Source organism: Sapajus apella, unplaced genomic scaffold, assembly GCF_009761245.1.
Source record: "Sapajus apella isolate SASKATOON/1434 unplaced genomic scaffold, GSC_monkey_1.0 scaffold12, whole genome shotgun sequence".
Lineage (NCBI taxonomy): Eukaryota > Metazoa > Chordata > Mammalia > Primates > Cebidae > Sapajus > Sapajus apella.
Genome location: NW_022436952.1, coordinates 16,939,612 through 17,011,700, shown reverse-complemented (window position 1 = coordinate 17,011,700; position 72,089 = coordinate 16,939,612). Strand labels below are relative to the sequence as shown.

At 41.3% G+C, this 72,089-nt stretch overlaps 1 protein-coding gene across 2 annotated transcripts; it reads right to left on the bottom strand.

Moving 5' to 3' along the window:
* Nucleotides 1–18,178: 18,178 nt before the first annotated feature.
* ZNF287 (zinc finger protein 287) lies at nt 18,179–51,567 on the bottom strand. 2 transcript variants are annotated; one of them, XM_032280159.1, is made up of 6 exons: nt 51,307–51,567; nt 49,688–50,288; nt 48,275–48,372; nt 45,458–45,584; nt 44,879–44,965; nt 18,179–35,748 (listed from the first exon to the last, which is right to left on the bottom strand). In XM_032280159.1, the coding sequence occupies exons 2-6, from the start codon at nt 50,088–50,090 to the stop codon at nt 34,193–34,195; spliced, it is 2,271 nt and encodes a 756-aa protein (XP_032136050.1). In that variant the 5' UTR covers nt 50,091–50,288; nt 51,307–51,567; the 3' UTR covers nt 18,179–34,192. The 2 variants fall into 2 exon arrangements, with proteins under 2 accessions (XP_032136050.1, XP_032136051.1); XM_032280160.1 differs by lacking the exon at nt 51,307–51,567 and adding an exon at nt 50,958–51,228.
* Nucleotides 51,568–72,089: the final 20,522 nt, after the last annotated feature.

The following is a 72,089-nucleotide window of genomic DNA, read 5'->3' as shown; positions in this document are numbered from 1 at the left end:
CACGCGCCACCATGCCCAGCTAATGTTTTACAGTTTTAGTAGAGACGGGGTTTCACCGTGTTGACCAGGATGGTCTCGATCTCTTGACCTCGTGATCCACCCGCCTCGGCCTCCCACAGTGCTGGGATTACAGGCTTGAGCCACCGCGCCCGGCAAGTCTCTTTTTCTTAAAACATTGGGTGGAGAGGAACTATAGGAAGTGAGAAAGAGGAGGGGAAAATATAGTAAAGGTGAGCCAATTCTTTCTACATTGGGTGGACTACCAAGTGACGTCATCCCATGGGCAGGTGGGAAGGAGGGGAATAGATCCTAGAAGAGGCCACAGGACCAACTTTGGGAGCTGCCTGCAGAGAACTGAGGACTGAAGCGGCCATAAACACTGAGCTCTGCAAGGGAGTGACCATAGAGAGAAAAGAACAAAGGATGGACCACTGAATCATCTGGAGAAGCTCTGGGAAGGGGAACAGGGAAGAACTGTTGTGAAGGTGCCATATGGGAGGTAAGACCAGAATTGGGCAGGTCTCTGAATGGAGGCAGGAGTGTCAGGGAAGGGAGATCCATACCACATCCTACACTCATTATGTCAACGAAGTCAGAGAAGAGATGAGGCGGTGAAGACCCTAAAATTCCACAGGGCTTGTCTGGAAAGTTGGTGCTGATTAGAAGAGAGAACTTTGGTGGACTGAAGGCGTTAATGTTGAAAAGTAGCAAGAACTCCTATAATTCGATAAAGACTCTGTGCTTGACCAAACTTTAGTCAGGCTCCTGAAGCTTGTCCTGGGCCCATCTGTGCACTTCCTTGTAAATTGAGTTTTAGCAAAGAACCTCGCCAAGTCCGTTTAGCCAGCGCCGCCGGCGTCTATGTCTGATCACCTGGATGCCTGATCAGATTCCTCACTCTCCACCATCTCCCAGGTAATGCTGGGTCACCCTGGCCTGTCTTCAGCAAGAATCCTGTTAAGTAGGTCTAACCAGAATTCTCCTTACCTGTAATGTTTCCGTTTAGTAAGTTTCCACCCATGGACCATCACCCTGCTCCTTGGCTATAAACTCCTGCTTGCCCATGCAGTATTCAGAGTTGAGCCCAATCTCTCTCATCCAGTGCAAGACTCCGTTGAGTGGTCCCTATGCATACCCAGATGGTCCTGAATAAAGTCTTCCTTACCATGCTTTAACAAGTGTCATTGAATTATTTTTTCCTTAGCAAATTCAATATGAAAAAGACAACTCAAGGCCGGGCGCAGTGGCTCACGCCTGTAATCCCAGTACTTTGGGAGGCCGGGATGGGCAGATCACAAGGTCAGGGGTTCGAGACCAACCTGGCCAACATGGTGAAACCCATCTCTACTAAAAATATAAAAATCAGCCTGTTATAGTGGTGCATGCCTGTAATTCGAGCTATTAGGAGGTTAAGGCAGGAGGTTGTGGTGGGCGGAGATCAGGCCATTGCACTCCAGCCTGGGCAACAAGAGCGAGACTCTGTCTCAAAAAAAAAAAGAAAGAAAGAAAAGAAAAATATGACAGAAAGATAAGCAAAGTATATACAACGACACCTACAATAGACATCTTTACAGAAATTACAAGGAATAAACCAGAGCTATAGGAATCCACATGGATAAATCTGAAAAAGACAAGATAAGACAAATTGCAGAAAGAAATGCACAATCCAGTTCTTAAAATTTTTTAATTTTCATTTTTACTTAACAGGTGAAATTTCACATATTATTTGTATATACATACACATGCAGTGAAAGTATAAAGACGTTTAAAAAATGGTTACACATACAGAAGAAAACAAGGGAATAAGATTCAGGAGAGGTTCACAGGGGATTTTAATTGCATCAGGTTTTAAAAACATGTTACATTTTATTAAGAATATTAGACATCATAAAATAAGCCAGCCTGCTATTTTTGGCATCTAATGAAAATCTCTTTCTTAGGTATGGTGGCTCATGCCTGTAATCCCAGCATTTGTGAGGCTGAGGCAGGCAGATCACTTGAGTCCAGGAGTTTGAGACCAGCCTGGCCAACATGACAAAACCCTGTCTCTACTAAAAATGCAAAAATTAGCCGGGCATGATGGCGCACACCTGTAAATCCCAGCTACTTGGAAGGCTGAGGCACAAGAACCTGGGAGGTGGAGGCTGCAGTGAGCTGATATTCTACCGCTGCACTTCAGCCTGGGCAGCAGAGCGAGACTCTGTCTCAAAAAAAAAAAAAAAAATTCTCTTTCTTAGCGGCATAAAACTGGTAAAGCAGGGCTGGTGAGATGCTACTTCCCAGCCCTGCCAGGAAATCCAAATCCTTGCATTTCCATTTTTCTGTGTTTCTTAGAATCAGTCCAAGGTCATCACATGTGCTTCACCCCCCCACCTCTGCCATATACATTGAAATTAACAAAAAATGTTTTCATTTTGTTAATAAAGCCAAGATTTTGAGTTTAAAAGTGAAAATTAGGCCAGGTGCGGTGACTCACACCTGTAATCCTAGCACTTTGGGAGACCAAGGCAGGAGAATTGCTTCAGCCCAGGAGTTCGAGGTCAGCCTGGGCAACATGTTGCTACAGAAAATACCAAAATGAGCAGAGCATACTGTGTGTGCTTGCAGTCTTAGCTACTTGGGAGGCTGAGGTGGGAGGATCACGAGCCTGGGGAGTTTGAGGCTGCAGTGAGCTGTGATCGTGCCACTGCACTCCAGCCTTGGTGAAAGAGCAAGACCCTATCTCCCCCTACTAAAAAAAGTTAAAAATTATATATATTTCTCTTCTTGGGCACCTTCAGCTGTAACAGAAGAGAGAAGAGCTGATTTCTGGAATTAACCTAATGTAAAATGTCCAGGTTTAAATGGGTCTGGGCAGGTAGGGGGCTGCGCAGAGAGACACTATTTAAATTTGTATTGTTGCATCTGGCTGACAGCCTGGACAAAGCTAAAACATTCCTGTTCACACGGGCCCATTGTGACTGCATTTTGGCTTCATTGCAATTTCTGCAGCCCTGAGGGCAGGCTGGAATTGCCACCGGGGACATTAGTGAAACTCTATTCCTGGGGCTGGACTTTTCCCCTGCAGTTAATATTCACAAACTCTGGAAATGAGACTGAATCAAATATCCAAATCCAAATCAAGTTAATTGTATTCCCTATTCTCTTTTACAATGCATCAGCAGCAAGCTGTCAAATCTTTACCCACTTGATGGAAATGACCAACAAAGCTGCTCTTTTGAACATGGCTAATTTTTATTCGCTTTTACTTTTTCTAGTCCTAATAAGACATTTTCTCAGAATACCTTATACTTGGTAAAAGGATTTTTACAGACTTACAGATACGCTTTTCTCTTAGACAAAGAGCGATTGGATAAACAGTGAACCACTCCATTTTATTTCACTTCTCCAGCATGAAGCCATTTAAAAACACAAAAATTGCATTTTAAACATTCTCTTCATTTTCTTACAAGTTTAAATATCTGAAACGGGAAAAGTGGAAAAATAGCTGCATTCATTGTACATCATAAATATTTTATTACACCTTCGAGCTGCCATTTCTATGATGCTCATAAGAGGAATTCCCAGAGGATAGAAAACGATTAGAAAGTTTAAGTTAAGTTCAACATAAAAATGATTTGGCTTATTTTCCTTTAAACCTCATGGCAACCAGGATACAGCTTCATGCTCACCTTGTTATTGTTCTCTGCAAATCTGCGGGTCACTCTGCTTCACCCTCATTTTCTAGAGAGTTTTGTTCACAAACCCCAAGCCTTAGCTTCATGTTCCATGAAGTCAATGTCCACGGGATGATCAGCTCCACTTGCCCTGCTGTTCTCTGTACTCTCATCTCCACCTCCCTGCCGCAGGCATCCCTATGGCTCACCAGCACCAGGATCTCTCCCTCTGAATCATTTACCCTGGGCATCTCCTCTCACCACCACCTGTACATCAGCTACTTGCCTGAGAACTCAGAACGTTCAAATCTTTTTACCTCTGAGAGAGCTCTGTCCTCAGTGCACATGTTCCTGTTGTCAGAAAAGAGGGTTCCAATCCAGACCCCAAGAGCAGCTTCTTGGATTTCATGTAGGAAAGAATTCAGGGTGAGTCACAGAGCACGGTAAAAGAAGAAAGCTTATTGGACACTACTCTGTTACAGAGTAGGGCATCCTCAGAAAGCAGGAGGAGGAATGCCCTGTCCTTTGATAATGCTTCTACTTGTAAGAATCTACAAGGAGGCCGGGTGCGGTGGCTCACTCCTATAATCCCAGCACTTTGGGAGGCTGAGGAGGGTGGATCACCTGAGATCAGGAGATCCAGACCAGCTTGGCCAATGTGGTGAAACCCTGTCTCTACTAAAAATACAAAAATTTAGCTGGGTGTGGTGGCATTCACCTGTGAACCCAGTTGCTCGGGAGGCTGAGGCAGGAGAATTGCCTGAATCCAAGAGGTAGAGGTTGCAGTGAGCCCATGTTGTGCCATTGCACTCCAGCTTGGGGGACAGAGCAAGACTCTGTTTCAAAAAAAAAAAAGAAAGAAAGAAAGAGAAAAATAAACTACAAAGAGCTATGACTAAACTTGGAATGTGCCTACCTACGCACTAAAGGTAGGGGCTATCGGCATTACTGATTTTACATGACCGTTATAATCCTTCAACCTAAGCCTGCTCATTAGCATTATCTCCAGGTAAAGAGTGCTGCATTCTGAGGACATCTGGCAAGCTTGTCCAACCCATCTGCTTTTGGTGTTGTGTTGTTCTGTTCTGTTTTGTTTTTGGCTTTTAGCAGCCTGCAGCCATGGTTTTTAGTTTCTGTCTCTAGTGATAAGTGGAAAAGAAGAATGAGTAAGAGGCTTTACTGGCCCAACCAGAAACAGAAACTAAGAACCCATGACTGTATTCTCTCCCTTGGACAACATAGAGGGAAGATGCTCTGTATGGCTATAAATATTTTGTAATCATAGATTGAGGTCAACTTGCAATGTGATTCTTTTCAGACTATAAGCATTATCTTTATAGCTGCCTTACAAGTGCCTATTCACTTCAAGATGGAGTCACTGTGGTCATGCTTTATTAAACCAGAAGCCTGGGAAGCAGGGGTTCCTCTAACATTCTCATGATCCATCAGTCCCCATTCTGTCCAGATTGGTCACACAGTTCCTCACTATACTTTCTTACAACAACCACCAATTTCCTCACCAAAGCCTTGTTTGCCCTTAAAACCCAAATTCGAGTTGAGCTCAAGTGTCCTCCTGCTTCATTCAACATTCAAACTTCTGATCTTTTCAAAGAAAACTTAACACTATTGCGATTACTTGTTTCACTTCAAATTCATTACTAAAAGGTTCACATCAACATGTCCGGAAACACTACCATTTTTCTCTGCTTATCATCCTTTCCCATTCTCAGACCTGGCTTTCCAAGACTTTCCAATATTATCTTTTCAGATAATGATAGTTGTGTGAAAATAAGGAATTCAAAAATCTAAGCTGGGATTAGATTAAAGTGCTGGGATTACAGATGTGAGTCACTGTGCCTGCCTCTAATCATCTTCTTCTTCTCCTTCTTCTTCTTCTTCTTCTTCTTCTTCTTCCCCTTCTTCTTCTTCTTTTTCTTTTTTTTTTTTTTTGAGACAGAGTCTCACTCTGTCCTCAGGCTGGAGTGCAGTGGCACAATCTTGGCTCACTGCAACCTCCGCCTTCCAGTTTCAAGTGATTCTCCTGCCTTAGCCTCCAGAGTAGCTGCGATTACAGGTGCCTGCCACCACACCCAGCTAATTTTTGTAGTTTTAGTAAAGATAGTCTGGTCTCGAACTCCTGACCTCACGATCCACCTGCCTCTGCCTCCCAAAGTGCTAGGATTACAGGCATAAGCCACCATGCCTGGCTCCTAATCACATTCTTTAAACTGTGTATACTTTTACTGATTTTTTTTTAACCTGCTTATTTTACCAGTTACCAAGAGAGGTATGTTATCATATTATGATTCAGGATTTATTTTTTCTTTAAATTTTGACAGTTTTTGCTTTATATATTTTGAGATTAAGTTATTAGGTGCATTTTAAATTTACAGTTGTTAAGATTATCTAGTGGATTAATGCTTATATGATTATATTATTCTTCATTCCTAGTAATGCTCTTGCCTTAAAATGTCTTTTGTGTGATATTAATATAACATTAACTTTCTTTTGATTTGGGTTTGTGTGATATATCTTTTCTCCATACTTTCCCTTTCTACTTTTTGTGCCCTGAAGTTGAAAGTGCATCTTTTGTAAACAAAGTAAGTTTTAGAAAATTCAGTCTGACAGTCTTTGATCTCCACTTATTTATCCATTTGTTTAATGTAATTACAAATATGTTTGGGTTTAAGTCTACCTTCTTGTTATTTGTTTTCTGTTTGTCCCACCTTATCGATCTTTCTCTTTCCTTATTTTCCTCCTTTTGGAAATTCTCCAAATGTTTGTTATTAAAGGACTGTTTAGATACACTGTAGAACAACCAAACAATATAGTAATATGCAACTGTAAAAGGAAATGAGAAATATCTCTGTGATCCTTAGGATTTATTTTTATGTGGGAAAAACAAGGTGGATGGATGTGTGAATAGTATGCTACAGTGTAAGAGAGAATGGAAGGGTAAAAACATACATGTACACATTTGTTTATACTAAAAAATGGAAGAATAAGCCAAAAAATTTAAAAGTGGTAGCTATAGGAATAGAAGTTGGGTTTCTCTAATATACTTTGTTTTGTGGATTCTACTTTGATAGCATAAAAAACTTTACCTAATTATAAAACCAAAATATTTTAAAGAAAAAGCAATCCATAAACCTTGAAAGTACAAAGAAACAAAGGAACTTGTGTGTATTAGTTTCCTGTGGTCACTGTGCAAAGCACCACAAACTTGACGTCTTGGAACACTTTCTCACAGCTTAGGAGGCAAGAAATCTAAAATAAGTTTCACTGGGCCAAAATCAAAATGTTGTCAGGGCCATGCTCCCTCCAAAGGCTGTAGGGTAAAGTCTGTTCCTTGCCTCTTCCGGTTTCCAATTGCTGGCATTTCTTGGTTTATGACTGCGTCATTCCAATCTGTGCCTCTGTGGTCACATTATCATCTTCTCCTCTGTTAAATGTTCTTCTGCCTCTCTGTTATAAGGCATTTGTAATTTCATACAGGGCTCCCCAGAGAAACCAGGATAATCTACCCATCTCAAGATCCCTAATTATTCACACCTAAAATCCATTCTGACATTATAAAGTAACATTCACAAGTTCCAAGGACTAAGACCTGGATATCTTTGGGGGCCATCATATGGTCTGCAGCACCGTGGAGTTGGTGTTATAGCACCCAGAGAAAAATTACTCCAAGTTACTTTAAGACTCATTGACTTGACTGTGCACCCCTAGTAGGGTATACTCTAAGGACAGAAATAAGTTTTTTAAAATCTTAAACTTTTCAGTCATAATGGTGGTGGTACTGTTTTAATTGTTCTGAAATTTTTAAAAATATGTGTATTGTTTGATGAAGTAAATGAGTAATAATTTTGGCATAACTGATAATTTGGGTTTCCAACACTGGAGAATAGAGATAGAGATGATGTAAGACTGATGAGGGTGAGTAAACATCCTGTTGTCTGAATTTGAATTGAGAGTATCAGTTCGAACTACAGCTCTATATGGGAGAGGCCTACACACGCCACTATTCAACGGTGATGGGCACTACTTGCACTTAGATTGTGGTTTGTAAATACCAGCTCCCACAAAAAGGAACTAGGGCCCCCTGAAGAAATGATTAAATCTAGGTCTGGGGCAAGAAGTGTGCCAGTTGAACTTGGTATATCTTATTATTTCAGAAAACAAAGAAGTATTGACAAATAGGGTTATGTTAAAGCCCTCACGAATCAACCTAAAAAGGCTTCCACAGGTCAAAGATGGAACAATTTGAGCATCAATAGGAATAATAACTGCAAGGATTTGAAACACAAGTCACATGAATTTGTTACGTAACACTTAAGAGGCAAGCAAATAAACAACTAAATAAACAAAACCTCATTGGTCAGTTTGCTATCCTAGAGAACAAATTATTATTGTGAAAGATGTTAAATAAAGGAATAAAGCAAGCATTTATTACTTTCCTATATAAACTGTTACCCATGGTAGACAACTAGCAGATGAGAGGAAGTCTCTCTTTGTAGGAATAATCCAATTTATAAATTAATAAGGAATGACAGGTTTAGAGTGTTGCTATTTTGCAATCCTTAATGAACTAATGGATCTAAGTAATAATTTTTTGTTTGTTTGTTTGTTTGAGACAGAGTCTCGCTCTGTCACCCAGGCTGTAGTGCAATGGCGCCATCTTGGCTCACTGCAATCTCCGCCTCCCGGGTTCAATCGATTCTCCTGCCTCAGCCTCCCGAGTAACTGGGACTACAGGCGTGCACCACCACGCCCAGCTAATTTTTTAAATTTTTAGTAGAGAAGGGGTTTCACCGTATTGGCCAGGATGGTCTCGATCTCTTGACCTCGTGATCCACCGGCCTCGGCCTCCCAAAGTGCTGGGATTACAGGCGAGAGCCATTGTGCCCGGCCAGTAATAATCTTTAATGGTTGTTTAATCTCAGAAAGAGAAACCCAGACATTATGTATTTTCTGATAAAACACAACCTCCTATGAAATACGTTGGCCAAAAAAATTCAATTTGAATCAGATCAAGCCTATTGTGTTATCAGTTTATTTTTATTTATTTTTATTGTGCTATCAGTTTCTAGAAAACACGAGGGGCAGAACAGCATGTAAAATAGCACCCTGCTTAATTAGGGAAGTCCAGACTGTGGGAAACTCTACAGGACAAAACCCAGTTTCTTCAAGAAATATATTGAAAGAAACAAAAGAGAAATGACAGGAGATCGAAAAAAGTGACTTAAGTGACATATCAATTAACTTTAAAGTGTGGAACTTATTTGGATCCTGATTTAAATAAACTGAAAACCTCCAAATTTCCATCAAGTAGGGAAATTCATTCACTTGATATTTGACATTAATTTTTTGTGATTTGAAAAGATTCATAAAGATGTCACTGTTCAGAGTCTCTATCTTTAGAAATTGGTGCTGAAATGCTTACGATTCTGAAACGTCATGCTTCAGAATAACGGGGGCGGTGAGCAGCAGTGGTGGAAGTGTGGCGGGGTGCAGGTTGGAAATGAGATCGGTAACTCCTCAGGCCGTCCACAGGTACACGAGGGTTCATTCAGAGACCAACAAGAGCGAGAAGGCTGCTGCCATCTCCTTGGGGAGATGACGGTAGCGCTCTAACAGGGGACAAGGCGTTTACTTCAAGAAGCCCCGTCGACAAGCTCCCCAGAGCCCTGAAGCAGGGCTACCTAGGGCAGCTCGACCAGTGTGTGGGTGCGCACCCAGGGCGGCGCGCGACACCTTCCGCTCCGGATCTCTCGCTTGGAGTGGGAAGATCTTACAAACCGCATGTCTCTCCCACCTAAATTTGTAGTCTGCCTAAAATAAAAACGGCCGCCCTCACCGCAGCACCACCACCGAGGCCGGTAGAGCCTGCCTCAGCATCTGCCACGCCTTCTCGCCCGGGCAGGGTGCGTGCGCGCTCTCGGGAACAGGGGTCTCCAGCCGAGCGCGTGCGGGGCAAGGCCACAGAGCCTGATTGGAGCTGCGCCTGCGCAGCGGAGGCGGTGGACCACATTTCCCAAGAACACGGCGTTTCTGGCCCCACCCAGTGTCCCAGAGTCCCTTTAGAGCCGGAAGCCGGGATCCTTCCTGCGTCTCTTTCTGGGCCGCGGAGCTATCCGCTCTGAAAACTGAGGGAGTTGTAGTTCAGGGAGGGGAAGCTCTTGCACCGAGGGCTGTTAGGAACGAGTTTTAGGTTCGAATCCCATCTTACGGAAGGTGATATTGGTCCCTGGGCTGTCCCACCCCTCTTAGTCAAACTGCGGGCAGTTTCCCAGGGCGGGCAAGGGGAGTTACCCCACCAGTGGGTGGTGTCGCGGCCCCTCGGAGGTGTGAGGAAGTCGCATCGACAAGAGCCAGAATGCAGAGAGGAGCCTCGGTTAAGAATGAAAAGGATGGCCGGGCGCGGTGGCTCTCGCCTGTAGTGCCGGCACTTTGGGAGGCGGAGGCGGGTGGATCACGAGGTCAAGATGTCAAGACCATCCTGGCCAACATGGTGAAACCGCCTATCTACTAAAAATACAAAAATTAGCCGGGCATGGTGGCGGGCGCTCATAGTCCCAGCTACTAGGGAGACTGAGGCAGGAGAATCGCTTGAACCCGGGAGGCGGAGGTTGCAGTGAGCTGACATTGCGCTACTGCACTCCAGCCTGGGTGACAGAGCCAGATTCTGTCTCAAAAAAAAAAATAATAATAAAATAAAAAAGTCGGGTGCAGTGGCTCACGCCTGTAATCCCAATACTTTGGGAGGCCGAGGCGGGCGACTACATCTTTTTTGAGATGTAGTCTTTCGGATTACGAGGTCAGGCGTTCGAGACCAGCGTGGCCAACATGGTGAAACCTCGTCTCTACCAAAAATACAAAAATTAGCTGGGCTTGGTGGCACATGCCTGTAAACCCAGCTACTCGGGAGGCTGAAGCAGGAGAATCGTTTGAACCTGGCAGGCGGAGGTTGCAATGGGCCGAAATCGTGCCATTGCACTGCAGTCTGGGCGACAGGGCGAGACTCCATCTCAAAAATAAATAAATAAATAAATAAATAAATAAATAAATCGCGCCATTGCACACCAGTCTGGGCGACAGGGCGAGACTCCATCTCAGAAATAATAAGTTAATAAATAATAAATAAAAAAATGAAAAGGGGACTCACTTCCGAGAAGCTGCCCTTTCTGCAGACTTTAGTAAGGGACCGAAGTTAGGGAGAGGAAAGGGATGTACATCTGTTAGTGCGAGTTACTCGAGTTACTCGTCTTGTTAGTGCGAACTTGAACCCAAGTTTCCTTTCGCAACATTTCGGCCAAAGAGCAGGAGAACACCAGCCACTCCAGAAAGAGAAGACCGCTCCTTTGAACCCGCCCATTTAACTCCTCTCACAGGCTCTACATTCCGCAGCCTCCACCCTGATTTTAGATAGTTATAGGCGCACAATCAAGAAAATGTAGACAGAAGGCATCCTCGCTCTAACCAGCATTGTCCACCTGCTTCCTGAAGGGAGATGAACAATTCTCTGAACCTGGACTTCCGGCGTTGTGCCTCTATGTTCCATTTGCCTGCTTCAAAGCTCTCCTAATTGACTTTATTTTCTGACACTCCCCAGCTTTACCCTCCCAAGAGTGTTGGTCCTTTTAATTACTTTGCCTGGTTGTTTGACTTAGTGAATAGATCTAGTGAATAGACCTTAGTGAATAGACCTTCTACCATGGTGGAGAAGCAGTTGGTGACCTTCTACAAAGGGTCAGATAGTAAACATTTTAGGCTTTGTGATCTCCTTATGGTTGTCAGTTCTGCTGTTGTAGTGCAAAAGCAGGCTTGGACAGTATTTAAGCAAATGGTGTGGCTGTGTTCCAACAAAACTTCACTGAGCTTGAAATTTGAATTTCACTAATTTTCACGTGTCATGAAATATTTTTTCAACCATTTAAAAATGTAAACAGTGTGTGTGTGTGTGTGTTTTAGCTTGGGCCACAAGCTAGCAGAGTTTGCCAATTCTTGGTAGAGAAACAGAGCAGTGTCCACCTGGATCTGGGAATTCAGGGAGAAAAGTGCTGGCCAAAATAACACAGTTCATGGCCTGCTTCTCTAGATCTCGGAGTGATTAGTAGTACTACTAGGCTCTCATTTGACTGTGCCTTTGGAAATCGCAGGGTATATAGTACCCACTGATTGGTGGGAATTTTGTCAAGGTGGGTCGGATAATCTGTGGCTTCTTTCCCTTCCCAACTCTTTGTAGTCTTTCTTTCTTGCCTTTCTCTTCCTCTCTCTTTTTAGAGATGTGGTCTTGCTCTGTTGCTCAGGCTGAGTGCAGTGACTATTCACAGGCTGGATCTAGTGCACTGCAGTCTTGAACTCCTGGCTTACAGTCCTGCTGGTTTCTGAGAGGCAGGGCAAGAAAGGCCACCATGCTCTACAGCTAGGTCTCAGGTAGGTTTGGACTATCTCTCTTTTCTGGTTTCTAGGCGTATCTGGTTTCTAGGGAGAGGTGCATCCTGATTTGAGATGAGTATTCATCCTGGTTGCAAAATGAATACTTTTCATTCTTCTACTACATCATCATTTTAAAGTTAAGTTTAATCTATGATGGGTATTATGGGTACTAGAATAGAGGTGGTACCTGGGTCAGTCCCTTTCCATTCTGGAGTTAACATATACAGATTAAATGAATGTGAAAATATAAAAATGCTTTGTAATTATAAAACACTCTACAAATGTTACAGAAAGAAAAAAAAGTATGGTTGCCATCTTTCTTTATTCTGGAAAGTGCAAAGCTATATTTTTTGAACACTTAGCACTTCTCTGAACTACTGTATCCTGCCAGCACTTTGCACAGTACATAAATTAATTCATTCAGTTAATATTTACTGAGCACATACTGTGCATCCTTAGTGCCTTTCTGGTTCTTCTTTTTTTTTTTTTTTTAGATGGAGTTTCACTCTGTCACCCAGGCTAGAGTGCAGTGGCATGATCTTGGCTCAGTGCAACCTCTGCCTCCCAGGTTCAAGAATTCTCCTGCCTCAGCCTCCCAAGTAGTTGGGTCTACAGGCACATGCCACCACGCCCAGCTAATTTTTGTATTTTTAGTAGAGGCAAGGTTTCGCCATGTTGGCCAGGTTGGTCTCGAACTCCTGACCTCAGGTAATCCACCCGCTTTGGAGTCCCAAAGTGCTGGGATTACAGGCATGAGCCACTGCACCTGCCCCTTTCTGGTTCTTAAGTGAGTCTTCTTCATTTCTGTTTTCTTTTGGTTTGAGAAAGAGCAGGACCAGAAAGTGCCTTCTCAGCATCCTTGACCACCTCCGTTTTAGTGGGATTGGAGTCCCCTTAGTAAGTGGGACTTCCTAGAACCCTAGTGTAAGGTATTATTGAGTTGGCCCTTGGTATGCAAATGTTCTGCATTTCAACCAACCACAGGTTGGAAATACTGAGTGGAAAACCCCCAAAATAATGCAATAAAAAATTTAAAACTACTGTGTAACAACTATTTACATGATATTTACATTGTATTAGGTATTATAAATAATCTAGAGATGATTTAAAGTATTTGGGAGGATGTTCATCAGTTTTATGCAAATACTATGCCTTTTTTATATCAGGTACTTGAGCATTCAAGGATTTTGGTATCCATAGGAGTCCTGGAACCAATCGTCTATGGATACTGAGGGATGACTGTACTTTAATGTAAAATATAGTGCTCAGAATGAATACTCCAGGTATAGTTTTAAATCAGTTTACAGTGGAGATCATTACTTTTCAACTTCTGGATGCAGATCTTATTTTGGTTTGGCCTAAAATTGTTCTTCAGGAAGAAACCTCTACTCTGTAGGCATGAAACAGCCAACTTTATTGTAAGACCAATAGGACTAAGATGATTATTGGTGAATAAGAGAGTGGCTTCTACTTCCCCTGTCAAAGTTATAATGAATTTAGAAAGAAGAGGTTTCGGGATGAAAACAATTTAGTTTTAGTTTAAACCACATAAGGTACTTGTGAGGTAGTCCTGGTGATCACTGACTATATGGCTCTGAAACTTGGGATAGATCTGGGTGGGAGACCAAAAATTGGAAGTGGGAGGTGCATCCTGAATTGAGATGTTCTCATTTAAACATTTGAATTTAAGAAACTGTGTGGGAGGGGCACCTCCTCTTTCGGCTTTGGAGCCCCACCTCCCTCTGTCTTTGGACAGAGGAGCTTCTTTCTTCCTTCTCCCTTCCTTCTTGACCCTTCTTGCCCATTAAACTCTCTGCTCTTTAAAACCACTCTATGTGTGTCTGTGTCATTTTATCTAAACTGGCATGAGGACCAAGAACCCGGTGTTCCTCCACTCATTGGAGCCGTATCATTCTGATGCATTGGTTGGGAAAGGAAATTCAATCATCAGACTGGTGAGTATGGAGTGGATTTCAACTTTAAATCTTCCTTTAATCTCAAGGCTCTCTTCCAGCTACCCTGTCGCCAAACTTTCTTTCTCTTTCCATCCGTGGTCTCTTGCCCTCTCTCTGTGTGTCTAATGTGCAGGGTTCTGTCTGTTAGAAAAGACTGTGAATCACAACAGGCAGTAACTCAATAAATGTCTCTCTGTCCACGTTTTCTCTGGCGAGCACATGGTATTTCTAAGCCACTTAGTAGAAATTAGGCTCTAGGCCTCTTCTGGGAATGGAAAGTTTCTGCTTTTAACAGGAGTAAGATGTTTTCTGTAGCCAAATTTTAGTCTCAATATTGTCCCACTGGCAGGAAAATGATCATTCGGTTCCTACATTCCTTTAAGCCATCTATTCTGGCTCCTACTAAAACAGTACTTAATTAGTGAGGGGATTTTAAGTCTGGAAGTTAACTGGAACCATTCTTCTCTGGGTAAATGCTTTAGCATGGGCTATAACAGTAGGATAGAGTTCAATCTAGCATGCCCCCTCCCTTAAAGGGGACTTGCCCAATTACGTGTTTTTTCTTAAAATCCATTTTTTGGAAGGCACACAGGCCACACAAGTCTAGGAGGTCCAAGGAAGTAAAAGGCAGAGAATTGCTTGGGAACAGCATGACTAAGGCCCAAAACTCAGTTCCTCTGGTGCCATGGCTTGGAGGATCATGCCTGCAGTCATGGGCTGCACATTTAAAAGGGTGCCGGGAATCTAGGAACGAGGGAAGAAAATAGTTGGGGGGACACCTGCTACTGCTTTCTTCTCCATCCTGGATCACATACCGAAAGGAAGGAGACTAAAATGACGCTTTTTTTTCTCCCTTCTCTTTCTAGATGGGTAACAGATCGTCTTCAACATGGACTCCCCTTGAGTGTATTTTGAAGCACTGGGACTTCCTTGACCTTGAAACTGAAGAAAAAGTGGCTTATTTTCTTTTGCAGTCATATCGCGCAGGCCCGGGGAAAATGGTTCCCCAAAGTTAAAAAAGTAACTTTCAGGGAAGTCATCTGAGGGTCCCCTTATTTGGGGCTCCTTCAAGTTCCCTTCTTACTGCAGGAACTTAGGCAAGTAAAGGGAGACTTAGGCCGATTTTCTGATGACCCTAATAGGTATATAGAAGCGTTCCAAAATTTAACCCAGGTATTTAACCTCTGATGAAGGGAGGTTACGTTGCTGCTAAGTCAGATCCTCACTTTGGATAAAACAGGCAGTTCTGCAAGCAGAAGAAATTTTGGAGATAAGTAATATGTCTCCTATAGTAGGCCAAAAGGGAAAAGAAAAAAATAGGAAGGCCAAAGAAATAGGGGAAACAGCATTCCCAATAGGAAAAGAGGCAATACCTCTTGACAACCCCAATTGGAACTCCTTTCTATGGTCTTTTTGCTTCTTTCACAGTTTAAAATGGCTTCTATCTCTCTTATAATGTTCTTCCAAGACGGAAAATGTTAATTTTCAAACCTTAAAATGCTTGACATAGAGTTGAGCTAGGGGGAAGGGAACCCAGAATCCTGATATGCCGGCAAAAGGGTAAAAATTTCTTACCACTCGGGCTTTTGGCTTCTCTCTACCTGCACAAACTGGCAAAAGGGATAATAAAGATAATCGTTTGTATTTTCTTTAAGTTTATAATTAATGAAGAAGGATTTGGGAGGTTGGTCTTAAGCTGTCAACAATCTGGTGTGCTGTGTGTGCCTCTCTGTATGGTTCTGTTAAAGAAAAGGTATCTCAGGTCAGGATGCAGGCCCAGAACCCCGTAAGCCAGCTGTTCAAATCAGCCCAGCAAAGCAGCTAGTGGCAGACTTGGCTACAGGCCTCCATCTTGTTTCTCATCTTTGGAAACATAATCTGTAACCACATGGCAATACTTTGTTTTAGTCTCCGCCATTTGACAATAGTGGCTGTCTTCTTGTGCTAAATCAGAACCTAGTTTGTCAGTCTGGGTTGTGCTTGTTGATCCATCAAGGGCAGGGTTTACAAAATATCTTAAACACGGATCATGAGAGCAGTTTAGGTAGGGTCAAAATTTTGTAGCTCCAGCTGCATGGCTCTTGGGCCATGGTTTCTAATCCCGTGGCTAATTTCTTGGTCTGATTCCCAGGCAAGAGGGAAGTATATCTTGGGAAGCAGCTGTTATTTGTTTTAGACTATAAACTGTAAACCAGTCTTCTCCCAAAGATGGGCTAAGGACAGCTTGAGGGCTGGAAACAAAATGGAGTTGTTTGGGTCAGATCTCTTTCACTGTCTCAGTCACAGTTTTGCAATGACAGTTTCAAAAGCTGCCTATCACACCTTTAAAAATACCTTGTACACTTGTGGTTAAGTCATAACCTAATTAAGGCTCATTAGTTTCACCTGTGTAGTTACTTGTTGTAAAGTTCAAAAGCCAAATATCTGAACTGCTTGGTGTGACTAAAGTCCAGTAACAAGGGATTTAAAAGAATTTTCTTAAAGAGTGCTCAGCTTAATTAAAAGTGGATATTCAGGCCGGCTGTGGTGGCTCACGCCTGTAATCCCAGCACTTTGGGATGCTGAAGCAAGAGGATTGCCTGAGGTTGGGAGTTCAAGACCAGCCTGACCAAGGTGAAGAAGCCCCATCTCTACTCAAAATACAAAATTAGCCAGGTGTGGTGGCACATGCCCGTAATCCCAGTTACTCAGGAGGCTGAAGCAGGAGAACCACTTGAACCCGGGAGGCAAAGGTTGAGATCACACCACTCCAGCCTGGGCAACAGGAGGAAAACTCTGTCTCAAAATAAATAAGTAAGTAAAAAAGGGAACATTCAAGTTACAGCCGTATTAAAAGGTCTTTATGATTTTTTCTCTTGTTGAATCTTGTTTTTCTGGAAAAAGGCTCTTCTCAGTTGAATGAATTATTTTTCTCCATCTTTTGTCTTTCTACTCTTAATGCACGCATAAAAGGCCCTAAGATAACTTCTGGTAGCATGGGACTCCTTGGGAAAAACCGAGGAGGTGCCACAGATCCCGTTTTGAGAAAACACCTGTTTTCCTCATGAAACCCCAGGAATTAAAAGCATATAGTTCCCTCTCAAAAATCAAAGGCTCTGTTCTATTTTGCATTGTGTTATCTGATGGTTTGAGTTTTGGGGGTATCAGAAATTACTTCAGATTATGAGAAAGTTTTGGTGTGTAATAATTAGGTAGAAAATACACTGTAAGGGATGGCTAACAGTAGTTATAAATCAGAGAACCATGCTCTTGGCCACCTGGAAGATAAGGAAACATTCCCAACCACCACCTGGAAAGGAGACTCCCATCAGGGATGGACTAATTACAAAAATAAGCCAATTGGCTTTGGGTTGCCTTGCAATGAAATGCATGGTAGAAGCCCTACACCACCTTCTCCTATAGTATCTATATGGTTTTTTCATAAATTAAGCATTAAAATAAAAGCATTGCAAGGAGATCTTAAGACACTAACTTCTCTTTAATAAAAGAGTTATAAAAGACTTGTAAAGATTTCAACTCATAGTCAAATTGGTTAGGGTTAGATGGAATAATCTATAAAGTTTCACGTACATGAATTAGGGTTAACATTAATAAACTAATGCAAGAGAAATTTTTGCTTTGAACAAGATTTTCATGTCATAGTGAGGCTAATGAAACGTTTTTGCCTTTTGAGTCATTATTTTGGCAAAATAATTTGTGGCAATCTGGAAATTGTTTTTCCTGATGCTTGGCTTTTTGAATGGTTTAGAAGGCCCCTGAAACATTCAGAAAAGAGGTAAATAGGATTAGTCATATGAGATTGCCAAAATGATGTCCAATCTTCTTTAAGTTATATTTTGGTGAATAATACTAATATATGTTCCAGAATTGTACAGGAGTTCTAAAATTCTAATGTCTAAGTATATGCTAATCAATCATAATTAAGGGTAAAGTTATTGTAAACCACAAAGATAAATAAACTTGTCAGTCATGTTTTAAACTGTAACTATCTTGAAAATTTTGTCGTTTGCAGACAATTGTTGTCTTGCTTTGTTCCTTGTTTTTCTTTGTTCCTTCTCAAAAAACGGTTTATAATCAAGCCATGTTAAGGACTTTAACAGGTATTCTTAAATGCAGGGTTTTTTTTTAATATATAGCTTTAAAGATTGTAACATTGGAATAAAGAAAGAATGTACAGGACTCATAATGAACTAACATGTTCACAAATATCAAGCAAAACAAGACAACTAAATGGACTGCACTCAGAAAGTTAAAGCAAGCTTTGTTGAATACAGTAAGAAATTCTTCTTCAAAGGTTTAGATTGCTTAAGTTTCCTTATCCTTTGTTCCCTGTTTTTAAGGGACTTCCTTACTCTCTGTGTTCCCCCTGCCCTGGTAAACAACCTTCCCTCCAGTCCTTATCAATAGGGCCCACATTCCACATCTGCTACCCACTCTGTGAATTACTCCTCCCATCACAGCAGCTACTCCCACTGAAACTGATCTTCCTGCCTTCCCACTGGAATAACTACATTCCTTCACTTTTCAAGTTAGCCAACTGAGTGTAGCTTAGATTGTGTGGTCCAACTCCTGCCAATGGAAGCAGGACACAGTAACAGGGACAAGCTGTGTTAGAGATAATAAAAAACCCTGCTTTCCTTTGTTTGTGTGTGCTCTTGTGGCAATCAGACTTCTGAGAAGCACCCTTTCTGCAGAAAGTAAAGTTGCCTTGCTGAGAAAATTATTTGTCTGAGCACCAGTTCTTTTCAGCACTGAGGAACAAGCATTTATTTCTAACAAATTTGGGGACTCGTCTGGGATTCCCATTCTTCTCTGGGGAACAGGGTTCCAGTCCTCTCCTGTGAGGCTGTGTGCCCCATTGCCTTGTTACAGCAGCCTCAGGGGTAAGGAATCAGAACCCACCCAGTGTGACCAATAAACCTGAACTCTCAGCAACATGGGAGAAAAAGGCCTATGAATACCACGATGACCAGGCAACTCTATGCACAGACCAAGGAAGGAAAAGCCATGGGAGCCAGTAAAGTATTTCCTTGGTGGTCAGGACCCAGGTAAGAAAAGCCACAGGGAGCGGTGAAGTATTCTTTGGTCAGGACATACCAAGGCAAGAAAAACTGAGGGGGTGGTGAAGCATTGGTCAGGGTATTCTGGAGGCTGAAAGTGCATGAATGGTAACAAGCATTACTGCTGTGTGGAGTGAGCCCAATCGCAGTTCCGTGGTTACCTCATATGACTTAGGGTGGCTTTCTCTAAAGGATCCTGATGTTGGGGTTTATACAATCCTGTCAATGCTAAGAGGGACCTGAAATATTCCCTCAAGGGAAGCAGCCAGAGTGGACAAAGTGAAAGGAGAAGAGTGCGAGGAGCCTCCAGCAGGTGAAGTTAGAAGATAGGCAAGAAATCCCTAATACAAGGGATTGAGCCACAGAAAGCCCAGAGAGAGAGAGAGAGAGAGAGAGAGAGAGAGAGAGAGAGAGAGAGAGAGAGAGAGAGAGAGCCCTAATATGAGGGATTAAGCCACAGCGAGCCTCCAGTAGGCAAGAAACCCCTAATATGAGGGATTAAGCCTAGCTAAGATCCATTATGGGAAATACCCCAAGCAAGACAGAGAATAAGAAGGAAAAAAATAGTAACAACAAGGATATACCTTCTGATAGTTCCCTAAGTTTCATGTTAAATTATTTGAAAGATAATGAGAGGACTAAGCATAACAAGAAGGAGCAAAGGATAAAATATTGCTGTTTCATTTGGACCCAGGGTCCCATCCTCAAACTTTCAATCTTCTGACCAAAGTTTGTGTTGACTGAGGATATAATGTGTCAACTTCTAATCCAATATGTTAATGATAAAAGTCTGCTTTCTCAAGAAGAACTAGACTATGTACTTTGTTGGAGACAGGGACCTGTCCTCCTCTTTCCCTTAAAGACAACTAGGGAAGACCCCAATCTAGCATTTCAGACTGAAAAGTCAGACAAGCTGAATCCCACACCTAAAGCCAGCACACGGGATCCCCTAGACTGTCTTCCTCTGCTTACTGCCCCTAATCCTAACCATTCCTTTCCTCAGGCAGCTACTGCTGCCCCAGATCCTGTCCCACATTCTTCTCCTACTCATGATATTCCCCCTGCTTACAACCCTGACTCTCAGGGGCAGTCGTCCCAAGAGTCTGTTCATTTTCAACCTAAATATCCTTCCTTAAAAGGGCTCCAATGTGAAATAAAGCAGTGTAAAAAGAACATTCAGAAATTCTCTTTTCCTTCCACACCTAAGGAGTCAGCCTCAACTCTCTTTCCTTTAAAGGAGGTACCACAAGGAAGGGGCATCACTGGTTTTGTAATACTCCCTTGACTAGTTCAGAAGTCTGAGGTCTGAAGAAAGAACTTAAGCCACTGCTAGATGACCTCTGTGGAGTGGCAGATTAAGTTGATCAATTCTGAGGACCTTAGTCATACACTTGGGTCGAGCTAATGTCTATCCTAGGCATCCTCTTTTTAGGGGAGGAAAGAAACATGATCTATAGAGCTATTATGGCAATTTGGGAATGTGAACATCCTCTTGGTCAAAGCATTACTACCGTGGACCAAAAATTTCCTGCCCAAGACCCCTGGTGGGACAATAACAATGCAATTCACCCAGAAAACATGCAGGACTTAAGGGAAATGATAATAAAAGGAATCAGGGAATCTGTACCCCAAACTCAAAACCTCTCTAAAGCATTTGATATACAACAGGAGAAAGATGAGTGACCTATGAGATTCCTAGACAGACTAAAAGCAGATGAGACAATATGCAGATCTGAATTTAGAAGATCCCCTTGGGCAAGAGATGTTAAAGGTCCATTTTGTGGTTAAGAGCTGGCCAGACATCTCAAAAAAGTTATAAAAATTGGAAGATTGGGAAAACCGGCCTCTAAGTGAACTCAGAGAAGCTCAAAATGTGTATGTGAGAAGGGATGAGGAAAAGCAAAACCAGAAGACAAAATTGATGTTATCCATTTTCCAGGAGGTGGCTCCAAACCCATAGGCTTCTAACCAAGGCTTCCAGGGAGACAAAAACTATAAAGGATTCCAAACCTTCCAGACTCTTTAGAGGATCCAAACCTTCAATTAGAGGACCCAAGCCTACATTCCCCATGCCTCCTATAAAGCATAGAGAAGCAAGACCAAAAAGTCCCAGAACCAAGAGAGGGGAAGGACAAGATAGGTGTTACAAACGTGGAAGGATGGGCCACTTCAAAAGAGAATGTCCCTAATTAGAAAAGGAGAGAGAAGCCCTTCCACTCATGACCTTGGAAGAGGAATAGGGAAGTCAGGGGTTCTGTCTATGTTGTCTTGAGTCCCAACAGGAGCCCTTGATCAATTTGGAAGTGGGCCCTACACATAAGATTATCACCTTTTTAGTTGATTCAGGAGTGGCCCATTCCTCTGTATTCCCCCATCTAATATTGCCTGCACTTCAGAAGAATTTGTAGTCTCTGGGGTAAAAGAGAAAGGATTTAAGGCAAGAATCTTAGAAAATAAAGAAGTCAAATACCGAGATTCAATTTTTGTTAATCCCTGAAGCAGGAACTAATTTATTAGGAAGAGACTTAAAGTTTGGAATAGGCCTACAAGTCAGCCCAATGGGATTCCTTACTTCATTAAACTTACCACTGTGGATGACAAATGCATTCATCTCAATGTCTGGTCAAGGGAAGGGAACTTGGGAAAGCTTCAAATTCCCCCAACCCACGTCAAGCTAAAAACCCCTGGGGAAGTAGCAAGGAGGAAGCAATACTATTCCCTTAGACAGCAGGATAGGGCAGGATAAGTCTCATTAAAGACGGGCTTCTTGAACGCTGTATGTCTCCTTATAACACCCCAATACTACCTGTCAAGAAATCAAATGGGTCATACTGGCTGGTGCAAGACCTCGGGGCCATTAACCAAATAGTCCAGACCACTCACCCCATTGTCACCAACCCTTACACCATTCTCAGCAAAATTTCATATAATCATCAATGGTTTACTGTAATAGATTTAAAGTATGCTTTTTGGGCATGTTCCCTGGCTGAAGATAGGTGAGACATATTTGCCTTTGAATGGGAGGATCCCTAGTCAGGGCAAAAACAACAAAATTGATGGACAGCCTTGCCCCAAGAGTTCACGGATTCACCCAACCTTTTTGGTAAAATTTTAGAGCAAGTGCTGGAAAACGTTTCTATTTCAAAACAATTATGCCTGCTTCAATATGTCGACGATATTTTCATATCTGGTAAGGATATGAAGAAAGTAGCTGGCTTCTCTACACATAGTCTTAACCATCTGCAGTTCAAGGGGTTACAGGAATTTAAAGGGAAAGCTTCAGTATGTGGAGCCTGAAGTTAAATATTTAGGTCACTTAATAAGTTCAGGCAAGTGAAGGATGCGCCTGAACAAATTGAAGGAATCATGTCCTTACCCTTGTCTTAAACAGGAACTCAGGAAATTTTTAGGGTTAGTTGGATACAGCTGCTTATGGATTGACTCATATGCACTAAACAGTAAACTTTTTTTTATCAAAAACTTGCCCAGGGAAAGCCTGACTGTCTCCTGTGGACTTCTGAAGAGGTTGATCAGGTAAAAGAGCTAAAAGAAAGGCTTATAACTACCCCTGCCTTAGCCTTACCTTCCCTAGAAAAACCATTTCACCTTTTTGTCAGTGCAAATAATGGGGTGACTTTAGGGGTGCTTACCCAAGAGCATGGAGGCTTCCAGCAGCCCATGGCCTTCCTGTCAAAAATTTTGGACCCAGTTGCCTGTGGATGGCCTCAGTGCATCCAATCCGTTGCAGCTACAGCAGTATTAGTTAAGAGAGTAGAAAATTAACCTTTGGAGGGAGATTAACAGTAAGCACATCCCACCAAGTTAGAGCTATTTTAAATAAAAAAGCAGGAAGGTGGCTCACTGACTCCAGAATCTTAACATATGAGGCTATTCTATGAGTAAAAGGTGATTTAACTTTAACTACTGATAATTCCTTCAACCCAACAGGCTTCTTGACAGGAAACCCAAATCTGAAAAGAGAACACCTATGTCTGGATTTAATTGACTAGTAAACAAAAATCAGGCCAGATCTAGGAGAGGCCCCTTTCCAAACAGGACAGCACATACTTATAGATGATTCTTCCCAGGTGATTGAGGGAAAAAGACACAAGGGTATTCAGTAATTGATGGAGAAACTCTTGAAGAAACAGAGTCAGGAAAATTGCCTAATAATTGGTCTGCCCAAATTTGTGAGTTGTTTGCCCTAAGCCAAGCCTTATAATATTTGCAGAACCAGGTAGGAAACATCTATACTGATTCTACGTATGCCTTTGGAGTGGCTCATACATCTGGAAAAATTTGGACTGAATGAGGTCTCATTAATAGTAAAAGTCAAGACCTTGTTCATAAGGAATTAATCATCCAAGTACTAGATAATCTTCTGTTGCCAGAAGAAATAGCTATTGTCCATGTCTCTGGACACCAGAAAAGCCTTTCTTCTGAAAGTTGAGGAAATAACGTAGCAGACCAGATAGCCAAGCAAGCTTCTGTTTCCTCTGAAACGTCTATGTTTCACTTAACTCCTTGTCTTCCTTCCCCTACTTCAATCTCCATTTTCTCTTCCATTGAAGAAGAAAAATTAAAGATAGGAGCCAGAGAAGACTCAGAAGGAAAATGACTGTTACTAGACCAAAGAGAAATGTTATCCAAGCACCTTATGTGAGAGATCTTGTCTCAGCTATATTAGGGTACACATTGGGGATCCCAAGCCATGAGCGATGCAGTTCTCAGGGTCTATGGTGTATAGGAACTTACACCCTAAACAAGTTAGATAGTTACTTAATATGTAAAAGGACTAATAAGCAGATTCTAAGAAAACTGCCTCTTGGAGGAAGGGATCGAGGACAAGGAACATTTCAGTGTTCAGATTAATTATACTGAAATGCCCCCAACTGGTCATTTAAAATACTTATCAGTAATAATAGATCACTTTACCCACTGGGTAGAGGCTATCCCATTCTCAAGTGCAACTGCCAGTAATGTAATTAAGGCATTAATTGAAAACATCATACCCAGATTTGGATTAATGGAAAACATTGATTCTGATAATGGAACCCATTTCACTGCACATGTCATTAAAAAGTTAGCCCAGGTACCAGAGATAAAACAGGAATACCATATCCCTTGGCATCCATTCTCCTCAGGAAGAATAGAAAGGATGAATCAGACTCTAAAAAGCTATTTAAGTAAATGAGTTTTAGAAACTCAATTGCCATGGACTAAATGTCTTCCTATTGCTTTGTTAAGAATCTGCACTGTTGCCTCAGAGATATTGGCCTTTCCCCTTATGAGGTGCTCCATGGATTGCTCTATTTACACTCCACTGCTGACATTCCTACATTTGAAACAAAAGATCAGTTCCTCAAAATTTGTATACTTCGTCTATCCTCTACCTTCTCTTCCCTTAAAACTAAAGGTCTCCTAGCATAGGCACTGCCCCTGGAGTTTCCAGCACATCAGCATCAGTCTGGAGACCACGTCCTCATCAAAGGGTGGAAGGAAGGGAAACTCAAACCACCTTGGGAAGGACCCTACCTGGTGCTCCTAACTACTGAGACTGCAGTCCAAACAGCGGAAAGAGGATGGACTAATCACATCCAAGTCAGAAAAGCGCCGCCACCTCCAGAACCATGGACCGTCACTCCAGGGCTCACCGCCACCAAATTAACTCTAAAAAGAGCTTAATAATGAGTTTTCTCTTTTATTTCCAACAGAAAGTCATCTTGTCATTAGTGTGACTTGGGCTAACCATCCTTTGATCCTTCAGTTCGATGCTTGTTTAGTCATCTCGTGTGGAGACAAGCAAGCTCATAGGAAGCTATCACATATAGATAAGTATCTATGTCCATACCATAAAGGGTCAACCAACTATAAGTATGGAGTCTTAAAAAGTCCCTGTGGTGACTGGGCGGATGTTTGGTGGACCACTCAGTATAAAGAGTGGACAGCCAGGCCTCCTTTTTCAAATAAATTACAGGGACTAAAACAAAAACTCCAACTAATTCATGGTCCCACCCACCAAATTGTAAGCCATTGCAGTGTAACTCCTTATTGCTGATTATATATAATCCCCAAACAATGGCCCAGGAACCCTCTGTATTCAAATGGTATGGGCTAGGAGCAGATGTTACAGGACAGGATCCCATAGGAATCTTCTCCCTAAGGTTAGCTGAACCATTGGTTAGCAATAATAAAAAAATCCAGACTCAGAGTCCAAGAGACATGTGAAACCCAATGCTCTCCCCAGGTATAGCAAGCCCATCATCCTCCTCCCATCTCCAGAACAACCCAACCAAAGTAGTGATTGTGGAGGTAAAAGATTTAAAGCAAACTATAGCTCTAGAGACAGGATATCAAGATGCAAATGCTTGGCTGAAATGGATTAAATATTCCATCCGCACTTTAAACAAAAGTGAATGTTACACTTGTGTGTACAGTAGACCAAGGGCCCAGATTGTTCCCTTTCCACTCAGATGGTCTTCCAACTGACTGGGCATGAGCTACATGGTTGCTCTCTTCCAAGATCCCTCAGCCTGGGGTGACAAATCATGCCAAGCGCTTTCTCTGCTGTTTCCTGAAGTTCAACATTCTGTGGGTCAGCCCCTGAGGGCCATCCAGCTTCTGTCTCCCAATGCTAATTTTACTTCGTGTCTCTCACAACAGGGAGAAAACTTGGCGTTCCTCAGAGGCTTAATGGGATGCACTGAGCTTAAGTCCTTCCAAGAGCTTACCCATCAGTCTGCCCTTAGTCATCCTTGAGTGGACATATAATGGTAGTGTGGTGGACCATTACTGGACACTCTTCTAAGTGTGTCCAGTGTGTCCACAACTGGAGCAGAACTTGTGCTCTAATTCAATTGGCCATCCCTTTCACCCTGGCATTTCATCAATCAGAAAAGATAGAAACCAAACATTGTAGGAAAAGAGAGGTGCCTCATGGGTCCTTTCACTGTCATATTTATATAGATGTCATTGGGGTCCCATGAGGAGTGTCAGATGAATTTAAGGCCCAGAATCAGATAACTGCAGGATTTGAATCTATGTTCTTCTGGTGGTCAACTATAAATAAGAATGTGAATTGGATAAACTACATTTATTACAATCAACAACGATTTGTTAATTATACTAGAGATGCTGAACAATTAAGCGACAGCTGAACAATCAGGACCCATGGTCAAATGGCCTAGGAAAATAGAATAGCATTAGACATGATACTAATGAAAGAGCGTGGAGTTTGTGTTATGATTGGAACCCAATGTTGTGCTTTTATCCCTGATAATACCACTCACAGCAAGACCATAACAAAGGCACTACAAGGTCTTACTGCCTTATCAAACGAGCTAGACAAAAATTCTGGACTAAACAACCCCTTCACACATTTAATAAGAAATTGGCTTGGCAAATGGAAGGGACTTATGTCCTCAATCCTCATCTCTCTTGCCATTGGAATAGGGTTGCTTATTCTTGTAGGATGTTGTGTCATACCCTGTGCCTGAGGACTAATACAAAAGCTTATTGAAACAGCTCTCACCAAAACCTCCCTCAATCCTGCTCCTCTTTATTAAAACGAGCTTTTTCTTTTAGAAGACCAAGTAGAACAACAGAGCCAAATTATGCAGAAAGGTTTGAAGAAGAAACAGTATAAAAAAATTAAAGGGGGGATTGTTGAATACAGTAAGAAATTCTTCTTCAAAGATTTAGCTTGCTTAAGTTTCCTCGTCTTTGTTCCCTGCTTTCAAGGCCAGACTTTCTTACTCTCTGTGTTCCCCCTGCCCTGGTAAACAACCTTCCTGCCAGTCCTTATCCATAGAGCCCACATTCCACATCTGCTACCTGCTCTGTGAATTAACTCTCCCATTGCAATGGCTACTCCTGCTGAAACTGATCTTCCTGCCTTCCCACCAGTATAACCGCATTCTTGCAGTTTTCAAGTTAGCCAACCAAGTTTAGCTTAGATTGTGTGGTCCAACTCCTGCCAATGGAGGCAGGACATAGTAACAGGGACAAGCTGTGTTAGAGATAATAAAAACCCCTGCTTTCCTTTGTTCGTGTGTGCTCTTGTGGGAATCAGACTTCTGAGAAGCAACCTTTCTGCAGAAAGTAAAATTGCCTTGCTGAGAAAATTCTTTGAGAGCCAGTTCTTCTTTTCGGCACCAAGAAACAAGCATTTGTTTCTAACAAGTTTTAACTTTTGCTTAGAATATTGCTGATCCCTATTTTCTTTTTCAGTCAATAAAAGTTATTTTATGGCCTTTAATAATTGAGTAAGATATACTCCTGTGAACAAAATTTGGAGCATGTTTACTCTTCTCTGCCTGGTTCCTCTAGAATTTGAAGACTGTCTGTAAGTACTCTTAACTTATGGCCATATAGTTGTTTGTGTCAGTGCAGTAAGAATCCATTTTTCTTTGTCAACAGGACACAATTGGAAAAACTGGTTATATTACCAAGGCTTTAACTGAAAAGGGAAACAAGTTTGACATGGAGAGCCAATAAAAGCCTCTTGGGGAGAACTGGCCTCATACCTTGTCTGCACAGTCCCTGCACAGGGTTCCTAACCTGTGGTCAGTAAAGAATGCCACTTTCTAATAGGTCTGGGAGTTTATCTCGGGACCTCAAAAGGAGAGGATCACTCAATTCACAGGTATTTGAGGATACAAATTCATGGCTGAGCTGGATTTTAAAAGGTCTTAACTGAGATTCCTTGTGCAACAGAGTTTCATCAAAGCCAATCCAAAAGGCCTATGTAGAAATACCCTCTCTTGCTGCACTTTATGCAAATAATCAGGCCATGCATAGGACTAATGTTTATTCTATGAGCAACACATATGGTCCTATCATAATTTGTTTTAATCAAAAACGAGGAATGGAGAGAAAATTTATACTCCAAAGCTTATCATACATTCCTCATTAAATCCTAGTATCATTCATTGTATTTAAGTTTTTGCCTACATTTTAGACTAACTCTGCTTATTTCTGTGAATCAAGTGGTAATCTCCTCCAGTTTGGAAGAAAGAAAATGAATGGGTAATGTAAAAATTTGAATAAATATGCTAGTTCTGGGCAATTATCCTGCAAATTCTGCCAGGTAATGAAAGTGAGTAGGATGCCCATAACCCAGAGCTTTCTTTGTTGGGAAAATAAAAACAGGCTTCATAGACCAACAAAGGAAAACTCTGTATATTGGCAAGTAAAATTTTAGATGGAAATTATCTACTACACACTTGTGGAAACTGCTATATTCACTCTACTATTTGCAATAGGGTTATACATGGTAGCACCTTCTAACTGAAATATTGTATAGTGTTTCCATTGCTGTTGTATTTTGCTTAATTATTATCCTTATAGCAGGGATAATAGTTACTGACAAAAAGGAAGCATGGAAGTTTTAATATCACTGAGTCTGCTAGGACTTTTTATTGAGTTTAGTAATGATTAACACCTTTAGTAAAATAGAGAAAAATCTATAGGTACTTAAAAATCATATCAAAATTATTAACAGGCTCAGGGAAAATGTCAGCTTCAGCCCTGGGTGGCTACAATCCCTCTTTAGTGAATTCTAGTCTTCTTTATGGAATTGGTTAGCCCCTTTATTAAGCCCTCTCTTGCTTATATATCTTGTATTGACATTTGAACCCTGTATACTCAATACTATAACTCTAATTGTTTCTTCTGCCTGGAAGCAATCAAACTCCTAATGGTGATGCAAACTGAACCACACATGGACATGCCATTCTTCCAAGGACACTTAAGTTGACCTCAGAAGGTGTCCTAGCTGCTGTTCTCCATTCGATGCCCTTTTTCAGCAGGAAGTAGTCAAAAAGAGTCATTGCCCAAAACCACTTAACAGCAAGTTAGTGTTGTATCACCAAAGGGAGGAATGTGGTAGGAGTTAGTAAGAAATCAGAGAGAAAAGGTGGTTCTTAGGAAGTTTTCATTTTTTAAAGCATTTCCAGAAAAGTTTCTTGTAAAGCCCCAGCTCTTAGGCCAGCAACCTTTGATATGCAAATGTTGGCCATTAGAAACTGGGTCCACCCAACACTGTGGTTCCCACCTTCTTGCCCTTGCCACATATGTTCCTGGCAACATGGCCACCCCCATATATCCCCACGTGTGTAGAACATCATGGTACTCTGCATTTGCATATTAAAAGACTAGGGTGAGTGGGCCAGCTCTTTCTCACGCTATGTGAATGACAAGCCTGGTCAAATCAATCCCCCGAACCCTATGTAAATCAAACACCTCTAGCTTCTGCATATATACCTGGCTGGTTTCTGTGGCAGGTGGGGACCTCCTCTTTCAGCTTTGGAGACCCCCTCCCTCTGTCTCTGTACAGGGGAGCTTCTTCTTTCTTCCTTTTCCCTTCCTTCTTGCCCCTGATTGCCTTTTAAACTCTCTGCTTCCTAAAACAAACAAATGAAAAAGAAAGAAACTGTATGGGAAAAAAGACAAAAACAGTTTTAAAAAATTTTTGGTGCTCTAATCTCATAAAAATACATAGTTTTATAAAATTGTAGGTACATACCGTTTGTACTCAGAATTTCCATTTAACATTATTTTACAAGGAGAACTCAACTAGGTGCTGGAGCTATGCAGTTCCAATCCTTATTCTGTCATTATATGACATATGACCTCAAGCAAGATACTTCAGCATCATGCGGTTCACTTTCCCATTCATACAGAGTGCAGGGCCTGATGCTGCTTACACACTTACACATACATTTGTACATATCACTGTAGTGCACATGCTTGCCATTTTTAATGATTATAGTGTTTTAAGGGGCTACTAATTATGATGAAATATAGAGCCACGGGGAGAATAACAGAAATAGAGGAGTAAGAATACATTTACCGGCACATGCAAATGAACTGACACCACAAGACAAAGAATGAAACAGAACAGCCTTAAAGTTTTAGAGACCAAATAAAGGTTTAGCAAGAAAAACTAGTACTTAGATTTGCATGAAACAGATCCTTAAGATTAATATTTAGATCTTAAGAGATGTGATGGGAAAGGAGGGCTATTAGCTTATAAATACCATAATTTTATCAAGACATGTAATAGATTAGGTATACATCTAGTTGCTCTCAATTGCCCTCTACTTAACCCACTTGGCAGATTAACTGATAAGCTCTATTCCCTTGTAAATTTCCTGATGGCCTTGTCACAGGCCTTTTGGAGCTAATTTGTTGCTTTCTAGCATGCATAACATGGAAGTGTTCTCTCCAATTTAGGTGCTATACCTTGTGTTGGAAGGCAATAAAAGAGTAGACGGTGAATGTCAAAAGGATATTAAGAGCTACTTTAAGGGCTGCACCTGGCCAAATTTGGGACAATCTGAACATCAGAAACAATGAGCATAAATGACTGTTAACACATTGAATCATCTGTTATCACTGCAGATGAGAGCACCAAATTCTTTACTGGTAATTAAACTCCAACACTGGTAATTAAGGGAAAATAACTGAGCCTTACTCTGCCTCTAGTGCATTCCTAGTTGATGAGGGAAGGCTATACAAGAATGCTACTCAACAAATGTAAAATAAAATTATAAAACTGTCATTTTGCAAACACTGATAAAACAATGGATTCAGGCAAGGATCACCGTTGGTTACATTTCACCAGGTAAGAAGTTGTTGGCAACCAAAATATCTATATACTGCCAGTGCCATTCCACAAATTGTTAATTGCAATAGGAAAAACTACCTTTATATTGGGAAGATACGGTGGTTACCACCTCAACTGAGTGATCCATTGATAGTGAGTCAACCTGGTATTAGTGAGACTTTTGATATGATGCACTATGAAATACATCTGTCAGGTGTTATCATTAAAATGTTTAAAGAATCCAATTAAGCCTTTTGTCCTAACTTCCAATTTGTGGAAACTACAAGGGGTACAGGAACAACCCACATGTAAATAATCAGTTAAATCCTGAATGTGAGACATTCTTCAAGACAACTGACCTGCTCTCTTAAAGAGGAAAAACCAAAGTGGGGTCTGTTCTAGATAGATGAAACAGACATAAAAATCAAATACTATGTTTGAAAACTGACTGGATCAACAAAGAAAATCTAAACATAGACTAGGTCTTCAGATATTAGGGAATTACTGTCCTTTTTCTAAGGTATGCAATTGTATTGTGGTTCTGTAAAAGATTGTCCTGATTTTTATGAGATGCATGCTTAAGTATTTAGCGATGAAAATGTCATGTCTGTAAGTTACTTTCCAATGTTTGTTTTAAAAAAAATGGCAAAATGTTGGTTTTTAAATCTAGGTGGGTACGCAGTTCATTTTATTATTTTTAAACCTTTCTGTATATTTGAAAACTCATAATAAAAAGTTCTGAAAAATAAGGCTATTTGCTAAAAACTGCTGAATAATTTGTGGGTCAGACAACTGTAAAAGTGGGAAAAATACACAAAGATCTAGGGTTCTCCAATATTACTAATCTGTTATAAGGGCATCAATTGCCTCTGTGTATCAGTGGAAAACTTTATAAATGCATTATTTACATAAAACATACAAGGCAGGAAATATACAGTGAAACAAAGAAAGATGCTGTGGACTTTAACATGCCACATGCTCAACCAAGAGAAATAAGTGTTGTGTGAGGGATGAAGCAGCATAAAAAAAATAAGATTTTAAAAAACTGTTATTTTTAAAAAAAAAAAACATAACTATATAAGCACAGTTTGAGTATTCTGCAGCCTGTACTTTGTGCAGAATACTATGAAATCAAGGTTAACTAATGTAAGAGAAAGGGAAATCAAGTTTCTTAAAGAAAACACTCAGCAATATAGCCTTTAGGATGCTAGGATCCCGGGTCTAACCTTCAGTACCTGTTTGTAGGATAGTTTTATAAACAGTAATGTCCAAAGGAAGTTGCATGGTTAATACATGCTTAAATTGGTATTTATAGTATCAGAATTGATATCAATTTCCCCTCATTTAGCTTGGGAAAATCTCCTGTGTAGATGCCCCATGAAATCAGATTCACTATTTTTAAGCAGTTCCCAAGTAAATGTTATTTGTTGAACATTTCTTTGATATATGCACAATAGTATTTTTAGTTATACCAATTTTCACTTCATGCTGGTTAATTCTGCTTTATTACTGAAATCTAATTTATCTAATTAATTATAATTTAATTATAAATTAAATTATATAATTTATCTAATTTATTCATTCAATAATTAATTAATTCAGCCATGTATTGACCATGTGCTATTATGCAAGGGACTGGAAAAACAAATACGAGCACAATGAAATCTCAGTTCTCAGAATATGGCCTTATATTCTGGTAGTGGAATGCTATAAATATGAAATGCAATGGTATTTTTTTTACCTATTTCTATTTGCATTTCTGCCAGTTTTCTTTCTATGTTTAGAACTCACCCAGTTATCACTGTTTAATGATTACTGTGTCAGTGCTTTTTACAATTAATTTTTTTCCTCACATGTTAAGAGTAATCTCTATTTTTCTTGTATGTATGAAGGAGTGTCAGGCTTCCATTTATTCCTTAAAAATAAGTCATTTTGTTTTTAGTTTATAACCAGGCTGAATTCTTTTTTATTTAGCCATTTTCATTCCACAGACAAAGCAAGTCCAATTATTTTTCATGTTATAGCAATTATCTATGTATTATTCCTCACTCCATTAAAATTTCACCTTCTCTGGCCCACATTCTCCAGTGAACTCAAATCTACTTTCCGTTACTTATTTTTTTCTCACATTATTTATTTAGCTGCACCATTACTTCCACTACCTTCTCTTGGGATCTAGGTACCATTTAGCAACCCATTTTAGCAGGCTGCTTATGCTCATTCCATGACAAAATATCACGTCACTTTCTGATTACTCTAGAAATCTTTCTGTTGTGTAAATCACCTGCGATTTTCAGCATTGTAACAAGCCTTGAAAGGATCCAATTAAGAAGTTTGGGACCTGAGCATAGTAGATACTCAAGAAACGTGTTTCAATGGAAGAAATGAACTTTCCATAGTAAAACAGTCACAGAGAAAGCTAACATATAAATTTAGGAGTCAGGTGAAAAAAATGGGAACTGTATACCTTATGCCTAGTTTTTTCCATAAGGATGACCTTGAACATCATAACCTAGTGAATTCAAGGCTAACATGTATTAAAAATTCATTTAAACTTGGGGCATTTAATTTTTGCCTGTTTAACTAAATCTGTACACATCTAATATTATATACACATTAGTTTCTACTATATCTTTCATTAAGCCTCCCTTTAATATTTCAGTATCTGAGGGAAGGTGTAACTAAACAGTGATCACATAGAAATCTTTAAGATACTTTCAACTGTTTTTTCAAACCTACTGGCTCCATATGGCAGTTATGGCATAACAGGAGAAGGGGAAGTAAAACAGGAGGGAATCCTTTACATATTTTAAGGCTTCAAAGCTGGGAAAAAATAAAAGGCCTGAAAGCAGCTTTCTCTTTTCTGCAATTTTAAGATTACTCTCTAGTGTGAAATCTCTACTTGATGGACACTTTCCCAAGTTATACTCATAAGGCCTCATTAAGATGTACAGTTGACCCTTGAACAACATGTTTGAACTGTACAGATCCACTTATACTGGATTTTTTTTTGTTCAACTGAACAGAGTTTGAAAGTACATTATTCAGGGATGGGAAACCTGCATAGATGTAGGGCTTTACATATACACAGGTTCCGCCAGGCTGACTGTGCAACTTGAGTATGGGTAGATTTTGGTATACATGGGTGGTCCTGGAACCAATTCCCCGAGTATACTGAGGGATGACTGTACTTGAAATAAAGAGTTGATGAGTTATGTTTTTGAATACCCTTCACAGGGTTTCTTTCTGTAATGAATTAAACTCATATCAAATAAAGGTTAAGAAGTCAAATTTTCTTCTTAAATTTCACATTAAATCTAAATAGGTTATATCCATACCACTAATTCTGATACTTTTGCTGAGTGGTATCTAGCATATTGCACTTCTTCGGATTTCTTCTGAATGTTTTAACACAAAGAACACACAAAATAATATTGAAATGAAGTTGTAAAACCTAAATGAAGTTTCCCTTATCCATTAATTACGATGTTTGGCACCTGTATGAACACGTTGATGCTGAATGAGGTTTGTACTCTGCGTGAAGGTTTTACCACATATACGACATGCATAGGGTTTCTCTCCTGTGTGAATTCTCTGGTGTTGAATAAGGCATGTTCTCTGGCTAAAATCCTTATCACATTCATTACATTTATAGGGTCTCTCTCCAGTATGAGTTCTCTGATGTTGATTGAGTGATGAGGAATAAATAAAAGCTTTCCCACATTCATTACATTTATAGGGTTTCTCTCCAGTATGAATCCTTTGATGCTGAGTAAGATTTGCACCTTGTCTATATGCTTTCCCACATATATTGCATTTAAAGGGTTTTTCTCCATTATGAATCCTCTGATGTTGAGTAAGGTGCACACTCTGGCTGAATGCTTTCCCACACACACTGCATTTATATGGTTTCTCTCCAGTATGTGTTCTATGATGTTGAGTAAGATTTGCACTCTGGCTGAAGGCTTTCCCACATATATTACATATATATGATTTCTCTCCAGTATGGGTGGTTTGATGTTGAATAAGGGTTGAGGAGTGAGCAAAGGCTTTTCCGCATTCATTACATTTATAACATTTCTCTCCAGAATGAATTCTCTGATGTCGAATAAGATAAGTACTCTGACTAAACACTTTCCAACATTCATTGCATTTATATGGTTTCTTCCCAGTATGTATTTTTTGATGCTGAAGGAGGTGTGTACTCTGACTGAAAGTCTTCCCACATTCATTACATATATAAGGTTTTTCTCCAGTATGAACTCTCTGATGATTAATCAGTGATGAACTATGACTGAAGGTTTTACCACATTCCAAGCATTTATATGGTTTCTCTCCGGTATGCGTTCTTTGATGGATGGTAAGGTGTGCACGCTGACTAAAGTCTTTTCCACAGTCATCACACTTATAAGGTTTCTCTCCAGTATGAATTCTCTGATGTATAGTAAGGTGTGCACGCTGGCTGAAGGCTTTACCACACTGGTGGCATTCATATGGTTTTTCTCCAGTGTGCATTCTCTGATGTGCAATGAGGGATGAGATATGCCTAAACTCTTTCCCACATTCTTCACATTCATATGATTTCTCTTTGGCATGGGTGCTTTGGTGTTTCAGGAGGGATGGATATTTTCTAAATTTTTTCCCACACACATTACACTTGTAAGGCTTCTCTCCAGGAAGTATTTTCCTATGTACAATACCATACGAGACATGATTGAAGGTTGCCCTGCCTTCATTATACAGAGTTTTATTATCTAACTGGGTATCAAACTGTACAATTAGGTTTGAATGCTTTTCAAAATTATTTCTATATATATCATATTTACTAAGACATTCTTCTGTGGGATCATCTTCTTGTGAAAGGACTGACTTCAAACTGAAGCCTCTTTCATTAGTGGGAATCTTCCAGAAGCCTCCTGTGGCTCGCCTCCCTAATCTGTCATCATAGTCATATGAGTCTTCTAATTTGATGGTCTTGGTTTCTTCTTTTGTGAGTTTAGACATATCCTCTGCTTGGGCTTTAGTTTCCCATTCTGAAATAAAAAGAATACAAAAGTCTTCATTTATTTGGAGAAAGGAAACTGGTAAAATAGAAACAAAATAATAAACATGGATAAAATGCCCAAAGAGAGCAGCTCTGAAAACCTCATCATCATGGTCTTTAAAACTTGGGAAAGGAGACAAAAAGGGCAAAAAAAAAAAAAAAAAAGGGAGACTAAGTTGGTGAAAACAGACAGGTTCTTCATATTCAACATGGGCACAGAGGGAATAAAACAGATTAGGTCAGGTGACAGAGCTAAGAGAAGTCAAAACAGTGATAACACTTTGTGGAATAACTGGGATGGCCTCATGGATTAATTTATGTAATGCGTTCATAAAGTAGACATGCTGACTCTCATCACTCTCTCTTCCAATCTGCTCTGCACAATCCCACATAATATTCCTAAAGCAATTTCACTGAGTGCTTTCTATGCTCAAGTATCTCTAGTAAATCTCCCACAGCCTAAACAACGGTTCTTAAAAGTACAGTCCTCACACTAGCAGCATAAGCATCATTATCATCTAGAAATGTGTTAACATTACTGGGTGTCACCCAGACATACTGAATCAGAAACTTTGGTGGTAGAGCTAGTAATTTGTTTTATTAAGCCCAGCAGTTTTTCTATATACCAAAGTTTAAGGACTAGTGGCTTAAAGGATTAAAGCTAAAGAAAAAAAGTTTAAAAAAAAAAAAAAGAAAAAAAGTTTAAAATACCTCCACTTGGCATTCAGTCCCAAAATAATTCAGGCCTTTCTATTCTATTCTTTCTGATACTACAACTCACACTCAGCTTAATTTAAATTATTCACTACTTTTTTTTTTTTTTTTTTTTTGAGACAGACTCAGCACCATCTTGGCTCACTGCAACCTCTGCCTCCCAGGTTCAAGTGATTCTTGTGCCTCAGACTCCAAAGTAGCTGGGATTACAGGCATGAACTACCACACTCAGCTAATTTTTGTATTTTTAATAGAGACAGGGTTTCACGACATTGGCCAGGCTGGCCTTGAACACCTGGCCTTAGGTGATTCGCCTGCCTCAGCCTCCCAAAGTGCTAGGGTTACAGGCATGAGCCGCCACGCCCGGACTAAAGTTATCCACTACTTCTTCATAATTTTCTCTAGATGCCATGCTAATCCTACTCTCTAGGCCTTCTTTCATGATGATTTCTCCACGTACTAAAAAAGGTGTTTATAGTCCAGTTCATGTTTCTCTCTACGATGCTTCTCTGAATTTAAAATACAGATTAAAGGCCAGGCTCTGTGGCTTACTTCTGTAATCCCAGAACTTTGGGAGGCCAAGGCAGGTGGATCACTTGAGGTCAGGAGTTTGAAACCAGCCTGGCCACCATGGCAAAACTCTGTCTCTACCAAAAATACAAAAAATCAGCCAGATGTGGTAGTGTGTGCCTGTAGTCCCACCTACCTGGGAGTCTGAGGCATGAGAATTGCTTGAAACCGGGAGGTGGAGGTTGCAGTGACCCATGATAGCCCCACTGCACTCTAGCCTGGATGACAGAGCAAGGCCTGTCTCCAAAACAACAAAATAAAATACAGATTAGGTTGAATCATATAGGAAGTTGCCTTTTTTATAGGTCAAAATGGCTGAATGTCAGGAACTTTATATGGTTCAACCTAATATAGTATTGAGCTCATGACATAACTTGGCTTTATACAAGTACAGTAATGCATTGCTTAACGATGGGAATATGTTCTGAGAAATGTGGTGTTGGTTGATTTAATTGTTGTGTGATCATCACAGAGTATACTTATATGAACCTAGATTTTACATATATATATATTTCTTTTTTAAAATATGGAAAGCTAAATGTCCCGGCACTATTATTGAGAATCAGTCAATTCCCTCACTTGAGCTGCAATATGAATATCAAGTGCTCACATACCAGGTTTCTGTATATGCTTCATTGTCATCTTATGGGACCACCGTCATACATGCAGTATGTCATTGACCAAAATATCATGCAGCACATGACTGTAATTCACAATTCTGTACATTTCTTATATTTCCAACCTAGACGAAAATTCTGGAAATAGCTTATCCTTCTTTTACATTTCCTTTAGAAAATGATCTGAGACTGGATATGGTGGCAACTCAAATGACATAGTAAAATAAATGACATTCACATGTAAAAAGGTGAACTCAAATGAAAGCATACATGGATATGCATGCACACACATAACCAAACACACAAACACACACACACACATACACACACCCCCCAAACCAAAAAGGTTGACCCTCAAACTAACCTGGCTGTAATAAGGCAGCCAAATATGTATTTGTTGGTGCCTATTAGATTTCTTGTATAATTATTTAGCACAAAATTAAAGTTACAACCTCTTTTTCCTTTGAAACCAGGTGGGAAACATATAACTTGCAAATATCAAGAATTATATAATGTAATTTAATCAAATATATAATTTATAATACAGCAAAAATGGTACTAAATACTTCAGAAACTTTCTAAGAGGCAGGTCACAGTATAATACCTTTACAAACATATCCATTCAGTTGAGTAATATACAGTAATTAAAAATGACAGCCACATCCATCAATAAGGGACTAGTTATTAATAGAATAAGGGATAACAGAATATTGATAACTGATAATTAGGTAGGTCTAGGTACACTGACATGAAAAGGTGTGCGGGGCACACTAAGCGAAAAAAAAAAGCAGGTGTAATAAAAAAAGTGGAGCAAGATCCTATCTGTGTAAAGATACGTTATTTGTGTTACAGACAGACATAAGACAGACAGACAGACAGACACACACACACACACAAATAATCTAAGGGGAGAAGGTCCCGGTCATGACTGAAGGAAGAGGGACACTTATTATTTGCTTCCTTGTACTGCTTGAATTTACGAACTACTTTTTAAAACTTTTATTCAAATACAAAATCATAGTTTACATCAGAAATGTTTAGGAGTGACGTTAAATGAAACAAGTATCATAACAAGCATGAAAACACATCAGAAGTGGAAAAAGATTACCAAAATGCTAATAATGATATTATGGGTTTTCTCGTTTCTAATTTTCAATAAATTTGCTATATTACTTTTATTGCTATTTAGTACTAGTAAGTAGTTATATTCCATTCCAGTAGATGTAGCAAAATAAGAAAAAAATTTTTAAAAATGGAAAATAGTGGTTACTTTTATGAAAGAAAAAAAATTATGAACTTTCTCAAACCAGGATTTGTTATTCCCCTCCCCAGAAAAAAATGAGAATGTGAATGGACTGTACAAGTAGGTGTGACTATATACAAAAAAGATGAGATAATACCAGACGTTGAGTTCAACTTCTATGTAATCAGTATCAACCTATGACAGATTGTAACTAACTGAAAAGTAAAGTTATAATTAATAAGCTTAAAATGGCAAGACTAAATGATAATCATGAATAAATTGCTACTATAAATGCACAGTTTTAAACAAATTAGTTTACTAAAAATTCTGAAACAGATCATTAAGCAGGGCTTAAATATGTGTTTATCACTAAAACCAGAAAGGATTGGTTAGAAGTTTTATCTGTTGGTTAATAAGGACAAAAGTGGCATAATATTTCTAAATAGAGGAGATTAATGTTGACTCAGGTAATCAAGGGAAGCGGGGGAGGTGTGACTTGACCTCAAAGAATGGCAAAGTACTGTATAAAGAACTATAAACCATAAAATATAAACATAAAACAACCATAAAAGACATGGGACAGTAATGGCCATCGAACCAACACTACTAATCTGTTTGTTAATTACCAAAGTTTCCATTTCCTGAAGTGTGACTAACCTACCTCCTGAAGTACCCTAACCAAAGCTTGATTCAACTTACTATATATCTTTAAGCTGGCAAGAAAGCAAAAGCTTCACAGGCCAAAAATTAAGTAAAAGCAGGAAGGCAAGACGTAAGTAACAGCTCAAGTTGACTGCCTGAGCTAGCTCCTCGATCATGTTTGATGAGCTTAAGCTTCCACTTTGAGGGTACAAGGGACTCTGGGGCCAGAAGACAAAGCCTGGGGCCCAGCCCAGGAGAGGAGGCTGACAGCAGTCCCTTGAACAGAGGATTACACATGATATAAGAACATGCTAGGCTAGAAAAACAAAACCTCAAAATCTCAACTCTACAGAAGGAAAAAAGAAACTGTCTTTCTCAGTCTTGGTACTCTTTGGAGGGAGAAAAATCTCCCCTCTCCATATGTATAACCATACATTGCCCTTTCTTCAGGATTCACAGCCCAAATTTGTGCTCTCTGATAATCCAAAAAACTCTTGATATTGAGAAGTTAAAGTGATTTCAGACTGCAAGCATCACCCAGAAGATTATCCTGACTCTAGTCTAGGCTTATATCCATTACACTATGTATGTTTTCTCAGTGTCCTGAGTGTGGTGAATTTGTTCCCCAGAGAATTTGGTGTACTGTAGGTATATTTTGTATTTTTCAAACTAAGGCATATAAGGCCATAAATTATAGAGAAGAATTAGCTTTTAAAGTTTATGACCCTTTAAATACCTAATGACCAAAGTTACTTTTTAAAAAAAGTGAAACAATTCACTCTAAGGTAGTATATCTTTCTTTTTTTTTCTATACAGGGTCTTGCCGTGTCACCCAGGTGGGAATATAGTGGTGTGATCTTGGCTCATTGCAGCCTTGATCTCCCGGGCCTGTTTCCTCTCACTTCAGCCTCCTTAGTAGCTGGGATTATAGTCATGTATCACCACGACCAGTTAACTAAAAAAAATTTTCAGTAGAGATAGGTCTCACTATGTTGCCAGGCTTGTCTCAAATTTCTGAGTTCAAACGATCTGCCTGCCTCAGCCTCCCAAAGTGCTGGGGTTACAGGTGTGAGCCACTGTGCCTGGCCATATCATATCTGTCATTATTGTTGTATATTAGCATCCATGTTGATGGACATACAAAAAGTCAGTGTTTTAGATTTTAAAAATGGAGTAATGGCTGGGAGGTGTGGCTTACACCTGTGATCTCAGCACTGGAGGCCAACGTAGGCAGATCGCTTGAGTCCAGAAATTGAGACCAGCATTGGAAACATGGCAAGACCCTGCCTCTGCAAAAAATGCAAAAATTATCTGGGTGTGGTGGCACACACCTGTAGTCCCAGCTACTCAGGAGGCTGAGGTGGAAAGATAGCTTGAACGCAGGAGATGGAGGTTACAGTGAGCCATGATGACACCACTGCACTCCAGCTTGTGTGACAAGAGTGAGACTCTGTCTCAACAATAGCAATAAAATAAAATAAAATAAAATAATAAAATAAAAAATGGAATAACAAAGCAAGATGCAAGAATATACATAGTATGCTTCTTCTGTCTGCAAAAGAAGATAATGTATTAATAACTTATTTTTGCAAAGAGAAACATTGGAAGGATTCACCAGAAACCGATGATCATGGTTACCTTTTGGGAGTAGGTGGGAAGAGGGCAGAGGGAATAGAAATGTATACCTTTCTATATAGTTTTTGACTTCTGAGCCATGTTACTATTTTTACATACTCAAAAATGTAAATTAAAAACAATTTTTAAAAGCAAGAAAACACTATTCTTAGTGGTATATAATTTAAGAACAAAAAAGACTTCAAAGAAATCTTAAACTTTCTAGACTGTTTCTATTGGTAGTAGTACTGATATAAATTTGAAACTATTTTTGTGCGTAACATATGATATAGCAAATAAGTAAATATACTGATGTTATTGGAAACCAGATTATTCATTGTATGAGAAAGGAGATACAAAATGGAATATGGGAATATATAAAATGGAATATCCTTGTAGTGTTAGATTTTAATTGGAGTTTAAGTATGAACTCATGACTTAAAATAACTAACACACACACATACTTCCTAGCTCTATCCACTGAACAGAAGCAATGTGAATACATTTATGGCTCAGAAGTCACACATGGCTCAGAAGTAAAAAACTATATAGAAATATATACATAAATGTATTCACACTGAATAAACAGTGAATACATTTATGGCCCAGATCTTAGTTTTTTAGTACCATTCCGTACTAAAATGAATCAGCGTTCCTTGGAGAAATTCCAAGTCTAAGGTAAGCATAAGGTGAGCCTAAAGAACATCTGGCTTTGCCAGAAAGCAAGGAAATGGTTGAAAACTTATTGGGACATGTCAAAAAGATGCTGAACTTCTTTTAATGTCGGGGTGCCCAAATTTGGGACAACTGAGCATCAAAAACACAAAATGTAAAAACTGGAATTAATGGACTAATAATAGATACACACACACACACACACACACACACACACTTTTTTCTTTAAGACAGAGTCTCGCTATGTTGCCCAGGCTGCAGTGCAGTAGCGCAATCTTGGCTCACTGCAATCTCCACCTCCCTAGTCCAAGTGATTCTCCTGCCTCGGCCTCTCGAGTAGTTGGGACTACAAGCATGCACCACCATGCCCAGCTAATTTTTCTATTATTATTATTATTATTGTTTTTAGTAAAGACAGGGTTTTACTGTGTTGGCCAGGCTGGTCTCAAACTCCTGACCTCAAGTGATCCACCTGCCTTGGCCTCCTAAAGTGTTCGGATTATGGGAGTGAGCCACTGTGCCTGGCTGACTAATAATACATTGAATTTTTAAATTTTCCATTAGTTCACAGTGGTATATACATAAAAATGGGGTGGGGGAGGAAGAGCTATTTTTTTGAGACAAAGTCTAGCTCTGTAGTCCAGGTCGTGCAGTGGTGCAACCTTGGCTCACTGCAACCTCTGCCTCTGCCTCCCAGGTTCAAGTGATTCTTCTGTTTCAGCCTCCCAATTAGCTGGGTTACAGGTGCCTGCCACCACACCCAGCTAATTTTTGTAGTTTTAGTAGAGATGGGGTTTCACAGTGTTGGCTGGTCTCGAACTCCTAACCTCATGATCCACCCACCTCGGCCTCCCAAGGTGCTAGGATTACAAGTGAGAGCCACCACGCCCAGCCAGAAGGGCTGTTCTTTAATGAAGAATGCTATTAATCATTTAGAAAAGATGACTGAATTAGAAAATCACCATTTTGTGGCTGGAGGCAGTGGCTCATGCCTATAATCCCAGCACTTTGGGAGGCCACGGCGGGAGGATCACCTGAGATCAGGATTCAAGACCAGCCTGGCCAACATGGTGAAACCTCATTTCTACTAAAAATATACAAATTAGCTGGATGTGGTGGCATGTGCCTATAATCCCAGCTACTGCAGAGGCTGAGGCAGTAGAATTGCTTGAACCCAGGAGGTGGAGGTTGCAGTGAGAGGAGATCATGCCATTGCACACCAGCCTGGGCACCAAGAGCAAAACTCAGTCTCAAAAAAAAAAAGAAAAAGAAAAAGAAAAAGAAAATCACCATTTTGCAACCAGCAATATAATATTACAAAGACCATCAAATGGATGCTAAAAAATTTAAGTAAAGAATTATCAAGGAATAGTCATGTGACTGCAAAGTATCACTCCACAGACTACTTATTAGTCACAAAGAATGCACCTTTAAAGAGGAGAGACTTTGTAGACACCACCTTAAGCAAACTGAGCATCTCCAATGATGAGACAAATTACCATTATGTACCTCCTGAAGAAATGCAATGGAAGATACACATCACCTTTCAAATATTCTTGGCAGAATGTTTAACCTGACTATCTTTAGGAAACAATGAGGCAAATCTAAACTGTAGGTTATTAAAAAAAGAAACAAAACTGGCTTGGATCCTTTAAAAAATGTCGGTGTAATGAAAGACTTTTTTAAAAACAGAAAAAAGTCTGGGGAACATTTCTCTGTTAAAAAGGACTAAAGATAGGAGATAAGCAAGGAGAACATGTGATTCCTGACTGGATCCTGTACTGGGGAGAAAAACATCTATCAAGGATGTTTTTGGGACAGTTGGGAAAATCTGAATATTTGACTATACATTTAATAACACTCACATAAATGTTAAATATCTAGAGTGAGAGAATGGTATCATGTTTATGTAGAAAAATGTTCATGTTCTTAAGAGATATTTAGGGGTTGTCATGATGCCTGTAACTAACTGTAAAATGGTTCAGTGCAAAAACCTTTGTATAGAGATACAGCAAAAGTGGTTAAATGATGATAATTAGTGATTCCAGGTAGACAATACATAAGTGATGAATGTATTATGCATGTGTAGGTTTTAAGTCTTTTAAATGAAGTTATTGCAGAGGGAAGAAGCAAGGAATGAGAATGAAAAAGTCCATGAATAAGAAACAAGTTCAATAATAAAAATATGATGAAGATATAAAAAAAGCAATGAGGAAGCTCTTTATATACTCATTTGGAAGGCTTTTCAAGACATACTGTTAAGTTAAAAAGCAAGGTACAAAACAGTATGTATAATATGCTACCATTCATATTAGAAATGGAGAAAAACTATTTTTATATTGACTTCATATGTAAAAAATCCAAAGCATAATAAACATTTCAAATAACTGCTTATTGCCACAACTTTAACCTGGAGACAACAATTGTTCACACTTTATTACCTGACTTCTACTTATGTGGGAGGACAGACTTCTACAGCAGTCACATGCTGGGGAGATGGAGGAACTAGGTAAATATGATACTCAGGTGGGGCATTTTATATATATTTTGCTTTACACATTTTTAAGAATTTTGAATCTTATGAATATATTATATTTTTAAATAATTTAAAAATAAGGAAGGAATGTTTTACAAAAGATGAAGGCAGGGGATGTAGGAATTTGTCAGTGAACAGAATAAAAGAAACTCAAAAAGAAGAAGGTTTAACATTGAAATTTTTAGGGGGCATTCATGTATGTTTAAACATAGAGGAAGGGGAAAATGGCACAATGAAAGCCCTATACAAAGCTCTAAGAGATGGGATCTAGAGGTCATGTAGAATGAGAAAATGAGAAGAGACACAGGGGAAAGGTCTAATAGTGTTGCTTGGAAACTCTTCCTGAAGAGACCTCCATAAGGAAGCAATGCCAGACAGCTTAGTGTTCTTGACAGGCTTGAATGCCTTTGCAGAAAGTAAGCTGATCATATTTAAAAAGCATATCTCACCACACTTAGGATATAGATTCTGAAACGCAAAGAAGCTCATGTGCTTTTTTGTTTCTCACCTGGACTAGGGCCTTCTAAAATTTCTTTTATCACCATCCATGGTTCTTCCAATATGGGAATCACAGTTGGTCTGTACACTGTAAGTCCTGTTCAGGAGGAATATAATAAATTTTATCCTGGAGATAAACAGTTGCTTGAAGTTTTATTACCAAACTTCTACATATCTGGGAGAATGGAAAACAATAGTTCATGGACATGATCTAATAAAAGAATTAGGATTTTGGTTGTTGTCCTTTCCGGAGATAGGATAAAAATTTCCTGTCACTGAAGAGGATATGTGCACGGAGATCATGGAGGAAGAAACCTTCCCTTAGAGTAGCAAAGACCTAGCAAGGCAGCATCGCGTGGCAGCACTATAAAGCTGTGCATCTGTTTCCAATGTTTTCTCACTTAAAAACCTTTCATTTGGGAAATGGGAGTAAAATAGTTGCTTTTGTGATAGAATGAGGAACAACATTTATTTCTAGACCCCATTTTTAGCTAAGCATGTGTGAGGCCCAACCCATTTTTAACAACAGGTGTAAGAAAGATACCCTGATGGACAGGCTAGGAGGAAGAGGGCTGTAAATGATTCTTACCCAGAGAAACCATGTTCCAATAGTTCTGTAACGTCACAGTCTTGTATAATTCCTTTTGTACAGGACGCATTAACTCCCAGTCCTCCTGGGTGATGTCTACAGCCACATCTTTGAATGTCATTGATTCCTAAAATATCAAACGTAACTTAACTCAGTTCAAGAACTAATGGCAAAGGGGACACTTATAACACTGGGTGTATGTATGCTGGGGGAGTGTCACAGAATCTTAAGCTTTAGTAGGATCCTAGAAGTTGTCTAGTCAAAACCTCCCCCAACATATGGACAGCGCCACAGCATCTCTCCATAACCCTAAAAGGAAGTCTGAAAATAGAGTGGAATTTATTTTCACTTGGCACTCGTGCATGCATTGGTGGCAGCTCTGTTTTTTAAAAAGAAAAGGCTTATTATTTTTAAAAGAAACGGTCTCTGTCGCTTGTGCTGGACTAGTGCATGCATTGGTGACAGCTCCATTTTTAAAAGGAAAATATTTATTTTTATCATTTTTAAAAGAGACAGGGTCTTACTTGGTCACCTGGGCTGGAGTGTAATGGTGCAATCATTGTTCACTGCAGCCTCGAGGTCCGGGGCAGAAGTGATCCTCTCACCTCACCCTCCCAAGTAGCTGGGACTACAGGTGTGCATCACCACATCTGGCTAATTTTTAAATTTTTGTGTAGAAATGGGATTTTGCTATGCTGCCCAGGCTGTTCTCAAACTCCTGAACTCAAGTGCTCCTTCACCTCAGCTTCCCAAAGTGTTGGGATTACAGGAGTGACCCGCCATGCCTAGCTTGAGTTTTAAATTTTAAACACAGATGACATAGAGTTGAATGATTTGCTTTTCAAGCTATGCTTTAAGAATAAATCCAACATGTTATAATTAAAATGTTAAGATAGTTTTATGTGTTCTATGATTAAATGCAGTCTTTCTTTTTAAAAATACAATAAACACAGTGTTGAATTGCTGTACTGTTAGATACATTTCACAGTCTGTTAAGGTTAGTGCCTTTCTTGTTTGCTCTTCTTTTGTTAAAAATGTAATATTATTTTACATGCTTCTCTTTGTTTTTTTGAGATGAGGTCTTGCTCTGTCACCCGGCTAGAGTGCACTGGCTTCCCAAGTAGCTGGGATTATAGCCATGAGCCACCACACCCAACTGATTTTTGTATTTTTAGTAGAGATAGGGTTTTGCCACATCAGCCAGGCTGGTTTCAAACTCCTGATCTCAGGTGATTCACCCTCCTCAGCCTCCCAAAGTGCTGGGTTGACAGCTGAGATGACAGGCGTGAGCCACCGTGCCCAGCCACACGTTTACTTTTTCATATAACTGTATGAAAGGAGGCCAGGTGTGGTGGCTCATGCCTATAATCCTAGCACTTTGGGAAGCCAAGGCAGGAGGATCACTTTGAGACCAGAATTTAAGAACAGCCTGGGCAACACAGTGAGATCCCATCTCTTAAAATTTTTTTTTCTTTTAAATCATACTGAGATTTAAAAATTTTATTAGGTTTATAACTTAGGGAGGACTGATGACTTTATAATATACAAGGTTTCTTTCATGTTCTACAAAATATTAGACATGAAAGTATTACAATATTTATATAATATTTATATTATGCTTAGTTTTACATATTTTAAGCTTTTTGGGGGGTTTTGATACTGGAAGCATTTATTTCATTTTATCACCTATCTGATTTCTACATGTGTGTATATATATGTGTGTATGTGTGTGTGTGTTTATATATGTATATATATATGTGATTACTTTTTTCATGTCATTTTCTGTAGAGTCATTTTATCCCATTTTTATTAGTGTTTTTTAACAGTTTTTCCCCTGATTTTGTTAGGTTTTGCAGGTAAAGGTTCACATCATCAATGAATAATCATTTTAACTTAGTTACCAAAGGCTTTCCAATTTCAGAAAAACCAGTTATAGTTTTACAGTGTATTTATCTTAAGGTAGCTGAAGTTGCTATTCTGTAAAATTTAGATTCATGGCCGGGTGTGGTGGCTCATGCCTGTAATCCCAGCACTTTGGGAGGCCAAGGTGGTTGGGTTACCTGAGGTCAGGAGTTCAAGACCAGTCTGACAAACAATGGCGAAACCCTGTCTCTACTAGAAATGCAAAAATTAGCCTGGCGTGGTGGCATGCACCTGTAACCCCAGCTACTCCAGAGGCTGTGGCACAAAAATTGCTTAAACCCAGGAGGTGGAGGCTACAGTGAGCCAAGATCATGCCACTACACTCCAGCCTGGGTGATAGAGTGAGACTCTGTCTCAAAAATATATACGGACTCATGATCAACAGTAATATCACAGAATGCATGGCCTTTAACTACGTGGGTAATGAGGAAAAATAATAGCAACAATTGTCTATTAATTGCTTAACTGTAATCCAGCCCAACTACAAGTCTCATAAAATTTAATACTCACAATCTAAGAGATAAATTCTATTTATGAGAATAGAATAACTCAGGCTAAGAGTGGTTAAGTTTCTTGTCTCAAACTGCAGTTTCAGTGGTAGAGTCAGGAACCAAAACCTAAATCCATCTGGCTGTGGAGGTCAATCCCGTATCCCATATGTGATATTGTTGACAAAGTCAAAGTAAGGAAAGATGCATCAAGGGAAGGCAATGGAAGCCCCTTTTCTTTACTGTACATTTACCTACATTAACAGACAAAGACAACATAGGAGAGAAACTGAGGCTTAAGTCCTTGATAGAGCTTTTGGGGGCACAGTAGTTACAGGGCCAGGACAGAAAATGTCCTCACACACTAAGAAGGCATTTTAAAATTAGAAAAGACAGACAAACTCACTTTGGTCACCAAGTCATTTAGCCACCCTGCCTGGAAAGCATGTTTTCCTCTGGGGTCTTCCTCTGGGGTATCTTGGGAAAGGGTAGAGTTTTGAGGAGCTAGAGAAGAGAAAGAGGTCATGAAGGAGATTAGTCCTTTTTGAATAGCTTAGGAAACCCCTCACCAAATGGATGCCTACACTTTCTTAAATTGAGAAGAAGGAAACCAAAAACAGCACTCCTACCTCAAAGCATCAGAGGAAAGGGCCAATGACTTGTCCTAAGACATCAAAACAGACTTTGAAAACAAGCTTGCTCTAAAAATCTTAAAAGTATGAACAAAATTCACTTTTTTTTTTTTTTTTTTTGAGATGGAGTCTCGCTCTGTCGCCCAGGCTGGAGTACAGTGGTGCGATCTCAGCTCACTGCAACCTCTGCCTCCTGGGCTCAAGTGATTCTCCTGCCTCAGCCTCCTGAGTAGTTGGGACTAAGGCTCGCACCACCATGCCCGGCTAATTTTTGTATTTTTGGTAGAGACGGGGTTTCAGCATTTTGGTCAGGCTGGTCTGGAACTTCTGACCTCGCGATCTGCCTGCCTCAGCCTCCCAAAGTGCTGGGATTACAGGTGTGAGCCACCATACCTGGCTTTTTTTTTTTTTTTTTTTTATTTTTGAGAAAGAGCCTTGCTCTGTTACCCAGACTGGAGTGCAGTGGAGTAATCTGGGCTCACTGCAACCTCTGCTTCTCAGGTTCAAGTGATTCTCCTGCCTCAGCCTCCCGAGCAGCTGGGACTACAGGCTTGTGCTATACGCCTGACTAATTTTTGTATTTATAGTAGCAACAGGGTTTCACCATATTGGTCAGGCTGGTCTGGAATTCCTGATCTCAGGAGATCTGCCCACCTCAGCCTCCCAAAGTGCTGGGATTACAGGCGTGAGCTACCGCACCCGGCCCAAAATTCACATTTTAACTAAATCCTTATGTGATATTAATTTTGTGAGTTGTCTCTTAATAAAGGGATGTTTTCTCAACCCTTTCTTCCTTTACTGGAAGTATTTTATTGTAAAATTCTATTCACAAAACAAATGATTTGTTAGTAGAATGGTGCAAACCTCTGCAGATACTTTCTGAAGGCTCACACAGTGGTAATTTGGTTGCGCCTGGTCACTCTTTCAAGATATTTTTCCAGGGGGGTTTAGATAATGTGTGTTTGCTCCCAACCAATCTGGAAGGAGAACACGATGCAGGATGGAGCTCATGTTAAAGCCTTGTTCTGACTCACTGAACTTCGTTCTCCCCAATTTCTTTCTTTTTAAAAAATGCATCCTGGACCTCTCAGTGTTCTCCCCAATTTCTTTAAAGAGCTGCTCAGATGTGCTAGTTGTCTTCTTTAACCACCCAGGGATTCCTCCCCTCTCTGCTCTATGATTCTCACCTTCCTCTTCTAGAATCTGAGTCAAATCCTCCACCAGAGTCACTGCTTCCTCGCTGCTCTCTGGATATTGGGACTTTACCCAAGTCCTAACCTCACCAGGCAGGATGGTCAGGAATTGCTCCAGCACCAGCAGTTCCAAAATTTGTTCCTTTGAGTGAATCTCAGGTCTCAGCCACTTAAGGCAGAGCTCTCGGAGTTGACTCAATGCCTTTCGAGGACCAGCCAGGTCTGGGTATGGAAAATTCCTAAAATTCTGTCGACAGGTCTCAGTGTCACGCAAGAATCTCGAAGTAAGGATTTCCTTCTCAACATGGTAGGGTCCACTCTGAGCCTTGTCTGACTTCCACCTTAGAAGGATTTGGGAACGTGAAGAGCTGTTCATCCTCTTGCTTGAGACTAACATTGCTACAGACAGGTGAGTCAATCTGGCAATATCCTTTATTTCTCCAGTAGTGAGGCAACTGCTTGAAGTCTCATGCTAGAGTCACAAGGACACTATATCAAAGGCTGCTGCAGCCGAGGGCAGAACAGAATCAAGGTAGAGTTAGCAGCCTTAGTGACAAATTCTGAGCCCAGAACTTGCAGGGATGGATAAGAGACCCTGAAACACAAGCAGGGACCACAAGGTCAAGAATTCTTGCATGCTCTACTATACATATATACACACAGAAACACTCGCAGTGTGCTTAGATGAACAAACGTAAGCTTCACCTTGTTTTTCTCCCCTATATCCTTAGACTTGTAAGGGAGCTGCAATCTGCTTGGGGTTAGTGGGGGATGGAGCTGCTATTAAAAAAGTAGTGTCAGAGGCAATGACTCAAACAATCTAAGCAAAATGACACATTAAACTTCTAATCTATTGAAACAAAATTAAACATTTTTATAGACAAAATAGTTTCATTATTTTAGTCACTGATGTTACAGAAGCTGTAATGACTGAACTGGCTCTCGATAATAACAGAGCAAATCTGTTACTTGGAAGAAACTAGGAGAATTTCTTCTTAATACAGTGCTCAAGGTTCCCAAGGGAACTGTCAAGGGAAAGGGCGAGCCATTTATCTGCTTTGCATGTTAATGCCAGCCGACTCTAGCTTGTCACTATCAAAGGGCTGGGAAGACAGCGGGTTGGACTGGAAAAGAGTAGAAGAGGTTGGTGCGACGTGAAGCCCTTTACGTGCGTCTACAGGAGACAGTTCCTTAAGGATATATTCGAAACCAGGATTCTCGAAGGCAACGTTAGAACTGGCCTGATCTGGAGAACAGACACTACCTGTGCCCAGGCTGCAGCTCCGAGCTCTGCTCAGGCACAGTCGTGCTGCCAAAGCCAACTGTTTACAAGGCCCTGCAAAGGAGATGCGACAGCCTCGCCTGGCCTCCTGTCGCCGCCCCTTCCCGGCCAAGTCCTTTTGCCTCTTACTCCTCCTCAGCCGCAGGGTCGAGGTCGAGGGCAGCGGGGGAGTAGGGGACCCTGCGACACGCAACGCTGGGACTGGGCCCACAGCAGCCTCCACCCCGTCTTTGCCCTCCCGCAGGCCACGAGCACAGGCGCCCGCGCGTGGACGGGCTCGGGCTGTCACTGACCGCGCGGACACTCGCGCGCGGCGCCCGGACATCAATACCTGTCGCTGGGACCCGGCCGACGGGCAGCCGGAGCGGCCCTAAGGCCACAGGCAACAATGGCGGCGCTGGCACGGGCGCCTGCGTGGCGGGCTCAGTCCCGCGCGGCAGCGGGTCCTCGGGCTCCGCCACTTCCCTTCCCCGCAAAGCAGAGCGTGGCCCGGCCAGGAGCTGCACGTTCCAGCCCGGTCCTGGGAAACCCGGCCCAGAAGCCCCAGCGCCTCTGCTTCGCCGCGACCTCGCCTCGGCGCCACTGCGCATGTGCGCCGGGGGAACGCTGCGCGCCCGCAGAGCCAATCGGAGCCCGACCTGCGGCCTCCCCCTCCCGCGTCTCTGGCCCTGGACCTGTCTCCATGGCAACCTCCTCCACCCATCTCTCTGACTTGCTTGTCAGCCTGCGAGGTTCCGAAGGGAACTTCAAAGTTTCCCTGGGCAGACGCAGGTCTAGCAGAAGTGTTGGAGGCCGGGGAGATTCCAGCAGCTGGAGGAGCGCTAGGGAGTTAAAGCCCCTCTCTTATTACCCAGAAAAAACCCGGTGCCAGATTTCCTAGAGGAAGAATGGGCAGGCAACATGCGTGTCTAAAGGCAGAAAGACCTAACGTGCGGTTTCGGGCTTTACTGTGCATACATGTTAACTGTTAAAGGTTCTCACTTCCTCCTCAGGAATTTGATTCTGAGACTCTCAGATTGGGGAGGGGGGACCCATTTTTCTTTCTTCTTTTTTTTTTTTTTTTTTTTTTTTGAGACAGAGTCTCGCTCTGTCACCCAGGTTGGAGTGCAATGGCGCGATCTCGACTTAGTTCAACCTCCGTCTCCTGGGTTCCAGTGATTCTCCCGTCTCAGCCTCCCGAGCAGCTGTTATTTCTAAGAGACACAAAACAAAAATACATACAAATAAAAGGATATAAAAACATATTCCAGGTGTTCCCGTTATAATGTTCTATTAACAAACCACCCCAAAACTTAGTGGTTTTGAAGAACAATCACCTTATTATGCTCATAAATATGGTGAGGAATTTGGAAGGGACCGGAGTGAGTGGGCCTTTGCCTCATTGTCTGTAGCCTCCGTTGGGATGATTTGATGGCTGGGGGGGGGGAGGCACTTTCAAGATGGCTTTCCACTCACATGTCCACCTCTTGGGAGGAGATGGGTTAAAAGACGAGCTTGGCTTGAATTTGACCAGAGCATCTCAATGTGTTTTCTCCAGCATAAAGGACTGAGGGCAGCTGGAAGGAATTATCACGTGGTGGCTCTGGGCTCCAAGAGTGAGCATTCCAGTGAACAAGAGAGAAGCGCAATGGCCAATTATAACACGGCCTTGGAAGTCACCTAGCACCAATTCTGCCAGGCTCTTGGTCAAAGCAGTCACAATCCTGCACAGACTCAAATGAGGCAGAACCCTGTGGGGTTGGGGGAGGACTGTCAAAGAGTCTTAATATCATCACACCAGGAACATTCTAACAAAAAGAAAGCTGGGGAGTGTGATGGTCTTATGATCTGTCAACTTGGCTAGGCTACAGTCTCTGGAGTTTCTTCTCCATCAGCGTGCAGCAGCTTCTAGCCTGCCTTTCCTGATGAGGTGCTCTTACAGATTTTGCACTTGCCTAGTCACCCCCCTCAATTGAGTAAGGCAACTCCTTGCCACAAGTATCTTAAATATCTACTGGTTCTGCTTTTCTGGTTGAACCCTGACTGATACAAATAATAATCCTAATATCAGCTATGCTAGAATTTGAGAAGATCACAAGGGAACAAATAAGAATGTTTGATGGAAAAGATACATTTATCATAAATATACAGCAAGTCCCTAACAATAAGACCTCAAAATATACAAAGCAATAGCTGACATACCTGTAGGGAGCAAAACATAAACCAACAACAAAAGCTGGAAATTCAACACACGCTATAGTTACACTGTAACCATAGTTACAGGGCCTCCAGTCTGAGGCATCCATTCCCACAGCTGCTGGCTGAGTAGCTGCTGATGGCTCACAGCTAAATATTTCTTTGAAAGTTGTCCTAGCTGCAGGGAGCTGCCTCTCACAAGTCACATCTTCTCCCCAGGGGAAGTCCATATCCAAAGAATGCTCAGTGCAGGGTTCAAAGACCTGGCTCCCTGTCTTCAACTTGCAGCCTGTATAAAGGGTCATCTTGGCTTAAGAATTCCTGTGAAACCAACTGAGGCCTCTGTTGCAATCACACGGCATTTAAACCTATTCCTCTGTCCAGTTCTTCTTATATCACTCCTGCATAGGCATTTTTTCCAGAGAACGCTACCAAATAATTACCTTGCATGCAGTTCTCCATCACAGAATGTATTTCTAGGGAATCTGTCCTATAACAGTTGGTATCAGCAGTTGTTCTAAGAAAGCAAACTCTAAAATGATTTTTTTTTTGAGGTGGAGTCTTGCTCTGTCACCCAGACTGGAGTGCAGTGGCGCAATCTCAGCTCACTGCAACCTCTGCCTCCTGGGTTCAAGCAATTCTCCCTGCCTCAGCCTCCCGAGTAGCTGGGATTATAGGCGCCTGCCACTAAACCCAGCTAATTTTTGTATTTTTTAGTAGAGACTGGGTTTGCCATCTTGTCCAGGCTATTCTTAAATTCCTAACCTCAGGTGATCTGCCTGCCTTGGCCTCCCAAAGTGTTGGGATTACAGGCATGAGCCGTAAAACGGAATTTTGAAGCTGAGTTACCTGCCACCTTGCTGACAATGAGGGAGGGCCCTAGGATTTGTGATTGGCAGAGTAATGATAGCATATATCAGGTCGTAGCAATGTAATTGTTAAAATTGTCAGTGGTGTTGAACTGGGGTGGAATATTGACGGAAGGGAATGCACTGGTGGATGCTACATCTCAGATCTTTATAACATTAGGGGAAGTGATAATTCTAGAGATGATGGAATTGAATGGCTATTATCAGCGGCTATTGACAATGAAAGGCTGATGGTGATTAGTAACAAATTTAAGGGAAAATGTGAGAATCAGAGGACTTCTTGAAGTCTGACAGCAAAACAGCTGAGAATCAGTCCCCAGGATGATATTGCTAGTACTCTAGCAATATAATAACTTCAGCTAAGATTGAATTCTAAATCCCAGCAAGTTTGCTATGCCAAGTCAGGATCCTGCTGGGAAAGTAGTAGAACTCTGAGATTTGGGATGGGGACATTTGATTTATGCATGCAAACACCTCCAAACACCAATCCCTCTGAATTTCCTGGGCTTGTTAAAGTGGCCCAGTCCTCCAAGTCTAAAGCTAGGGCTCTGCCTTGCTGGAAGATGGTGCAGACAGAGGCCTCTACACTGCAATAAAACTCATGCCCCTCTCAGGATTTACCTACCCTTTCCTCCCCCTACCCCATCCACTAGACCAATAACTAGAATTAAGTTGCCAAGAAACCCAACAGGGGAAATTCTGGGCATAAGAGAGGAAAAGAACCATCCTCTGAAGTTACTACAGGCCCTAGTCTATGTCTATCTGTAGGAACCAGGACAGCACGTATTGGACTGGATTCTGAGGATGCTGGATCAAGAACATAGAACATATATTTGAGTACCAGAGAGTTTATTGAAAAGGAACACACTCCTGGCCAGGCACAGTGGCTCAGGCCTATAATCTGAGCACTTTGTGAGGCCGAGGCCAGTGGATCACCTGAGGTCAGGAGTTGGAGACCAGCCTGGCCAACATGGTGAAACCCCATCTCTACTAAAACTACAAAAAATTAGCCAGGCGTGGTGACGGGCACCTGTAAAGCTAGCTAATCAGGAGGCTGAGGCAGGAGAATCACTTGAACCTGGGAGGCAGAGGTTGCAGTGAGCCAAGATCATGCTGTGGCACTCCAGCCTGGGCAACAAGAGTAAAATTTGCCTCAAAAATAAAAAAATAAAAAAGCACCCTCCTGTGATACAGGATTTAAACACTCTGGCAAAGATGCCAGGAGATGGGGATTAGAGAAATACATGGTTCATGTCAAGCAGAAAATGTCAGAATTGCTTGACAAAAGGTAAAATAAGAGGTTAAAAGGCTCAGGGAACTGAGTATACTAGAATAGGTAGAGTTTGTAAGGCTGAAATACTTACCAGCTGTCTGTTTCATTGGGAAGTCTGGAAGATCATCTGCTGTGATAAAGAATGTGCTAGAGAGCGGCACCAGCATCATTGATAAACTCTGTGGTAGCTGTCCTCTGCAAGCTGAGGCTGACCATAGGGGATTTGTTACAAGACTGGGGCTCCCTGAGGATGGCTTCAGAAATAAGGTGAGCTCAATTCACATAATGAGCAATATGATCAAAGTGGAAGATGGGGAGAGAAAAAGGGGAAGAGGCACTTTATTTTCAGATAACTTTCAAGGAGATTAATAGAATATGGTGTCTCTAAAGACAAGATATGCGGGCAGACAACAGGGGAAGTAATCAGTCTATACAGTCAAGTGAAATAAAGCATGAATAATCAAGAAACTGAGGCTAAGAAAATGTAATGATCGCTGGCCAGAACCTATGACTGAAGAAGCCAAATCTCCAGAAGTCAGGACCTTATTGTACTACCATGCATATATTCGGTAATGATTTTCCCAGCCCCCTCCCACCCAAAGGTACCTATGGCCATTTACTTAGGTACATGGGGAAAAAGGGAGTACCCAGAAGTTTCAAGGCTGCTGGATAAAGGTTCTGAGTTGACACTGATACTTAGGGACCTGAGGCAACATGATGGCCTCTATGTTAGAATGGTGAAGTGTGGGAGCCATGTAATCCATGAAAGTCTGTCTCATGGCAGGTCCACAGGATTCATTGCCCCATCCAGTGGTAATTTTCCAAGACCTTGAATGTGTAATTGGAATGGATGTACTTACTGTTGGCAAACCACATTAGTTACCTGGACTATAGGGTAAGAGCTACCAAAAATGCCAATTTGAATACTCTGAAACTATTTCCTTACCCCTTCCCTGGCCAAGACATAAGTCAAAAGCATCACTTCCAGAGTGAATGGCAGAGATTCATGCCTCTCTCAATGACCTAAAGGGGAGAGGGTGGTAGTCCTCATTGTGTCCCTATTTGATTCAACAGTCAGGCTCTTCCCAAACCCACATGGATTATGGAGGATGACAGTGGATTATTATAAAAGATCAAACAAGAATTTGTTCCAATTGCTTTGCTAGAACAAACTGAGACATCCTCAATTACATGGCATTCAGGCTTTGCTCTAGCAAGTGTGTTTATCTGCCAGGTGAGCAAGACATGCTAGGCAAGTTGGAGGCCTCGGTAAAAGACAAGTACTACAGATGGTGGAGATGGATCCTATAGAATTTCAGGGGCCTGCTACAGCAGTTAATATTTTAGGGGCATGCCAGTAATGCTCTCCAATATAAAGGGTGGATTATTGTGTTTCACACTCCTATCTCTCCCTTTTTTTTTGAGATAGAGTCTCACTCTGTCACCCAGGCTGGAGTGTAGCGGCATGATCTCGGCTCACTGCAACCTCTGCCACCTGGGTTCAAGCAATTCTCCTGTCTCAGCTTCCCGAGTAGCTGGAACTACAGGAGCATGCTACCACACCTGGCTAATTTTTGTATTTTTAGTAGAGACTGGGTTTCACTATGTTGGCCAGGCTGGTCTTGAACTCCTGGCCTCGTGATTCACCACGTTGGCCTCCCGAAGTGCTGGGACTATAGGCATGATCCACTGCACCCAGCCCATACTCCTACCTCTTAACAAGGAAGCATAATCCTTGATAAGACCTTTTGGGTTTCAATGGCAGAATATTCTAACTTGAGCAAGAATCATGACATGTAATGCTGTCATTTCTGAGTGGGGCACAGAGCAGGAAAAGACTAGGCAGCAGGTCCAGGCTGTAATTCAAGCAGCACTTCCACCTGGGCCATATAATCCAGCAGCCATTATAGTAGTAGAGATCTGGGCTGGAAAAGACGCCACGTGGATTTTACGGCAAGCCCCACCACGTGAATCACAATATAGACCCCTTGGGTTATAGAACAGGTCTTGCCATCTTCAGCAGAGAATTATATGCCATTCAAAAATCAGCTCCTGGCATGACAATGGGTAAAGCACTTGACCATGGAACATCATGTGACCTTGACCAGACCTGTTTATCATGAGCTAGGTTCCATCAGATGCTTTAAGTCACAAGGTCAAGCAAGTCTAGCAGTAATTCATAAATAGGATGGAAGTGATGTCTGTGAGTTTGGGCATGTTTTAATATAGGTGTTATTATTATTTAAGTATAGTAGGTCCAATAGATCAGAAGATGACTGACATTGAAAAGATAGTTTAAAATACAGATCCCAAGAGAAGAGGGTATACCATGCCATGGGGATCCACATGAAGAAGTGCTAGGGTTGGTCAGGAGGCAGAGGGTGGGGAACCATGGGCAAGAGCATTTATTGTGGTTTCTTTCCGTGGGAAGGAATGATGAGGCATTGTAAGTGGATTCAGAATTGGCTAGTTTGAATAATTTTAGTGCATTCTGGGGCATAGGTCTGTCAACAGCTGTCTGTTACTTAGGTGCAGTGTGGGCTGAGGGAAGAAAAAGGGAAAGAGGAGTAATTATTTTTATTTTTTTGGTGCTGGAATGATTAGGGGGATAGTGGCCCAGAGATAAAGAAGGTGGCTGGCGGTGTGGGCTCCAGACTGGTAGGTTTGCATTTGAAAAGTGCACTCACAGTCAAATTGTTATTTATTTCTAGGAATTGGCTAACCCTGGAAAGGGAAGTCCCTTCAAAGTCAGCAAGCCTTCACATGTCAAAGCATCAGAATATAGAAAATAAAACACATGGTTAACATAGGGCACAAGCAGGACCAAAGTGCACAAATAAGCTGCACAGGCAGATGGCCCAGCCTTTTATGGCATGATGGTGTGACACCTTCCCTCAGTGCACACCTATGATAATAGGGGAACCAGCTAATGGAGGAAGAAAAAGTCCAACCTTGGTTCATGGAAGAGCTGGCCCAATATGTGGGTACCAGCTGAAAATGAACTGCTCCTACATCACAGCTCTATTTAGGAGTGGCCTTGAAAGAAACTGATGAGAGGATATCCTTCCAATGGACAGAGCTTCTGGTGAACACCAGGGCATTTATTTTATGTAGAAAGAGAAGTGGATGGAAGTCAGGATACACATGAACAAAGGTGGCTGGCTTGGATGGTTGGTCAAGGGGCTTAGAAGATTGAAAGACTGGAGGCAAGGAGGTCTGGGGGAAAATGCAGGTGGATAGAGCCATATTAGGGAACATGAAGTGTGTCTTAGTGTGTTCCGTCTGGCTATGACAGAATATCACAGAGTGTGTAATTTATAATGAACAGGACTTTATTGGCTCAGTGTTCTAGAGGCTTAGAAGTCCAATATCAAGTAGCCAGTATCTTGTGAGGGCCTTCTTGCTGCATCATCTCATGTCAGAAGAGCGAAGAGGGGGACAGAGGGGATAAAAAGGGCTGAAGTTCCTCTTTGATAACAAGCCCACATTCATGATCACAGCACTGATCCATTCACTCTGCTCTCAAACCTGATCACTTCTCATCAGGCCTCACCTCCCAACACTGTTGTTATTGGGGATTAATTTTCCAACATCATGCTTTTTCGGGGACACATTCAAACCATTGCAAGGTGTGACAATCTTTGTGTCATATGTTAATGTTCACCAGAGAGGATCCACTACAGAAGTATGAAACTACCAAGTAGCAGAAAGAGTTGCTCAGTTGTCATCAGCCTATCTCTGCCACTAGCTACTCAAGTGCTGGCATAATGCATGATAGAGTACCCATGGAAGAAGGCATGGAGGCTATGCATGGATGGATGTCCACATGCTCCCATTCTCCAAGGCTGATCTAACTATTGATTCTTTGAACACCCAACCTACTAGCAAGAGAACACTGCTGAATGTCTGGTGCAGTATCATCACTGGAGGAGCCCATCAAGCTCAGTAGCAAGTTAATTACATAGGGCACTTTTCACTCTGGAAGGTTTAGAGATGGATCTTGACTGGAATAGACACATGTTTGGGTTTCAAGTTTATCTGTTCTATCTGCAAAATCTTGGAAAGCAGTCCTTTCCGAGAGTTCCAACGCAGGGTTCCAAGTAATATTCCTGTTATCTGGAGGGTTTCAAGAGTCCAGGAATGGAGATCCCTAAACAAGAGAAAGACCATGATATGAGTTCTAGTTCTGCTACATGCTCCCCATATGTTCTCAAATGAATCATTTAACCACTACTCCACTTCTGTTTTCTTCCCTTTTTTAGTTTAAATTTATTTGTAATTGACAGATCATAATTGTATATAATTTATTGGGTACAAAATGATGCTTTGATATATGTATGCATTGTGAAATGATTATATCAAGCTCATTAAAATATACCTTAGCTCACATATTTATCATTTTTTGTGTGGGGTGGGAATATTTAAAATATATTCTTTTAACAATTTGAAATATATCAGATGTTATTATTGTCTATGGTCACTATGTTGCACAATAGATCTTGAAAACTTATTTCTCTGGTCTAAGTGAAATTTTGTATCCTTTAGTCAACATCTCCCCATTTTCCCCATACCCCCACCCTCAGCAACTGGAAGCCACCATTCTACTCTCTACTTCTATGTTTGGCTTTTTTATATTCCACAAATAAGTGAGATCATGCAGTATTTGCCTTTTTAAGTGAGTTCAGCAGTATTTCTGTGCCTGGTTTATTTCAGTTAATGTAATGTCTTTCAGATTCATCCATGTCATTGCAAATGACATAACTTCCTTTTTTCGAATGGATAAATAGTATTCTATTGTGTATATACCACTTTTTTTTTTTTTTTTTTTTTTTTTTTTTTTTTTTTAGACAGAGTCTTGCTCTGTCACCAGGCTGGAGTGCAGTGGCATGATCTTGGCTCACTACAACATCTGCCTCCTGAGTTTAAGTGAATCTTCTGCCTCAGCCTCCTGAGCAGCTGGGACCACAGGCGCACACCACCACACCCAGCCAATTTTTGTATTTTTAGTAGGGATGGGGTTTCACCATGTTGGCCAGGATGGTCTCGATCTCTTGACCTTGTGATCTCCTCGCCTCAGCCTCCCAAAGTGCTTGGATTACAGGTGTGAGTCACCACACCCGGCCACCGCATCTCCTTTATCTGTTCATTTGTTGGTGAACACTAAGGTTGATTCCCTATCTTGGCTATTATGAATAATGCTTCAATGAACATGGGAATGCAGACATCTCTCCAACATACTAATTCCAGTTCTTTTCTATATGTACCCAGAAATAAAATTCCTGGATCATATGCTAATTCTAGTTTTAGTTTTTTAAGGAGCCTCCATACTGTTTTCTATAATATAATGGCTGTACTAACTTACATTCCCACCAACAGTGTACAAGGGTTTCCTTTTCTTCACATTCTCACCAACATTTGCTATCTTTTGCCTTTTTGGTAATAGCCATTCTAACAGGTGTGAGGTGGTATCTCATTGTGGTTTTAATTTTCATTTTCTTGATGATTAATGATGTTGAGTATATGTTCATAAATCTGTTGGTCATTTGCATATCTTCTTTTGAGAAATGTCTGTTCCTATCCTTTGCCCATTTTTAAGTTTTTTGTTGTTGTCGTTTTCTTGCAATTGAGTTGTTTTGAGTTCCTTATAAATTATGGATACAAATTCCTTTATCAGATGGATGGTTTGCAAATACTTTCTCCCACTCTGGTTGTCTCTTCACTCTGTCAATTTCTTCCTTTGCTGTGCTGAGCTTTTTAGTTTGATGTAATCCAGTTTTTATATTTTTGCTTTTATTGTCTGTACTTTATGGGTCATAGCCAAAAAACTATTGCCAGTCCAATGTCATGGGACTTTTCTTCTATGTTTCTTCTAGAAGTTTTACAGTTTTAGCTCTTACATCTAAGTCTTTAATCCACTTTGAGTTGATTTTTATATATGATATAAGACAAGGAGACCCCCATTTATTTATTTATTTTTGAGATTGAGCCTCACTCTGTTGCCCAGGCTGGAGTGTAGGGACACGATCTTGGCTCACTGCAACCTCCACCTCCCAGGTTCAAGTGATTCTCCTGCCTCAGCCTCCTGAGTAGCTGGGATTACAGGCGCATGCCACCACATGTGGCTAATTTTCATATTTTTAGTAAAGATGGGATTTCACCATGTTAGTCAGGCTGGTCTTGAACTCCTGACCCTTTGATCCACCCGCCTCAGCCTCCCAACGTGCTGGGATTACAGGCATGAGCCACTGCACCCAGCCAGGATATCTTTTTAAACTAAACTGTAAATGAAGAGAGAAATATTATCCACACTGCCTAATTTCACAGGTGTCTTAGGAAGATCAAATGGGATTCTGAAGTTAAGCAATTATGTTTCAGAGAGTGATAGAGTTGTAAAACCATCATTTTGCCACCGTTATAGTAAAAATAGATCAGGCAATAATCATCCATGGATGTGAAATGTGGTGAGGTAGGAGGAAATTTTGTTGCAAAGCAGAATGTTTTCACGTGCTTAGTGTTTCTCTACAGTCAGCTTACTAGTTACAGAGAGGGAAACAGTGATTAAATAACCTAGAAATCAGAGAAAACCTTGGTTGGTTGATCAAAATTGGTATTACCAGTATACGACTTTGCATTGTTATAAAGTAGTTTATAAAGAAAAGAGATTTATTTGGCTTACAATTCTGTAGGCTGTACAATAAGCATGGTGCCAACATCTGCTTCTGGTGAGGACCTCAGGCTGATTCCACTCATGACAGAAGTGAAAGGAAGCTAACATGTGCAGAGAATATCTTAATTCTTAGGAAAACCCCTCAGATGTATTTTATATTTGTGAATGGACATAGCATATGTAACTCAAATAATTCAGGGGAAAATATTACGTGTGTGTGTGTGTGTGTGTGTGTGTGTGTGTGTGTGTGTGTAAGAGGCAGAGACAGAGAGAGAGAGAGCCAAGACCACAAGCTAGTGACAGCTCTTGAACCAGGGCTCGAGGCCAAAAAAAACCCGTGAGAGAACTGAGAAGTGAGGATACATGGGCTCAAAATACTCCCCAGTTTATGCTGAGGTGTGAGGTCCCCAGAGTCATGAGACTGAGTCAATCAATGCATTTTCTTCTACGTCTTAGGTTGAGGGCATTAGTCTTCTGTATAGGTGAGGAAATGAAGGCTCAGAGAGATGACCTGACTTAGCCAAGGTCAGTGAGTAAGGCAGAGCCAGGACCGGAGCTCTGAGGATCTACCTCCAAGTGTAAACTGGTTTTTTGTTTTGGTTGCACATACTTACAACAAACGTGGTGGTCTTGGAACCTGTTTCTCAGCTGGCAGTAATTTATTCAATTGGAAAGGGAAGTAAATTAACAGGACTAATTAAAAGAAGAGTCAGCGGAAACGCTAGTTGCTTAGCAGATTTTAAAATTCAAAGGGGCTTCTGGAAAATTCCCGCTGTAACGGTGAAAAATGGAAAGAATGCAACCGGAAGCTGGTGTAGAAGCGGGGGTTCTCCAGGCCGCAGCAGAGACAGGGCCTCACTTGTCCCAGCTCAAGTCCTGCTCCTCCCCTATGGCCTCCTAGGCTTCACCTCCTGCCCTCCACTGGGAGTTAGAAGAAGGAAGGAAATAATAAGATTAAAGTGTAGATAAATGAAACAGAGAATACAAAAACAGTAGAGGGGTTTCATAATCAAAAGTTTTTTTTTTTTTTTTTTTTTTTTGAAAAGATCAGCAACATTGGCAAACATTTACCTAGACCAAGAGAAAAAGGAGTTTTAAAATAATGAAATTAGAGTTGAAAGTGGGAACATTACTATAGGTGCTACAGAAAGAAAAGGGATCATAATAGAATACTGCGAACAATGTACGCCAGCAAATCAGCCCACATGAAAGGGATAGTCAATTTCAGAGAATTGGCGCCGGGTGGGCCACGGGGCCACCATCCACAGTTATTGTTGTACAAAGTGCCTGTGCTGGGCCGCCTGAGGGCGCCCGACCCCCGCCTTTTCTGCTCTGTGTGAGGCGCATGCGCGTTCCGTCTGCAGACTCGGACGTTTGTCCTGGGAGCGGACACCAGTTTCGTTCCCTCAGGGCCCACCCGCGAGGCGCCGCACGACTTCGGACCACCCAGGGCCGCTTCGTCGCGGAGGAAACAGCCTTGATGGCTGAGGAGGGAGGAGCCAGCTCTAACCGATTGCCTAAGTTGTTACAGATGGCGCAGAGCCTGGGGCTGAGTTTTGTAAATCAGGTGTGTTCATTGAGCGAACTTTTCCCTTCGGAATATTCCACATCTGAGGACGCTCAGTTTAATTTTGGCTATCGCTGGCGCGGCACGGGCTGCCGCCTGGGACCCTACACCTGGGGAGGCCGAGGAGGATCGCTTGAGCCCAGGAGTTCCAGACCAGCCTGGGCAACACAGCGAAACCCCATCTCCAGAAAAAAAGAAAGAAAAATGTGTCTGTCTCCAATCCAATGGCGAAATTAGGATGTCTGCAATCTCTTAATAGCCTGGATTATACATTATTACTTCTTTACATTTCTCTTTTGTTCATTTTCAAAACTGGAAAATATATTCACTTGTCTTGTTAAAGTCTGTCTTTAAATATACTTGCGGCCGGGTGTGGTGGCTCACGCCTGTAATCCCAGCACTTTGGGAGGCCGAGGTGGGCGGATCACGAGGTCAAGAGATAGAGACCAACCTGGCCAACTTGGTGAAACCCCATCTCTACTAAAAATACAAAAAAATTTAGCCGGGGGGGAGGGGGTGGCACGCGCCTGTGGTCCCAGCTACTCCGGAGGCTGAGGTGGAAGAATCGCTTGAACCTAGGAGGCGGAGGTTGCAGTCAGCCGAGCTTGCGCCCCTGCCCTCCAGCCTGGAGAGAGAGCAAGGCTCCATCTCAAAACAAACAAACAAAAAACTTGCAAATTATGTTTTGCAAGAGAAAGAAAAAACTTTCTCTTTTTTTGTTTTTGTTTGTGGTAAGCAAGGGCAATGCAGGTCTACTTTTTTGTCAGAATTTTTTGTTGGAAAGCTTATTTAATTTTCCACTTATCTCAAAATATCTCATATTAATGAGTTGCATAGAAATTTCTGATCTATTTGCACAAAGATGCTTTTGATTTTGGCCTAGTGTATTCCGTCATTCAGTATGATATACATTGTGTTCTATATACATTATGATATATAAATATAAATGCATTATTTATACATGGGTATAGGATCAGTGTTGTTCGTTTGGGCTGGATGTGCTCTGATTGCAGTTGCTCTGCCTGTCAGCACCACACGGGAAAATCCCAGCTCTTAATTCCTGAGCACTGTCTACCCTGTATGTCCCTGCCACAGTCAGGTGAGTCCCTTGTGCCCCTATAGACACTAAAACATCCCAATAGGATCGAAGAGGGCAAGAGTCAGAGAGGGGACATGCACACTATCCAAGCATCTCTTTGCCTGACTTCTGAAGAACACAAGTGTGGACAGACTCCAGTTAGTACAGGCACAGAGAGAAAATCACAACTGACACTGTAGCCATCTTCTGGGGTTATGAGTGAACTGAAGCAGAGATTCACTCCAGAGATTCCAGGGCAGCATGCCACTTATTTGGAAGAGGAAGCTGTACAAGTAAGTACACTTTTCCATGGAGTTTGGCATGGAGCAAAAAAGGGCAGACAGTTTCAGGGTACTCAGTGGAGGAAGTTTATGTAGAAAACTGAAAATCAAACAACTCCATGCTTCCACAGCTGAGATGTCAGAGAAGCCTAGGAAAAAGAAAATTCCCCAACAGTGGTCACGTTCCAGTTGTGTTTAAGTCCCAAGAAAGGGACTTAAAATACTCATTGTATTAAAATATCTGGGTAGTGCTGGGCGCAGTGGCTCACGCCTGGTAATCTCAGCACTTTGGGAGGCTGAGGGGGGCGAATCACTTGAGGTCAGGAGTTTGAGACCAGCCTGGCCAACAAGGTGAAACCCCGTCCATCTCTACCCAAAATACAAATTTTGCCAGGTGTGTTGGTGCACCTCTGTAATTCCAGCTATTCAGGAGGCTGAGGCAGGAGAATCACTTGAATCTGGGAGGCAGAGGTTGCTGTGAGCCAAGATCACTCCACTGCACTCCAGCCTCGGCGACAGAGTGAGACTCTGTCTCCAAAAATAGATAGATAAATAAATAAAATATTTGGGTGGTATGAGATGAACCCATTTGTGGAAAATGAGGGAGAAAGGGGAGAATGTGTGAGATTAAAAAAGCATGGGAACAGTGAGAAATATTTATGAATCGTGGAAGAATGGTTCAATTATTGGCATAGTGGGATGCCACATATTTATTTAGAAACAGCCATTGGGAATTTAGTGACACTGTAATTAGACTGGGCCAATAACCTAATCATATGCTCTGACAGATGCAGCCTTGGGGAGGGGAGATATTTGGAGTCATCTGGGATTGGGCTTGAAAAGCAGATGTGGAGAAAGGTCACAGGGACATAAGAATTGTTGGATCTGCCATGCATGTGCTGAAGTGAGTGTCAGTGAAGCTATGCAGTAAAAATAAGGAGAGGTGGGGCTGGAGTTTGGGATGTGGGGTCAAAGCACTGGAGGTCCTCCTGTGCTGGGAGAAAGTGGGCCCCAGGAGTAATTGTGTGAACAGGCTGAAAGAAGAAGGCTGTGGGAAGAGGCAGTGTCTACAATCATTCATCTGAGAGGGGAAATATCCTGGTAAGAGCTGGCTCTGGCACCTACCCCTCAAGATGAGCAGGGTTAGGAATTTGAGATTCAGAGAAAACAGAGCTAGTTTCTGTTTCAGCCCTGTTTATTTTTTAGACATTTAATTTTGTTATTGAGCCCAGGAGTTCCATCCTAGCCTGTGCAGCACAGAAAGACCCCATCTCTACAGAAAAGAAAGAAAAATGTGTCTATCTCCAATCCAATGATGAAATTAGTATGTCTGTAATCTCATAACATCCTGGATCATTGATTATTACAGAGCTAATTTGGTCACATCACTTGTTATGAGTAACCAATACATAAACAGCAGTTACTGGGTCAGATTAAGTAAGCAAATGTATCTAAATCTCACTTTATATAAATTGTTTATTACATTGAGACCTTAGGAAGGGTCTCAGTGAGTACCAGCAGACTCTTTTCTCTTTGAACTTGAGGGTGAAAAGGTTGTAATGCTACCTCTGTTTGCGACACATTGTCGTTATTTGTCCATGCAACATCTTATTGTTTTAGGTGGTCCTCTATAGTTGACACACACTTTCATACTCGTGTGTTATGAGATACGGGGATATTGCCATGGCTACTTGTTACTGCTATGCAGAAGTCCAGCTACCATCTCACCAGGACATAGTCAACCACCCTTCCCTAAACTCAGATCCCTTCCCTCTATATTTATAAGCTTGTCTCGTCTATGGACATTTTGGGTCACAACAGCAGCATAATGACATAGGTACCCCTGTTCCCCTTATGTGCTAGATTTATGTGATGAGGATTGCTGAACCCTACAACATGGAATGAGTCATTACATTGTTCCATACAGATTCCAGTGTTGGCTGGCCAAGTGTCCAAGGCCATATGGGGCATAGCTAGGATGGAGGTGCTGATGTTGCCTGTATCCCACAGTGGAGGGGCCGAGATGACTGAAGGCAGCTTATACAGAGGTGGGTACTGTAGGGAGGGTGGGAAACTCTAAAGGACTGGATGAGTGTCGGAGAACCAGTGCTCGTACACCTAAACAAGAATATTCAAGTAAATGAGAAATTCTAGATGGCGTATTCAGTTGTGGAGTCAGGAATCCCCATGTGACCACTGTGAGGGGTTCCTAGGATTTGGTATCAGAGGAGGAATGAAATAATACCACTGGACACAAGGTCAAACGAGCATATAAACCCTCTAACTTTCATTTCATTATCTGTAAACAGTATGGGACTATCTCCATGTGAGCAGCAGTGGCAAAAGCCTTCTCACCTTTGATTCTGGGAAGGGAGTCCCCTCCCTCACCCCCAATGTGTGTGTGAGATCCCTCTGCATGTGCACAGGGGTGGAGGTGGGATAGGGTCACTCACAGGTGAATGGTATAGCATGGCTTTTTTTTTTTTTTCCTCAGCTTCATCTGCTTAGTTATTGAACTAATTCAAGTAAGTATTTAGTTAGTTATTTCATACCTGGGTGTGAAAAATAAATCCAGTCACTTTTTCTCTGTCTTCATTTTAATTAAAAACAAAGACTAGGTCAGGTACAGTGGCTCACACCTGTAGTCCCAGCACTTTGGGAGACTGAGGTGGGCGGATCATGAGGTCAGGAGTTTGACCAGCCTGGCCAATGTGGTGAAACCCCATACCTACTAAAAATACAAAAATTATCTGGCCGTGGTGGCGCACACCTATAGTCCCAGCTACTCGGGAGGCTGAGGCAGAAGAATCGCTTGAACCTGGGAGGCAGAGGTTACAGTGAGCTGAGATTGTGCCGCTGCACTCCAGCCTGGGCGACAGAGCAAGACTCCATCTCAAACTACAACAACAACAGCAAAAAGACTAATTTGACCATGGCCTCCTTCTGAGATCATTCTTTTGCCAGACTCCGACATCTTGGGCTGACTGTCTTCAAACCTAGTCTACAAACACTCCTTGCTGGTGTCCTGTGCAAAGTCTCTCTGAAGACTATCAGGGAACACTCTGAGACCCAGTCCCTGTCCCTGTGTGCCCCTTTCACTATAGCTGTCTTGGAAACCCCCTGCATGTCTTTAGTTGCTACAATTTCTCCCATCATTATCTTGATGATGATGGCATCTGAAAGCTCAGTCTAGATTTCATTTGAGGCACAAGCCTCTTTTTGTGTGTTACAGGAACTGAAGATGTAACGCATTTCAAACTGAGGCCCTCAACTTCCTCGGCAAATGAAAGTTACTTGTCCTCTTATTTCCAATCTCAGATAATGGCTCCATTAGTACCCAGTCATGAATCTCTGACACAGCCTCCCAAAGCCCCCTGCCAAGCATTGCTGTGATCTCTACACGGAGCTTCACGATCGTCATTCACTTCCACTCCAACAGCCAGGCAGTATTCCCACCCCGCACTCAAACTGCTCAGTGCCGGTTTAAATGTCAGTTCCTCAGATGATGCAATAGTTGGCATTTAAAAAACCAAACCAAACCATAATGTCTCAATGTCCGCAACTGATTAACACATTTTTTTACTTTCCAAACGTGGAAGTGGATCTGACATATAATTACTTTCTCCCTCTACTTCCCAACATGTTCTAATTGATACATAATTTTTAACAATGCCAATCATAATGGGGGTCCCACAAAAGAAGTTTTTGTAAGCTGAAATTAATTGTTAACCGTTTCAGACTTTCACTGTGTCATGAGGGATTGCTGGACATGTTCAAATGAAAATGAGGTAAGCTAAGATGTATATTTTAACAATGTTATTGTTAAGTTTGCTTTCATTAAAGCCAGGAAGGCAAATGTATTAAAACTTTCCTTTGATAGCAACTATTTAACGTTAAAATGATGTGAGTTTTAATACACTCACTTTACAGTTTCTTACGTTTTTAAACTACTTTCACGTTGCTGCAAAAACGAACCGTTAAAGGCTTCACAGAGGCCAGTCCATGGAGAGGAGCGCCCGTCTCCCGGTCCCACCAGGCTCACAGGGACCGAGCGGCCTGGGATTCCGCTCACCCCTTCCCGCCGTCAGTGCTTCCTGCTCCTCGGAGGGTCTGGGGACTTCTCCCAGAAGCCGCCACCTCGCGCCAGGACGCCGGGCGTCCGCCGCTCCCTGCAGGAGGGAAGTGGCCGGGGGACCCTGCGGAGCACCGCGCGCGAGTGAGGCGGAAACCCAGGCATCGTGCAGAAAGCCCAGAAAAACGTCCCTGGAGAAAACTGGGAAGAGCTTCCCTCCACAGTCGTCAAGGCCCGAACAGGCTACTTCCTCAGGGAGGACTCAGCCCCCAGGCTGTCACAAAGCCGCGACCTCGCCTCTCCGGGGTTCTGAGGGAGCCGCGCTTTGCCTCACAGCAGACGAGGCTAAGTCCGCAGGCGGAATACGCATGCGCATCAGTGGGTCAGCCAAGGCGGGCTCGCGCGCCCTCTTACGGCCCTCTCGGCGCAGTGCAGGGAGCTATGCGTTCTCCGTTTAGCTAGGGACTTTCTTGGCCAGGCTGGTCTGGAACTCCTGACCTGACCTTAGGGGTTTCACCCGCCTGGGCATTCCAAAGTGCTGGGATTACAGACGTGAGCCACCATGCCTGGCCCCGGCCATCCTCTTGAATTACTGACCTTCAGATTATTCAAAGCCATCACACTCCACCCAACAGCTTCAGAATATCCTCTAGTATTCTCTAACACACATGGAACAATCTCCAGATTAGACCACAAATTAGGTCACCAGGCAAGTCTCAATCAATTTAAAAAGATTGAAGTAATACAATATTTTCTATAACCACAATATAAGGAAACATTAACAGAAGGAAAACTGGAAAACTCACAAATATGTGAGAATTAAATAAGACACTCTTAAACAACCAATGGTCAAAGAAGAGAGAGTGGAAAATACTATGAGACAAATGAAATGAAGCATGACATACCAAAACTATGAGAATTAGTGAAAGCAGTTTCAAAGGGAAAATTTTACCAGTAAACATTTACCTTTAAAAAACAAAGGTATCAGATAAATAACCTAACTTTATACCTCAAGGAGCTGGATAAAGAAAACAAAACCCAAAGTTAGCAGAAGGAACCTGCTATAGTTTGAATGTGTCCTCCAATGTTCATGCATTGGAAACTTAATCTCCAATGTAACAGAGCTGAGAGGTAAGACCTTTAAGAAATGATTAGGCCATGAGGACTCTGTCCTCATGAGTGAATTAATACCATTATCAAGGGAGTGTGTTCCTTATAAAAGGACAAGTTCAGCACTCTATTGCTCTCTCTTCCCTTTTCTTGGCCCTGCTGCTTTCTGCCATGGGATAATACAGCAAGAAGGCCCTCACAAAATACTGGCACCTTGATCTTGGACTTCCCAGCCTCCAACTCCCAGCCTTCAGCTATAAGAAGATAAATTTCTGTTTTTTTTTTTTTTTAAATAAATTATGTGGTCTGTGGTATTTTGTTGTAGAAGCACAAATGGACTACGACAGAAGGAAATAATAAAGATTAGATAGTTAAACAAAATAGGGGATGGAAAAATAGAGAAAAATCAACAAAACCCAAAGTTGGTCCTTTGAAAAGGTGAAGAAAATTGACAAAACTTCAGGTAGACTAAGGATAAAAAGATTATTAAAACAATACTACTTTAATTTTATTATTTTCATAATTATTTAACAATAATTAACAGCAGTATAGTAAAATTATCGCAATATTAAAATTTATTTAAAATTTAAAAATTAAATCAGAAAAGTGGGGACATGACTACTGACTTTGAAGAAATACATAGAATTAAAAGAGAATATTAAATCAATTGTATCCCAACAAAGTAGGTAATCTAGATGAAATGGATAAATTCTTAGGAGCACTCACTAAGGATATCTTTTTTTTTTTTTTTTTGAGATGGAGTTTTCCTCTGTCACCCAGGCTGGAGTGCAGTGGTGTGATCTCAGTTCACTGCAACCTCTGCCTCCTGGGTTCAAGCAATTCTCCTGCCTCAGCCTCCTGAGTAGCTGGAATTATAGGTACCCACCACCATGCCCAGCTAATTTTTGTATTTTTGGTTGAGACAGGGTTTCACCCTGTTGGCCAGGCTGGTCTCAAACTCCTGACCTCGTGATCCACCCACCTCGGCCTTCCAAAGTGCTGGGATTACAGGCATGAGCCACTGCACCTGGCCAGGATATCTTTTTAAATAAATGGAATGAATCAGAAACCTCTCAACAACAAAAAGGACCAGGACCAAATGGCTTCACTGATGATCTCTACAAAACATTTGAAGAAGAATTAACACAAATTCCATCTCAAATTCTAACCACCTCTCCTACACCCCAAAATAGAAGATAACCGATCCTAACTCTATGAGGACAGCATTACCCTAATACGTGTGAAAAAGACTTCATAAGAAGAGAAAACTGTAAGCCAATATCTTTTATACATACAGATGCAAAAGAATCTTCATCAAAATACTACTGAATTGAATTCAGCAGCATATTAAAAGAATTACACACTATGACTAGTTCAATTTATCCCAGGTACACAAGGTTGATTACACATGCAAAATCAATTATTGCAGTGTCCCTCATTAATAGCATGAGTGGGAAAATCTCACATGATTATTGCAATTCATGCAGAAAAAAATATTTGACAAATTTCAATATTCTGTCATGATAAAACACACATACACACAATAAATTAGGATTAGAAGGGAGCTGCCTCAGCCTGAAAAACTCATAGCTAATATCATACTCAGTGGTGAGTGCATGTGATGAAATCTTTCTTGCTAAGATCATGAATGTCCACTCACCACTTCTATTCAGCATCATACAGAAAGTTCTAGCCACAGCTTACACAATAAATAGAAATAAAAGGCATTCACATTGGAAAAGGAGTAAAACTATTTCTTTCACAGATGACATCTTATATATTGAAAAATTTAAAGAACACACACACATGCACACACACACAATTAGTGCTAATCAGTGAATTCAGCAAAGCTTCAGGATACAAGATCAACAAACAATTGGTTACATTTCTATACGCTAACAATGAACAATCTGTAATGAAATTAAGAAACGTTTTCGGGCCGGGTGCTGTGGCTCACGACTGTAATCCCAGCACTTTGGGAGACTGAGGTGGGAGTATCACCTGAGGTTGAGAGTTTGAGAT

Bases quoted from the DNA above. Each gene is read 5' to 3' on its own strand.
- ZNF287 (XM_032280159.1), bottom strand. From the start codon at position 50,090: ATGTTAGTCTCAAGCAAGAGGATGAACAGCTCTTCACGTTCCCAAATC. The intron at 48,373-49,687 runs GTGAGAATCATA...TCTCTTCTCTAG, and splicing joins TCAGATTCTAGAAGAGGAAG to CTCCTCAAAACTCTACCCTT. The intron at 35,749-44,878 runs GTGAGAAACAAA...TTTTTATTTCAG, and splicing joins TTTAGAAGGCCCTAGTCCAG to AATGGGAAACTAAAGCCCAA.